Raw genomic sequence first — 72,089 nt, 5'->3', positions numbered from 1 at the left:
TACCCTTATAATTTTGAATTCATTTCAAATTAGTCCCTAGCTCATAAAAATAGAATTCATGCAATTTAATACCAACCTACCGTAGTTGAACATCACTTAGGCCTTTAACAATCCCTACATTTCAATTATTTCATAATTTTACCAAGAATAATTTTTTATTTTCAATCTAATCCCTAATTGACAAATTCATCAAAATTTCCTTTACAAAAGTTGTTAAACTATTATCAAACATTCATTTTCATCCACCAAACATAAAAATAAACTAACATTCATTCATGTTAAAACCCTAGAATTTTAACAGTTTTGCAAATTAGTCCTTAGGCTAGCTAGATTAAGCTACAACGGCTCCAAAAACATAGAAATCATTAAAAACCGAGTAAAAATGCACTTACATGCACTAGAAATGTTGGCCAAATGCTTCAAGCCCTAGCTATGGCTTCCTATTCTTCAATTCTAGTGGTCTTTCTCGTTAATGAAGATGACATTTTAATTTTCTTTTTGTTTTATTATACTAATTAGCTTAATTACAATTTTAACCTTGCTTTTTAACCTTTATAATTTTGTAAATAAAGTCCATAATTGTCCACTAATATGTTAATGGTCTAATTACCATTTAAGGCCACTCATAATTAAATTTCATAGTAATTTAACACATTTTCTAATAGAACACAAGTCTTGCACTTTATGCGATTTCGTCCTTTTTATCAAATTAAGCATACAAACAATAAAATTTCTTCATGAAATTTTTATACTATGCTACTATCATTCTGCAAACCTTAAAATAATAATAAAATAATTTTTTTGACATCGAATTTGTGGTCCCAAAATCACTATTCCGATTTCACTGAAAAACGGGCTGTTACAATAACAATCTGCCACATCATGTTAATAGACAATGGGATCTCTTATATAAATACATCAACCAATGATGAATAAAGGATCGACTTTTTATATCCTAAAGCTACTCTGAGCAACTATCCTCTTAGTCAGCCTGTCATCTTATCCTTGTTCCAACTCTCAACCTTTTCAAGTGGATCGACCTCTATAACACCACATTTGTCTCCTCATTGTTCCTCTTTCTCCTCCTCTATTATTGTACATTGTATCAACAATTTTAATAGTGCATATTGTCAATATTTTTAAAATATATAAATAAATAAATTAACATCCTTTTACATGTCTTTCATATTATTATAACAACAATCATATTAATAAATTAATACTCAATTAATATTTTTTATTTTAATTTAATATATAATAAAGAATAGCTTAATATTGTTACTAACCTTATTACATCATTAAAAGCAATCCCTTTCATTACCATGGTTAGAGGGAGGAAATTGAACTCATAATTTTTTGGACGGCTAAACAATGTTATTTTAGATATAAAAGGGTCGTTTTTAAGTAATTGACTATGACAAAACTCGTAAATTATACTTAACAACAGATAAGTTTGGTGTTTAGTTTGCCTTAAGATTTTCATATGCTTAAATAAATTTATATATATCTTTATGATATAAGAATTGAGCCTTAGCTCAATTAGAACATGCATTTTTGAATAGAAAATCATACTAATGATAATTATTAAAAAGAAGAAACAAATCGTTTACACCCCTGCCCGCCATTAAAGCCTGTCTTATCCCTATTGGCCAACAAGGTCGGTGCAATAAATAAAAAACAAAATAATATTAAAAAAAAAGGAAACCAAACAGCCAAATTTAAAGAAAATAAAAAATAAACAGAAACCAATGGGAAATTAAACAGTTTCCTCTTCTTCCCCAAATCAGTTCTTCACCAGTGAAAGATCAAGCAATCCAAAACTTAAAATCTTCCTTTGCATGAGAAATCGATGGTTTTAATTGCATTTCTCTAACCGATCAAAACTCATTAGATCTTTCATGACATCTTTTCTCCGATTCCATTCGAAACTTCCCTTATTTCCTTCCAATTGTAGGCGTCTGTCCTCTGCAGCCATCTCTTCCACTCTCGGTGAGGCCTCTTCGATCCGGCATTTGGCCAATTCAAATTGCTTCCCTTCTTAAGCTAAATCATGAGTAGCTATATTCGTTTCTCGAGGTACGTGACGAAACTCTATTTCTTCAAACTTCTCAAATTTGTATTTATTAGCTCTAATCAACATACCTATTCTTGATTTATCCTCCTCAATCGATTTCATCTTTCTGATTACTATCAATGCATCCCCTTCCACCAAAATTCGTTGAAAACCTAAATCTTCGGCAAACTGTAAAGCTTGCAAGCATGCACGTACCTCTACCATTGTTTGATCCAACATGCATTCAATCAGGTACGTATACGTGCCTGTAATTAACCATGTAAAATTTCTAATGAGGACTCCTAGAACTGATTTCTTTGTGGTTTATGGAAAGCTAAGGTAGTAGAGTAGACAATTGGGGTCGAACCACTATAAATCGTTGCGTTCATTGTTGCCCATTCATTTGTTGCTTCCACAAATTTCTTAATAAACCAATTCACCCCCTCTTGGGGATTTTGAGTTGAGTTTTCGAGCTAACAAGTAGGCATGTAACTATTTTCTATTCTCTACAGTGTAATTTTTATATTAGTGGCAACTTGTAAATTCCAAAGCTTTGTGTAGAAAGCTTTAAACAGTGTAATCTATAATGCTCTATCATCATTTAGAATGTATGTATCCTCAGCCATAATCCATTTCTACCTACTTTTCACTGTGTATACCCCAATATTGTCACCTTACCATACCCGTTCATTTTTTCGCACGCTATTAGATAATGGAATTGCCAATATTCTTTGTACATCATCTTGATCATTCACATTGATTAGATCTGATACTATTGTGTAACTAGTATTGATCATTGTACTTGTACCCTCTATTGACCAGGTCTTGGCAACCAAACATCATTCTAGATGTTAATTTTAGTTTTATCCTCTACTCTCCAACTAGAACCCTGCTCCAACAACTTCCGTATGCTCCAAATACTCCTATAGGTATAAAAAGGGTAAGAACTCAAATTAGTTTTCATGAAATCCCCTCTTGGATAATACTTTGCTTTCATCACTCTTGCTAACAAACTGTTTGGATTCATAATTAACCTCTAACCCTGTTTTGCTAACAAAGCCATATTAAATTTGGTCAAGTCTTTAAATCCCAATCCACCATGCATCTTTGGTCTACATATCAATTCCCACTGACACCAATGAATCCCTTTATTGGTATTAACGTTACACCAACAAAACTTAGAAATTAAGTTATCAAACTCATGACATATATAGCCTGGTAACAAAAAACATTGCATTGCATAAATTGATATTGTCTGCAAAATGGACTTAATAAACACTTCATTTCTTCCTACCGAGAGTTGTCTTGTACTTCAATTCTCCATCCTCCTAATCATTTTCTCTTTTAGCCCAACAAATGCATCTCTCTTTTGACGTCCCACCATCCTTGGCAACCCAAACTATTTTTTGGGGTTGTTAGAGATCCTTACTCCAAGTACCCTTCCAATTTGTTCCTGCGTCTCAAATGGCACATTTTCACTAAAATAAATAAGGGACTTATCGAAATTAATGAGTTGTCCTGACTCCCTTTCATATTCCTTCACAATCATCTTAACTGCATTTACTTCGATAAACAATATACTGTCATCTGCAAAAAAGATAAGTGTGTTACCTCTAATCTGCTTTGTCCCACCTTTGCCCCTTAATTAAACCATCATTTTTTGCTAAATTAAGTAGGCTCAAAAAACCCTCTACACAAATTAAGAATAGATATGAGTTTAACGGATCTCCTTGTCTCAACCTTGTAGAAGGTCGAAACACCTATCCTTGAAACCCATTAAGCACCACAGAATAAGACACTAATGTAACACACCTCATTACTAAATTAATCCACTCAATACAAAACTACATCTGTGTCATCATTCTTTCCAGAAAAACTCATTCCACTCAATGATAAGCATTACTCATGTCTAACTTCAAAGCAAAAGACTCATTAAATCTCATCATTCTTTTTTGTTAAAGAATGTAAAAGTTCATATGCAATCAAAATATTATCTACAATTTCTTTTCATGGTATAAAAGCTCATTGGACTTCACCAATACAAATTTCCAACACATGTCTAAATCTATTGACCGTCACTTTAGAGATGATCTTATATAGCACATTACAAAGACTAATTAGTCAGAATTGAGTCATTATTAAATTTAATTAACGTCCTTATCAGCTTCCATATTTAGTGCGAGCTTGATCTTAGTAAACTCTTTCAAGGCTTCTTCATCAGGATCACTATTATTAAGTTTAATTAATCGATCATTCAACATGGACATTGAACATTTCCTATTCATCTGATTTACTTTCGCCCGCCTACCAATTATGAACCCAAGATTGTCCAATTTCAAAGGCACCTCCACACTATTTACCTCCCACACCCTCTTTACTTCTTCCATAAAATCTTTCTCTAAAATTAAATTTGTGTTAAACCGAAATTGGGACTGCTTTGTCACCCTCCTGTTTCTACTCATGCCATCCGTATCCATCAGTATCAGGCAATGATTTGATATGGAGTGAGTAAGATGTTTAACGTTATAACCAAGAAAGATACTCCACCATTCTGGATTAGCTACTCATCGATCCAACCTTTCTTGTATGTTATTCTTTGGAAGACGACCTCTTTCCCATGTAAACCACTATCCAAAAAAAGCCAAATCAGCAAGTTAACAATCCTCTAATACCGTCCAAAAAGCCAATATATTATTCTCATTTCGAGCAGATCTCCCTCTTTTTTTCAAAAGAGAACATTATCTCATTAAAATCCCATATAATTAATCGTAGCAACAAACTATTACCATTTAACCGACGAATCAAATCCCACGACTCCGCCTAACGCTTTTTGTCAGATGCACCATAAAATCTAGTCAACCTCCACGATATCATCATTTCCCTTCACATACTTCCATATCAATGTGTGACTTAGAATAGCTTACTTCTTAAGGGACATGGACGGAAGCGTCAGCCCCGTAGTGCGGAGAACCGATGAATACTCGTGGAGAAGGCTAAGTACGGATTCTAAGCCTCAAGAATCCTTTTTGGGAATATCGACAACCTTCGGCTAGATGGGTTTAATGGCTCATGGTTGTGGTGGAAAAGAAAATAAATATAATAAAAATAGAGATTTTATTAAAAGGAAATATGAGAAGAACAAAAGCCTAGACTTTTGGGGAGAGAGTGTTTACAGAAAAAGATCGATCTCTTTTGAGTCACTTTACCCCCTATTTATAGTGCTAGGGGAGATAGTCTAATCCTACTTAAATTCCTAAAAGATAAATACATTTAATTGAAGATAAATAAGGATAAATAAAATAAAATCCTAAAAATAATCCTTAATAATTATCTCAATATTAATTATCCTAATATAATTAAAATGGAGTTTAATAGAATAAAATCTCTTCTTTTTGCATTCCAATCCTTGTGTCCTCCATGCTTGCACTTTTGGCCCCAACTTTTCCTTGTGTCGCACATTGGCCCATTTTATCTCTGAATTCACGCTTTTGGCCCTAAATTTTACTTTTGCTTCAAATTTAGTCCCTATGAGATAAAAGATCATAAATAGCTCAAATTAGCAGGATCATACTCAGAATAAATACAGTATTAATACATAAAAATACATTATTCTAAAGTGTTATCACATATAATTAACCGTGGTAACAAACTATTACCATTTAACTAACGAATCAAATCCCACAACTCCTCCTAACGTTTTTTGTTCGATGTACCATAAAATCTAGTCAGCCTCCACGATATCATCCCTTCACCTTCACATACTTCCATATCAATCTGTGACTTAGAATAGCTCCTTAGTTTATCATTACAATCCATTGTCCAACCTAATGACAATCCTCCTCGTGGTCCGACGGCTTCAACTTCAATCCTATTAATAAAACTGCATTTCTTCTTGACCTTTTCCATTCGCCTCGCGCTTATCTCTTTTCTATAAGAAACAAGAGATGAGGCTTAATATGTTTTAGCTTTTTTTTAGATGATTAATCGTCCACGGTTGCCTCAGCCCACGGACATTCCAACTGAGGATCTTCATTGCACCCGCCTAACCCGCTTAACAGCGGTTACCGATATTTCAAAAGGAACTCTCAAATTCATTGAATCAACATTACTAGAAACAACCAGATTTACTTGATGCATTTTTTTTCCTTTTCTTACAATCAACTATCTCAATTGGACTATCCTCCATATCTTAGCCCAATTCCATCTACCCATCACTTTCTAGCCCAAATGTTAATCCAGAGTTTTTTGCCCGGCTAAAACACTCTTTATCAAATTGCAGCTCTTCCCCAAATTTTGTATTTAGATAACGTCCACTTTTCTCGCCCCTTATCTGATAAGACCAACATTTTTTGATATCTTCAAAATTCTTCCCCCTTATCATCATCCACCTCTACTCTTGTTAGATTACTTCCATAGCTATCATCCCTCAACCACTTACTCACCTCCAATGACGCCCTCCTAGGTGCCGCCCTTAATGAAATGTCTCAGCCAAGAGTCACCTCCTGTAATTTTAGTGTTAATCTAACCAGACAAAATCTTTCAGCATGCCCCAACTTCTCACACAGAAAACAGAATAATGGTAGTTTCTCATACTGGAATATTGCATATGTCGAATGATTCGAATTTACTATTATTCCTTTTCAGAGGTCACTTAACATCCAATCAAACTCGAATTCACATATACTTTTTTATTCCCTTTATTACAGATCCAACATCGTACTCAAGAAACTAACCAATAAAATTCCCAAACTGACGTGCCATTCCTTCTGATATAAATCCCATATGCAAATTATGCACCTGAACCCAAAATCTGCAAACATTAATGAGACTTGTAATGAATCTTCCCCTATACTAAATGATGAAATAAAATGAGATGTCTGTTGAAGAACCATGATGTTCCTTAGAGAACTCTCTTTAGATCTAACTCATGATAAAATTTGAACAAACTTCTTTTCTCACCAATATCCATAATAGAAACTCCTCCCAACGAGTGCCACAAATATGTCAAAGTGTTTCGCATCGATGGGAAATGAACCACACTATCTGTCAGAACCCTTCCAACCAGACATAACCTGAAATCTTCATCCACTGCATCCTCATCTCCTTGGTTTTGCATCAAAACTTCCTTATCATTTGATATGCTCAGACGTGCAAATTCCTCTCCCATGATTATTTTTCGCAAGTCTCCTCCCTCCCCTAAACCACGCCTCAACAAAAAAAAAAAAAAACCCCTAATATCACCTTGCAAAAACAACATACAGAGAAAACAAACATGCTAACAAGCATACTCTACTTTAGCTAGGTTTTAAACATTCATGTACCCATTGTGTAAATGTTATTTTTATGTTATGTTTTAAATTATATTTCATGTTAATATTAGGTCATATCTCCAATTATTCCATACTTCATATAGTTTATGTTGGTTTAATTTTAACTCTAAAATTATTTATTTGAGAATTGGGTGATTGCATTTTACATACATTAATATTATATTTAAAAGGGTTACCATTATAAATTATGTAAAAACTATACTTCACTTCAATTGATATTTGTTATTATCTTAATGAATTAGAAATAAATTTAGCACTATACTATAACTCTATATTGAATCTTGTGGCTTTATTTTTATTTAATTCAATTTTGCCACTAAAATTAATTTTTATTAAATTTTAATTTAAAATAACAAAGTTTTCTTAGTTTTTATGTTAAGGATATGATTTTGCAACTGAGTAGATAATGTGTTACTCCCAATCCTATGGATTAAATTAATAAAAAGTGCAAGCAAAGTCTAAGAGAATTTAGTTGTAGGGGGATAAATAAAATATAATAACCGGAACACAAGCTGCCAAGGTTGTTTATGGGAGAAGAAGAAAGTTTTTTAAGTTTAGATCACATGTCAGTTTGATATTGCCTCACAATTTCTTTTCTAATAAACTTAACATTTGGGGTTAAATATAATTTAACTATTAATTTCTTTTTATATCATCTGACACATAAGTGATCCCATTTTTATGAAGGTCCAAGGATTCAACCACCTTCAAACCAAAACGCCAAAAAGAGGTAAATCAAGCATTAAGCTTTAGAAATATATCTTATTTACAATCTCTCCCTACTTTTTAATTACATCCAACCACCTGCCCAAAGAAGCGAACTCAGGAGCCTAATCCCTTCCTTTACAATGAAATTTTTATTTGTTCTTATAAAATTTTTATTTAAAATTACATTTTTATGATTGTCAAAACATTAAACTTTCCCACCTTAAAAATTTGACTTCACCTTGTTCAGCCCCCCAAAAAAAACCTTACATCCAGTCACCATTGTCAACAGAAATCCTGGAATTGAAAGGAAAAAAACAACTGGGTAATTTTTACTTAATTATTACTGCAATATATTTAGCAGACTAATAGGTAATTTATTACAGCATATTACACAGATAAATGCATAGGAGTCAACTCATGGACCATGCAACATACACAGAAAGATACATATTGACAGCAAGGCTTAAGTAAATAAATACTAACAAGTTTTAATTATAATTTTATTTGCCTAAGAAACCTTGAGCCATCTTCATGTAATCCCCAACACCACCACCACCTGCTGGAGCAGTTTCAGAATCTTTGGCGGCGGCACCGGTTCCATGGGAGTCGGGGTTGGTGGTGGGAGCTGAGTGACTGGTCTGGTATTGATGCAAGTAAGTCTCAGCCTTTTCGACATATTGGCCAACACCCTTGTCCTTATCCAGCTTCCCATAGTGTTGGCCGGCACCCAAAAGATCAGCACCTGCACCAGCAACCTTACCCTTGTCAACCTTGTCGCTTTCTTTGTTGAATGTGGACTTTGCTGCGTCCGCCACCAGCTTAGCGCTAGACAGGAGTTCGGAGGTGCCTGGTTTAGGGTCTCTCTCTGAAGCCATTGTTGAAATGCTCTCTCTAAGGCAAGCTTTACTATAGATATGTGCTTTCTTCCCAGTGGATATATATAATATATATGGATGCTTGCGAGTTGATTGGATTGCATGATATGGATTATGGGCCACCCTCCCTTAACTTGTTCAGTGTCGGCAAAACGTTTTCATGGTTAATTTAAGGACTTCAATTTGCCACGCATTCGGTTTCCTTGATTGGCCTGGATCTTGGATATTTTGTTGGCCCCCCTATTGACGTGTTTTTGGCTTCTGCTGTTGACAGTGCAATGTCCTTTTTCTGATGAGGACCTAAAAAGCTTGGGGAACACAAATCCACAAAATGCTAGCGTGTTTGAATATTAAATAATTTGTTGCTTATTTTTCTTAAAAATATTTTATTCATGAGACACTTGTCGGATTATTAATAGAAAAGAAATTACAAGGCTTGTAGGTAAGAAGCTAATGTCTTTATTTCTCTATCAAGAAAGATTTATTAGGAGGAAGAAATATCAAAACCTCATATGACCACTCGCCAGATATGATAAAACCCACCCCATAGATGCTTATCAAAAACCCCTCTTTACATGCTTTATTTTTTTAGATTCCCAAATACATGAAGAGAGTAGACTTTTCTCAAACCCATAACGTGCAATTCAATCAACATTAAACAATGGATCAAAAATAGAAGAGGGGAATTGAATACTTAATTATATGTCAAAGAGTCATAATCTTAGAGCTGGAGGACATAACAAATATGCTCTCCTGAAACATGAAACACCTCCCACTACTACTACCACTACTTATATCAAGCATTTCCCAGCGCAGTTACTTTGGGCCAATGTCCTTGAGACCACAGATCTGCTCCTCCCCCATAGCCGACATAACAGACACAACCAGATCTTTCCCCTCCGCAAATCCATCCTTTATCTGCATTCACTCATATATTATTAACTCAAACCAACACAAAACATCAAAGAATTCAGACACCACACACACCTGCGTCAGCAGATTATCATCAGTTGGAAGCCTGAGATCATCCTTCGTGTTCCCATTCTCAGTCAGCAGACTCACCTAAACTCAAGCATCATTAAGCAATTCATATACTCCAATAACATCATATGAATAAATACATAAATAAAAACCACATCTTACAAATCCATCCTCAGAGATATCAATCAGCTGGTAATCAGTACGGTTGACATGAGGAACCTGAAAATAAACGAATCATGATTAGCCTCTAAAACACCACCACTAGGGAGAGAGGAAGGCATACATCACAGTTGTGAGAGGAGGGAAGGATATCTTCCAGCTTTTTGCCGGTGAAGATATCAATTCCAACAAAGTGACATTTTGCGTGCCCGTGCTTCCCAGTCTTGGATGTTGAAACTTCCACTACCTGTACAACATCATATGCACCAAATACAAAATCAAATAGTATGACTCTACCCAAACCGTATTTAGAGATCAAAAATTATATTATTTAATAATTTCCTTTTCAGCCACTTGCCAGATTTAAGAATTATCATACAAAAAAAATGAGTTAAAAATTGTACCAACAGAATAAAATGATTTAGGCTAACCTTGCAAGGACGGCCTTTAATAACAATGTAACCGTTCTTACGGATGGTACCAGCTTGCTGAGGATAAGTTTTAGAAGCTCCAGCATCAGCTTTAGACTCGAAGTGGTGCTCCTCGTCCGACATCACCGCTCTAGAAAAAACAAAAGAGAATCACTAGAAAAGCAGCGATTGAGACAAAAGGGAAATGGTTTTTATAACTGTGAAAATGTAGGAAAATGCAGGGTTAACTTCGTTTTATTTATTTATTTTATTTTAGGAAAGGTAGAAATTTGGGTGAAGTCATGTATGTTGAAGTGGGGAGAGAGTGTAGTCCGTTGGATGGGTGGGATTGGAAAATATCTTTTAGGGTATGCGTGTGACGGACGCTTAGCTTCGAATACATTTGCTTACATTTTATTTTTGAGGAAAATTTGTATGAAATTGTAATTTTATGTTTTTTTAATAGAAGAATAAAAAAATTATATTTTTCATCTTAATTTTTAGATTTTTCCTCTTTAAAAATTTAAATCTAACGAAAAATGCTAAAAATGAGAAGGAAAAATCTGATTTGTCATTCTCTTATTAAAAAGAGATAAAAATGACATGAAATCACAGTTTCATACAATCATTTCTATTTATTTTTAGTTACTTCTTTACTTTTTCAAGATTATACACTACATTGTGGAAAAAAATGTTATACGATTGTCGAAACCGATTTTTGAAAATAAAAATTTAGTTGTCGACTTTAGAAAACAAAACTGGAGTCGCCACGATCCTTTATTAAGGTGTGATCAGCCCACCTTAAAAATAATTTTGGTCTGCGAAATTTGAGAAAATAGGTTCGGGAGTCAGTTACGCACAAGGAAGGATTAGCACCCTCGTAACGCCCAAAATTGGTACCAAATTGATTTTTTTTAATGCCTTGGTGTCAAAAATTTGAAAAGATTTTAAAAGGAAACTTTTTATTTCATGAACGAATTAAGGCATTCTTATTTCAAAGAAATAAAACACCACACCCAGTGAGTTAGGGCACAATGTTTTTAAATCTTCAAAATACCCAAATATTGCCTTTTGCTTTTGAAAATTCTTATTTCGAGAAGAAAATGTCATGACCAGTAAGTTAGGACCCAACATTTTGAATCCCCGAGAATAAGCTTTTATTTAAAATTTACGAATTTATTGCAAAACAAATACTTGGCTTTCTAAATTCATCGAAAAATAATCGCAATCCAGTAAGTTAGGACACAATCTTTCCTGAGAATCATGAATGCCAAATATTTTGGAAATTTGTAAAAATATGATGATTTTAATGCTTCGATAAAACCCAAAATATATTTTCCAAAAGGTATGTCAAAAGTTAATGTATAATAAGAAACAAAACTTTAATTTAAAACATATATGAATAAGCATTTACAAAAATATATATACAATATACAAGTAAATTTGCAAATAAAAAGAAGGAATGAAATACATCAAACCAAAAACTAATAAAAAATTGCATGTTTATAAATATGAAAATAGTAAAAAGGGTATGCATATAAAAATAAAATGCATAAGTATATATGTGAAATAAAAAGTATGTGAAAATTCAAAAAAACTATATATATAAAAAATGCGAATGCATGTACTTATAAAGTTTAATATATATATTAAATATGCATATATACTATGTAGAATGTGCGTACGTATATATATATATAGAAAATATAATAATAGTAATAATAAATAATATAATAATAATAGAAAATCGTGGTAAAAGAATAATGGGTAAATTCCAAGCAAATTAAAAAAACCACATTGAATGCGCGTACAAACGTGGAGGACCAAAAGGGGAATTATCCCTTGCTCCCAAAACACTGCGCAATTGGGGACCGAATTGAAATGCAGATCAAATATGCGGCCTAATTTTTAAAAAACAAACAGGTTTAATTTGGGTTGCATTGCAAAAGGAAGGCCTAAATGCATAATTAGACCTTTAAAAAGCCAAAGCGGATCCTCCCTTGAATTGGGGTCACTGCATGGTCGCACCAGCTAAAAGCAATGGCCGTTTCATCTTGCTTTAAATAAAACAAAACTGAAAAAAAATAAAATAAAATCATTTGTTCCCTTTTTTTAAAAAAAAACAGTGTGGCTCTGCTAGGGTTCTTTTAACCCATCCTTGCGCCGCCGCCGTTCTCAGTCCACCGGCCGATTCAAATCCCGACCATTCCGGCCCCAATTCAGGGGAAGTAGGCTCGGGTTTCAACGGTGTATCCTCGAAGGTGATATTCCCTTTTTTATTTTTTTGTTTAATATACAAAAAAAATCGGAAAATAAATAAAGCAAACAAAGAAAGAAAAAATCTAAGACGAAATTCACCTCTTTTGATTTTATTTCACTGTTTTTCTTTCAATTTACAGTATTCTCCCCCTTTTTTACACTATCATCATTCGGTTTTATAGCCGAATTTTAGAAAAATAATAATAAAACAAAATAAATCCATTGATTCTTGCTATATTTTTTGCTATCTACTGTTTGTGATCTGTTGCAGATTCGTAGGAGACGTGTACGGCGTGTGCGACGTTTGCAGAGGTGCGCGAGGGAGAACCAACGTGCAAAACGTTGCGTCGTTGGGGCGAGGCGGCTGCGGCGCTAAACCTACTGCTACTAGGGTTTCTGAAGGCTTGTTTTGGATTTTGGGCTAGGGTCTGTATTGGCTAGGGTAATTAGGATTTTGGGTTGTTAATTGGGCCTGTTTTGAGTGGGTCGGACAATTTGGGCTTTTTACAGGTGCCCCTCTTTGCTCATTGTCGTGTAACGGGAATAGAGCAAAGACTAAAAGCCTAATTGTGCCCCGATCTTACTAAGCTTCAACTTTATCAGTACTTTTCTTCCTCAGGTAGCCTCGTTCATTCCTACTGCATCTTCAGAGGTATAGGAACCAGTGCTTCGATCCACTCCACTACAACGTCAGGGAGATAGGATTTATACCTTGTAGCTTCTCAAAAGAACAAAATTTGCTATCTTTAGTCTGCTCCACTGTAACTTCAGGGAGATAAGACTTGTAGCTTCAACTTATTCTGCTGCAACTTTAAAGATATGTCTGATGCGATCTGCTCTACTGCAACTTCAAAGAGATAAGATCCATCATTTTAATCTACTTCACTGCAATATCAGGGAAATAGGGTAACTAGCTTTAATGTACTCCACTGTAACCACATGAAGGTAAAATCCACTATCTTTGATCTGCTCCACCACTGCTTAGAGAGACAAGATCTGAAATCTTCAATCTATTCCACTGCTGCCCAGGGAGATAGAATTACTGGCTTCAATGTACTCCACTGAACCACAGGGAGGTAAAATTTACCATCTTTGATCTGCTCCACTACTGCTTAGGGAGACAAGATCTGAAATCTTCAATCTATTCCACTGATGCACAGTGAAGTAGAATTACTGACTTCAATGTACTCCACTATAACCACAGGGAGGTAAAATCCACCATCTTTGATCTACTCCACTACTACTTAGGGAGACAAGATCTGAAATCTTCAATCTATACCACTGCTGCCCAGGGAGATAGAATTATTGGCTTCAATGTACTCCACTGTAACCACAGGGAGGTAAAATTCGCCATCTTTGATCTGCTCCACTCTGCTTAGGTAGACAAGATCTGAAATCTTCAATCTATTCAACTGCAATGTTGGGGAAACCAGATCCGCCGTCGTAGCTTCAATCTGTCCCACCGCACCGTCAGGGAAGTAAGATCTGCCGTTGTGGCTTCAATCTTTTTAATTGCAATGTCTGAAAAACTAGATCCGCTGTCGTAGTTTCAATCTATTCCATTGCGCTGCTAAGGAAGTAAGATTCGCCGTTGTGGCTTCAATCTTTTTAATTGCAATATCAAGGAAACCAAATCTGTCGTCGTAGCTTCAATCTGTTCCACTACACTGCTAAGGAAGTAAGATCCGTCGTTGTGGCTTCAATCTTTTTAATTGCAATATCAGGGAAACCAGATCTGCCGTCGTAGCTTCAATCTATTCCACTGCACTACTAAGGAAGTAAGATCCGCCGTTGTGGCTTCAATCTTTTTAATTGCAATATCAGGGAAACCAGATCTGCCGTCGTAGCTTCAATCTGTTCCACTGCACTGCTAAGGAAGTAAGATCCATCGTTGTGGCTTCAATCTTTTTAATTGCAATATCAGGGAAACCAGATCTGCCATCGTAGCTTCAATCTGTTTCACTGCACTGCTAAGGAAGTAAGATCTATGGTTTCGCCGGTTTATTCTCTAGGGAACATGACCTGTATAATTCAATTTATGAACCTAATTATGCCAGTGATTAGGATGACATGATCAGAATGAATCAAATGCTCCTAACTAGACGTGTATGAATGACATTTGAATGAATGCAGAATGTCATGTTTTGAGAATGATCTTTCTTTATCACTTAGGTTATCATTACTCAAAGTTATAGCTTCTTCTTGCTCGGCTGGCGTCTATAAAGAAACACTTGACCAGATTGCCCCCCACTGTAAACCTCCAAGTTTGATCTATTAGGGCGCAAAATTTGTACCATCTTTCTCCCGTTGTAACCCAAGAGTAAAAAGATTTGGCCTATTCTCAATCCTCTGTTATCACAATTCAAGGATACAGGATGTGAAACTCTTTGGTCTCTTACACCATTCCCAGGGTGTCCTACCAAATGCTCATGCACAAATGAAGAATTTTCTTCTCCAAGAACAACTTCTTCTTATTACTCGGTGATCATTGCTTGCTTGTTCATTGAAGTTTTGTCACCAACACGACATCTTGCCATTTTGTTCAATTAATACGTTAGACAAGAAATTCAAAGGGATAGTCTTAATTTAGACTCTTCTTTATCAGATTTCCAACCTGGTGCGTTCTAAACAATAGTCATGTTTGAGGTTCCTACATTATTCAGAAACTTCTAAAGTAATATGCAAAACTTCCCTTGTGAAAGTTTTATTAGTCCATTAATCATTATTCTAATGCAACATGCTTACAAAAAAGATCATGGATAAGAATAGAGTTGGTTCTGGGCATAGCTCGAAATGAATAAGTTGTCAGAGATAATAAATATGGATAACAAAGAATTGATTTAGGAATGCATATTTTGGAAATGAATGAAGTGTTCCAAGAATAACAAAAAAATAGTATAATGAATAGGTATCCCAGATATCACAGCTTGAACTTCTCTGTACAGATTTTTTTTAAAGACCATTCTGAGTTTAACATGTGTTTAGGAGATCTACAGTACTTTATCGATGCCCCAAAATGTCGCCTACTCTTTTCTGTTGATTCAGGTATAGCAAGACCACTGCATGCCCCATGCTGATCAGTATTTGAGCTATTCCGATAATCTCATGCCCCATTCTGATCAATATTTGAGCCGTCCTTTTTGAGTTTTCAACTCAAATTCCCTTTGGTCTAAAGCGCCCTTTGCGGGTTTTCACCTTAGCCTCTCCATTTTTACTTTTTCATTTTTCATTTTCATTTTTCATTTTTTCACATCACTTCTTTTTTTTTTTGGACTCAAACTTCCCTTTGCGGGTTTTTACATTGGTCCTCTCCTTCTTTAAGCGGAGAATTTCCTGACTGAATCTGAGTTTACAGGACTTTACAGGTTTATCATCCATCTCGCTCAAAATCAAAGCTCCTTTGGAAAAAAACATTCTCTATAATCATAAGGTTCCTCCCAATTTGGCATCCGTTTCCCTCTAAAATATTTTTTGTAGAGGGAGGATCTTTAACATTTGGTCACCCTCGTGGAATTCTCTAGGATGAACCTTTTGTTATAGGCTTGCATCATTCATTTCTAGTACATCTGACCGTGATGAATAGCTTTTAATCTTCTTCCTTCTATCAAGTTCAATTGATCACATTGCGATCGGATCTATTCTGCTTCATCCAACTTGCTCAGCCAATACCCGGAGAGAAAGAATTTCAACTTCAATAGAAAAACCGTGATGAACTAAAGAGAGCCTTTGCTCCGGTAGAATTTTCTTTGCATCATTCATGATATTAATCTTGAACATCTTGCAAATTTCGATATCGTCTTTGTTGTTGATTGCAATGACAGTGCTTAACCTGGGCATATCATGGTATGACCATGCGTAGACATCTTTGAATTCTTGAAGTGAGTCAAGAATATCTTGATTTGTCTTTGAGGTCATATCAATTCCAATATTCACCAAGCTCACAACTTTTAATGATTCTTTGTGAGGTAGGATCTGTCTATCCTCTTATTCTACCATCCACAACAAGTCTGGAGATAAGCTACAATCCATGTCATCTTCAAAGTTGTGAGATCCCTCTAAACACATATCTCACTCAAAAGGAGATTCTGAGTCTGTAGCAGCGTCACTCATATCATTGATATCCAAGGACCTATTGTAGGTGCTAAAGGATATACAAAGAATAATATGAATAAATGAATGAATGGTTTGGCAGAAAAAATCCAAAAGAATGAAAAAAATCGTAAAAAATGAAAGAACATTTGCTCACAGATGATTGCAATGATGTATTTTATTAAAATAACAATGTTCAGACATGAGCATATTTCACAAAGAAGTTCTTATTGCTTGTAGGCTAAAAGCAACAAGTGTGTTCTGAACATTACTCTAACAGACTCTAAATACTTCAGGGGTTTCCTCTATAGTCCCATTATTTACAACACCTCTAAGGCGAATATCTAACAAGGATCCTTTTAATTGTGTCTCCACTTCTTCATTCATTGCATTCCCTTCATCATCAATCATGATTGGGTAACGGATTTTCTGCACTTGATGAGTCACCCAACTTGACAATACCCATGTTGATGAATTTTTCAACTAGCTTTTTGAAGGTAATGCAATTCTCTATTGAGTGCCCCGTAATTCCCGCGTGGTAGTCACATTGCGCGTTTGCATCATACCACTTAGGATACGGAGGTTGTGGAGGTTTTAAGTAATGAGGAGCAACAATATGCGCATCAAACAAGCTTTGATACAGATCCTTATATGACATCGAAATTGGTGTGAACTGGAGCTTCTCGGTACCTGGTTTCACTCTAGATTATTGTCTTAATGAACCTTGTTGGTTAGTAGCCACCTTTCTTGGCTTACTCACAGTAACTGATTTAGAGTAACCAATGTTGTTCACCTCATTTTCTCTTCTCCTTGGGACTAACCTCTTGTTACTCTCCTCTGCATCAATTTTCCCGCTCTTTATGGCACTTTCAATCATTTCACCATTCATGACTATGTCAGAAAAGCTTTTTGTGGCACTTCCTAACATATGTGTGATGAACGGGGCTTTCAATGTATTTAAAAAAAGCATCGTCATTTCTTTCTCTAAGAGCGGTGGTTGAACTTGGACTGCGACTTCCCTCCACCTTTGTGCGTACTGCCTAAAGCTTTTGCTCGGCTTCTTCTCCATGTTTTGAAGGGTAATTCTATCAGGAGCTATGTCTGTCACATGACTATACTGTTTCATGAATGCTTGTGCCATGTCCCTCCATGAACCAATCGTGGTACGGCTAAGCTGATTGTACCACTTAGATGCTGCCCCTGCTAGGCTATCTTGGAAACAATGTATCGGTAACTGGTTATTGTCAACATATCCGACTAATCGCCTGCAGAATATGGTGATATGAGCTTCTGGGCAACTTGCCACATTGTACTTCTCAAATTCTAGCATCTTAAACTTGTGAGGAAGTACTAAATCTAGGACCAAACTCAACTCTTTAGCGTCGATTCCCCGATAATTTTCAGTGACCTCCATCGCCTTGAACTTCTCCTCAAGCCCCTTGCACCTTTCTTCTAGAGCTTTGGTAACTCCTCCTTTATTCTTTCCTTTTCAGCCACTTCATCGAAGTCAGGAATGGCAGAGTTAACTGGGTAGTTTTCGGGGTTAGAGCCCAATCTAGCTCGAAAGTTTGAAGCACTGGCCTGGGACTGCTGAGGCATGATAGTGACAGTAGATTTGCGCGGGTATTCAGCTTGAGCTCGCATATGTGGAGGGGTGAAACCTGGAGGATAGAGAGGTTCATCATCATTTCCCTCATCGACATTTGTCATGGGGCCCTTTCCTTTATCACTTCCCTTAGTTATCAGTTGGGTTAACTTTGCCACTATATCTTCTTGGGATTCTCGCATCTTCTCAGACATCTCTTGTTTCATCTTGTCTAACCGCTCTTGTACTTGTAGCTGAAGTCGGTCTTGCATCTCCTTCTGACATTGTTCGAGTTTTTCCAATCTCTGATCCATGTCCTTAATCTTTGCTCGAGTATCGTAACGGTGTTTGGTTGGTTGGTTGGTTTCCAGGTTAACTGAGCAATGATTTTAGTTAATTAGGATCTTTTAATAATCTTTGATGCATATGATGTAATGTAATGCAAATGCACGAAATGAATGCGAAAAGAGACGTTGGTTCATGTTCAATTTTTTACTAGAAAACTTTACTAGAAAACAAATCTCTTTACATAAAGCGGACATATATATACGGCTTTACCCTCATACTCCAAGTGAAGACATTGGCCCTTCAGATATTAAAATACATCTCACGAATTTGATCTCCGTTTTGTTTGATCTAGGTCGTAAATCCTTGCTCATTCACGTTCATTAGCTTCTTTATGAGATTGGGACCTTTGATGACTTTTGAATAAACTTTGACAATTTGGATCCTCAGGTCACGCAGCAAAGTTGTATACTCCTCTTGTTATGCTTTTCGTGCCATGTTTTTTCGGACCACCGTATTATCTTCCACCTTATCAAGAAACCCGTATTCCAAAACAAGCTTTCTAATCTAGTAATCGAACTCAAATCAACATCTCTTTTCTAAGATGCAAATGCAATGAAATCATGATGTCATGCAATCAAAACAAAATAAACCCAAGTCAGTATCACACCAAAAATATATAATCCAACACAAATATGAAATAGCAAGAACATTTATTCAGGAATCCACTAGGGTTTGGTATAGCTCTACCTAGGGCAAGTACCTAAAGCTCACTATATGAGGCTTAGTTTCTAGAGTAAGGGTACCCGAACCAGCAGATTCCTCGATCCTCACCCATTATAGGCTCATGTGAATCGAGTTCAGTTCAGGGGGATACATTTCCCTATGGCTGCACGGAGATGAAAATCTCACGAAGACATAAGTACGGATGTATCCCGGAAGCGGTCCACTACCCTGCACGGAGGTGAAAACCTCACGAAGGACTAGTTTCTCGCTCCCACTTAAAGGGGTAAAACTGACCATGCAATGCAAAATGCAAATACATATAAACCAACTTGATTCAATCATGCAAATGAGTCACGATGAAAATCAATAAAGGCGAAAGGAAATCATGATTTTTTTTAAAAACTTTTGACTTTCGACAAAAAAGACAGCATAATCAATTCATGGCTCGACTCTCAAACTTCCCCAGCGGAGTCGCCAAGCTGTCGAAACCGATTTTTGAAAATAAAAATTTAGTTGTCGACTTTAGAAAACAAAACTAGAGTCGCCACTGATCCTTTATTAAGGTGTGATCGGCCCACCTTAAAAATAATTTTGGTCTGCGAAGTTTGAGAAAATAGGTTCGGGAGTCAGTTACGCACAAGGAAGGATTAGCACCCTCGTAACGCCCAAAATTGGTACCAAATTGATTTTTTTTAATACCTTGGTGTCGAAAATTTGAAAAGATTTTAAAAGGAAATTTTTTATTTCATGAACGAATTAAGGCATTCTTATTTCAAAGAAATAAAACACCACACCCAGTGAGTTAGGGCACAATGTTTTTAAATCTTCAAAATACCCAAATATTGCCTTTTGCTTTTGAAAATTCTTATTTCGAGAAGAAAATGTCATGACCAGTAAGTTAGGACCCAACATTTTGAATCCCCGAGAATAAGTTTTTATTTAAAATTTACGAATTTATTGCAAAACAAATACTTGGCTTTCTAAATTCATCGAAAAATAATCACAATCCAGTAAGTTAGGACACAATCTTTCCCGAGAATCATGAATGCCAAATATTTTGGAAATTTGTAAAAATATGATGATTTTAATGCTTCGATAAAACCCAAAATATATTTTCCAAAAGGTATGTCAAAAGTTAATGTATAATAAGAAACAAAACTTTAATTTAAAACATATATGAATAAGCATTTACAAAATGTATATACAATATACAAGTAAATTTGCAAATAAAAAGAAGGAATGAAATACATCAAACCAAAAACTAATAAAAATTGCATGTTTATAAATATGAAAATAGTAAAAAGGGTATGCATATAAAATAAAATGCATAAGTATATATGTGAAATAAAAAGTATGTGAAAATTCAAAAAAACTATATATATAAAAAATGCGAATGCATGTACTTATAAAGTTTAATATATATATTAAATATGCATATATACTATGTAGAATGTGCGTACGTATATATATATAGAAAATATAATAATAGTAATAATAAATAATATAATAATAATAGAAAATCGTGGTAAAACAATAATGGGTAAATTCCAAGCAAATTAAAAAAACCACATTGAATGCGCGTACAAACGTGGGGGACCAAAAGGGGAATTATCCCTTGCTCCCAAAACACTGCGCAATTGGGGAGCGAATTGAAATGCAGATCAAATATGCGGCCTAATTTTTAAAAAACAAACAGGTTTAATTTGGGTTGCATTGCAAAAGGGAAGGCCTAAATGCGCAATTAGACCTTTAAAGCCAAACGCGCGGATCCTCCCCTTCAGGTCGGGTCACCGCGCGGGTCGCACCTGGCTAAAACGGCGCCGTTTCATCTTGCTTTAAATAAAACAAAACTGAAAAAAAAAATCATTTGTTCCCTTTTTAAAAAAAAACAGTGTGGCTCTGCTAGGGTTCTTTTAACCCATCCTTGCGCCGCCTCCGTTCTCAGTCCACCGGCCGATTCAAATCCCGGCCATTCCGGCCCCAATTCAGGCGAAGCAGGCTCGGGTTTCAACGGCGTATCCTCGAAGGTGATATTCCCTTTTTTATTTTTTTGTTTAATATACAAAAAAAATCAGAAAATAAATAAAGCAAACAAAGAAAGAAAAAATCTAAGACGAAATTCACCTCTTTTGATTTTATTTCACTGTTTTTCTTTCAATTTACAGTATTCTCCCCCTTTTTTACACTATCATCATTCGGTTTTATAGCCGAATCTTAGAAAAATAATAATAAAACAAAATAAATCCATTGATTCTTGCTATATTTTTTGCTATCTACTGTTTGTGATCTGTTGCAGATTCGTAGGAGACGTGTACGGCGTGTGCGACATTTGCGGAGGTGCGCGAGGGAGAACCAACGTGCAAAACGTTGCGTCGTTGGGGCGAGGCGGCTGCGGCGCTAAGCCTACTGCTACTAGGGTTTCTGAAGGCTTGTTTTGGATTTTGGGCTACGGTCTGTATTGGGCTAGGGTAATTAGGATTTTGGGTTGTTAATTGGGCCTGTTTTGAGTGGGTCGGACAATTTGGGCTTTTTACAACGATATTATAGTTTCTTTTTATTTCTCTTTTAGAAAACCTTCTTTTTATTTATGTCAAAAAAATTTTAAATTAAAAAAAAAATCAATTAAATTTCTATTTTAAATTCACACTTAATTAAGTCCCTTTCGTTAACAAAAAAAAAATCAATTAAGTCTCTCTATTAATAATTTTCATTATTAATCACGTTGATCGTTAAAATAAATTGACGGATTAATCAAATGGTGACATGTAGCAACTTCTAGTTTAATATATTTTTCGCATAAAAAATTAAAAAATAAATATATATCGAAAAATTATTAAAATTTAAAATATTAAAAATGATATAAACTTATAAAGAATAATAAAATATTATAAATATTATAATAAATAAAATTATAAAAATTAAAATCTCTACAATCTCTACTATTTAAAAAAATCATAAAGGTTGTTTTCTAGTTTACTCTCTGTAGCACGTCCTGTGATTTTGTCTTTTTATTCATGTTGTTCTATTCTATTGTTTTCAATTGAAGAGTGTTCTATTAGGGCTTTTTCGAAATGAAAAAAGAATTGGCAGATCTCAATATAAAGGATGGTGAAGAAGAAGTTTTAATTTTGCCTACTAATGGGATCTCATGAAAATCGATCTATGATTGCGGTTTGGTTGGATGTTTTTTAACGGCGAGTGTGGTGCACTTTCCAGTAATGAAGGAAACGATGACAAATCTTTGGCATCCGTTGGGAGGAGTTCAAATCTTAGATCTGGATGGGAAGTGGTATTTGTTCAAATTATTCCATGAGTTGGACATTGAGCGTGTGATTATGAGCGCTCCTTGGACTTTTAATAACCATCTACTAGTTTTTCACCAATTAAAGGAGGAAGAAGATCCAATGGAAGTTCCTCTTATTTCTTCTGTGTTTTGGATCAAAGTTCATTATCTCCCTCTGGGATTTTTCTCGAAATCCATGGCAAAATTATTTGGTGACTTTATTGGAGAATTCATTGACTACGACATGAAACAATTGAATCGCGGAATGAAAGTTTTTTTCATATCTGGGTGCAGATAGACATTCGTAAACCGCTAAAACGACGAAAAAAATTATGATCTCTCAGTCAAAATTTACTTATGTTAATTTTCTATATGAAAGATTAACTCTCTTTTGTTTTCTATGTGGATGTCTAGGCCATGATGATAATTTTTGCCCAAAAAGACTTAATTAGGGATTGAATGAGGTGGAAATGTGATGAGATTTAACGTTAAGGGCGAATACTAAAAGGGCATCAATAATGAATAGTGTTTAGCTTCGTGAGGAAGATGACGCTAATTGGGAACGCAATGGTGGGGGCGAAATTCAAGGGATTTGATGAGAGGAGAATTGAGAATGTCAATCAATCCCATTTTGGGATTTAATTTGGAAAGGTGCAAGATTCAAGCTAAAAATGCTAATGTGGGTCCCTCTAATGAAATGGATCATGTCATTATGGAAGATAACCCAATAAAAATGGTGATGGGAAGAAAAGGCCCAGGTTTGGCAATATGGACTTAGGTGTTTCTGTTTTATCATATTTGATAGGGCCTAGTTTAGAGCGAATCAATGCTCAAATTCAACAAAGATTGGCGGCTACCAATAGGCTAGCCAACCGGGAGCAATGAAACTTTTAAATTGGAATGTCCGCGAACTGGGGAATCCGCGGGCTATTAGAAGACTTCAACATATGTTGAAGAAATTTTGTCCCAGAATTGTCTTCTTTATAGAGACGAAGTTAAATTATTACAGGATGGAAAGATGTTATCGTAGATTGGTTTTCAAAATGGTATTGTGTTTCCAACTAATAGAACACGAGGGGGATTGTGTTTAGCATGGAAGGTAGGAACTTTGATTCAATTGAGAAGTTATTCAAAAAATCATGTTGATGTGATTATTAAGGAGGGAGATGATAGCCCTAAGTGGAGAATGATGGCATTTTATGGGGCTCTTGATCTTCGTGAAAAGGAAGAGACATGGAATTTATTGAGGCGGTTATGAATAGATCAAAATCCTCCGTGGATTTTCTGTGGGGACTTCAATGAGATATTTTATGCACATGAAAAAAAAAGGGATTAGTGCTGAGGGAGGAGAGAAGGAACATGGTTTACGCGGGAAAGAGAAATCTCCTAGATACAAATATTAGAGAAAAGCTTGACAGAAGTGTGGCCAATACTAATTGGATGAATTTGTTTCTGGATTTTTCAGTAAGACATTTACCCTATTCATTCTCTAATCATTGTCTTTTATTTATCCAAATAGACAATGATGAATGCAGATGCTTGAAGAAAAGCTTTCGACTTGAAGCATGATGGACTTTAGAAGAATTATGTGATGGAGAAATTTGAAGGCTTTGGGAGACTAGTTCTGGAAATGTATGGGAATGATTGATTTTGTTGTAAAAGGGTTTGAAAACTTGTGAGAGAAAGATTCGTATGAAACGACGAGGGCTCGTGAAAGATTTTACAAAGAAGATGAAGTCTCTAAATAATCAAGAAAGAGATGAGGAAAATCTTGTGAATTTAATGGAGGTTAAGTTACATCTTAACATAGAGATTGAGAAAGAAGAAGCCTTTTAGGAGTAGAGAGTGCATGCGAATTGGTTAAAATAGGGAGATAAGAATACTACATTCTTTCACAAATTTGCATCCCAGTAAAGAAGGATGAACAATATTCACTGCATGAACGATGAAAATGGAAGGGAAACTAGAGAGATGGAAAAGATGAAACAAATTGCTCAAGATTACTTCCAAGATTTGTTTACCACAAATGGTGTTGGAAATCTGGATCATATTTTGGGAGGTGTGGGGAGATGTATCTTGAAAGATATGAACAGATTGTTAACTGAGGAATGCAGGGAAGATGAGTTGTATTTGATACTGAAAGGTATGGACCCAACAAAGGTGTCGGGATCAAATGGATATCCTGTTTTATTTTTCAAAGATTTTGGCATATTTTGGGACGTGATGTCAGTGCTTACTGCTTATGAAGCTTTAATCGAGGTATGTCATTGGAACCTACTAATGTTACGAATATTATTTTGATTCCAAAGATATCTCACCCGCCAAATTTGAAAAGTTTTCGTCCTATAAGCCTATGCACTATTATATATAAAATAATTTCTAAGGCTATATTGCAAATAGACTTCAAAAAGTGTTAAATATCTATATTGATGAGGCGCAAAGTGCGTTTGTTCCAGGTCGGTTGATAACTGACAATATTCTGCTTGCCTATGAGATTCTTCACACTTTTAAAAAAAATAAGAGAATGGGTTTTAAAGGTTATTTAGCTTTCAAGTTGATATGAGTAAAGCATATGACCATGTAGAGTAGGGTTTTTTTAAGAGCATAATTTAAAGATGGGTTTTGATGCTAGATTGATTGATCTTATCATTCGGTGTATTTCCACAACATCATACAAGGTCATTATGAATGGTGAAGAAGGAGAGGTTTTTCATCATTTTAAAAGGTTGCGCCAAGAAGACCCTTTGAGTCCTTATCTTTTTTCTGTTCTATAGCAAAGGGTTTTCAGCTCTTATGAGATTACCCCGGGAAGAAGGTTTATTAAAAAGGGATAAAGTTTGTCGTAGAAGCCCTAAAATTACACACCTCATGTTTACAAAAGACAGCATTTTGTTTGGCGAGGCAAGTATTAATCAGGCAAATGTACATAAAAATATTTTGAGGAGTGTAATACCCAATTATTGCCCGGGCCCAACTAAGCCTAAAGCCCAGACTACATCAGTCCTAACATTTAGCCCACCAACCTAACCCCAATGACCCAATACAAACGGCTCAAATGCTTAGCCCTAACAGCACACATCCGAAAAACCCTAGCCCTTTTCCCCAGCGCCGTACGTCAGCAAAGATCCCTTGCATGCCTCCGCGAACGCCGTAACAACTACTCACATCGTAGCAACTACCCACATTCAGCACTCCGCGCACACCGCACACACACGTACCTGTAACAAATCGACCACGAACAGATAATAGTAGAAAATACAAAGAGAAAATGAAAAAGGGGGAAAATGGAGCAGCTTTTCTTTCCCTCTTCATGCGGCCCGCATGTTTTATCCCAATGGGATATTTGCGCTTTTGATCCTCTTGATTTGTTTTATTGCTTTAATTTGTTTCTAATTTTTTTTGAATTTTCCCCTTTGGTTTCCAATTTTATTATTTTAACCTCTTTTAAATGCAGCGTTTGAGAGGTTTGGGTAAATTTCCGATTGGCCCTCCCAGTTGCGCGCACTTTGCGAATTTGCCCTTTATTTTAATTTGCTTTTGTTTTTTCAATCCCGTTTTGGTTTCAATTTAGTCCATTGTATTTGCTTTTACAAATTAGATTAAATATTAGTTTGTTAATATTATATTTGTTATTAAGCTGCTGTTATTTTTGTTATTATCATTATTATTATTGTTACTATTATTATACCTATACATATACGCATGCATATGTTCTTTATAATATATATGTATATATATTAAATGTTTTTCGAATGCACATACATATTTTTTAAAATATATTTCGTTATTATTTTATTTGCATAGCTTTTATATTTATATATATACATTTACATTTTATAATGTTTATACATTTTCCATATTTTAAAGTCCATACATATATATACATTTTTATGATATATATTTATACACTATTTGAAATTATTATAAATTTTTATTATATACATATATATATATATATTCATGTTTTCATAATTTACTAATATATTATACTTATACATTTTTTCATTTTTGTAAATACATTATTATTTTATTTTCATAACTTTTGTGTACGTATATGCATACATGCATTGACATTTTATAACACAAATACATGTATAATTTAAATTAAAGTATTGATTTCATGATTGTACATTCACATTTTTTAAACATATCTTTTAAATATATATTTTGATTTTGTTAAAGGCTTTTAAAATAACGCAATATTCGATATTCAAAATTTTCGAGGAAATTAAGCCCTAACGTATTGAGTTTCGATTTTCTTTATTAATCCTAAATAATCGAGAATATTCTTTTACAAAACGCATAAACAAAAATCATTTTCGGGAATTCAACATGTTATGTCCTAACGCATTGGGTATGACATATTGTTTTTTCGAGATGAAAATTTTCCCTAAAATAAAAGAGATATTCAAAGTTTGGGGATTTTGAGAAATTGTACCCTAACGTATTAGGTCTCGATTTCTTCTTTTGACTTAAACATTTGATTATCCTTTTCAGATTTCATCATTTGAGTTTTTTTTAAAAAAAGTCTTTTTAATCCTCGACACTAAGACATTAAAATAATCAATTTGGTACCATTTTTTTGCGTTACGAAGGAACTAACCCTTCCTCGTGCGTAACTGACTTCCGAACTTATTTTCTCAAGTTTTGTAGGCAAAAATTATTTTTAAGGTGAACTGATCACACTTCAATAAAAGATCGATGACGGCTTCAAATTTTTTAAAGTCGACAACTAAATTTTTGTTTTCAAAAAATGGTTTCGACAAGGAGTATAAAAGGCGCAAAGATCAATGTGTTAATTTCGAGAAGTCAACAAGTTTCTATAGCTCAAATGTTAGTAATCGGGAAAGGCAACTGGTGGAAAACATTTTAAGAGTCTGAAGTTTAAATAATCCTAAAAAAAATTAGGGTTTTCAAATATGGTGGGAAGGACAAAAGGAAGGGCCTTTCAAAATATTAAAAATTGTATCAAGCAAAAAATTGAAAGTTGGAGTATAAGATTTCTTTTGCAGGGATGAAAAGGAGTATTTATAAAATTTGTTTTGCAATCAATTCCGACGTATTCTATATCTTGTTTTCTTCTCCCAAAATCTCTTTGTGTGGAAATGGAAAACCTTACGGGGAAGTTTTGGTGGTAGAAAAGTCATGGAAAACGTGGGTTACATTAGTGTGATTGGAAACAATGTGCAAATTAAAAGAGAATGGTGGGCTCGGCTTTCGAAGTTTAACCAAGTTCAATTTAATGTTATTAGCAAAGCAATGATGTTTAATTTTTTGTCCGAATTCCTTGTTAGCAAGAACGTTAAAATCCAAAAATTACCCGTTAAAAGATTTCATTAATGCAAGTTTAGGTAATTTACCTTCCTATACTTGGCAAAGTGTATGGGCTACGAAAGGGCTCCTTCAAGCGGGACTATGCTGGAAAGTGGGTATAGGGACCTCCATTTTAATTCTGGATGATGCTTGGGTACCGAAAGCAAAGAACTAAAAAATTCAGGATGGGATTCGTATTCAAGATGTGCGATTAGTTGAAGATTTTGTAGATCCTAATACTAGAATATGGAAAATTGATACCATCCTCAGTACCTTTAGTGAAAGGGATGCCGAAAGGATTCTCAAAATTCCTTTGCTACGATGCCTAAACAATGATCACATAGCATGGAGAGGTGAAGCGTCTGGAGAATATTCTGTTCGTAGTGGTTACAAGCTCATAATACAAGACCTTTCAAACCCTACTGCTAGATAGGAACAAGATATAAAAGGTAATCTTTACAAAAAAAAAAAAAATTGGCTATTAAATGTGCCACCAAAAATCATGATTAAAATGTGGCGTATAACTTGAAATTTTATTCCTACTTTCAACAACCTACATTACAAGAGACTGATGAGCACGGCGTGTTACCTTCGATGCGATGAAGAAGCAGAAATAGTCTTACATGTGATTCAAGACTGTAGATTTACAACAGAGGTCTAGGAAAATTTAAGCTTCAAATAGCCACAAAAATTGGAAAATACTAGCCACAGAGACTGGATTGCTTACATTTTTGAACGTTATTCACAAAGTTAATGTCGATTATTTGTGTGTGCTTTATAGGCAATTTAGATGAAAAGAAATAAATGGGTGCATGAAAGGGGCAGTCAAGATGAGCTATTTACTGTGAATTTTATTAAGAATTACATTAGAGAGTTGGATGACTTGGGAAGAATTTTACCTAAGAAATGTGGAGCCATGAAATGGTGGAAAAGTCCGAGAAACGCATGTGTAAAAGTCAATTTCAATGCTACTTATAGGAAAAATGAAGAGAGTTTATGTTCTAGTATTTTGTTAAGGGATTCAAGAGGAAGGGTAATAGCTTCAAAAATTACTTTTCACAAGAATATTACGGCTGAAGTAGTGGCCTGTGCTATGGCCTTGAAGATGTGCTTAGATCTGAATACCAGAAGTCTTGAAGTTGAAGGGGACTTTCTTATTGTGATAAAAAGCAAGTAGAAATGAGATTGAAATCTCAACATATATTGAAGATGTGAACAATTTGAGCAAGGAATTCCGGTTTTATACCTTAAATCATGTGCAGAGACCGGCCAATGGAGCAGCACAACAGTTAGCAAATGAAGGGATTAAGCAAAGAACAGAGATTTTCCTGATGAACGATGTGCCGGAGTTTGCAGAGGCGATGGTGGAAGTTGATCGCCGATGGATAGAGGCCCAGAATGAAAAACCACAGTTGTAGATGAAAGGGGAAGCAGAGTTCTGATGATCTGTTTCATGCTCGTTTAGGAAATGAAAGGTTTTTCCCCTGAAATTTGTTTCTCAATATACATTTGGTTTTTAGATATTTCTAGAATTCCTTTTTTTATGCTTGTTGAAGAGGTCTAAAATACTGGGCTAGATTTAATTTCTGTTTATGATTGTTGTTTTCGAAGTGTTTTGGGCAGCCCCAGGTCCTTGTCTTGGATATTGTTTTATTAATTCAGTAGATATTTTTTTAAAATAAAAATTATAAAATTAGTAAACCATATTTTAAATATTTTAATTTTATAATCTAAAACTTATAAAAAATCATAACAAAATATTAAATTTGCTATAAAATTATAAAAAATTATAAAAAAAATCATAAAACTTAAATTGGACCAATCAATTGATTGGACTGATTAGACCAAAATCGACTAGGGTACCAACCGGAGAAAGCTGTTGGACCTGTTGCCTTAGGAACTAGAAAATTGAAACAATTTTTTATTATTTGATTTTTTAATTTTTTTATTTAATTAAACTGGACAAATCAATCAAATTAACAAATTGATGGCCTAACTAGTTTAACCACCAGTCTGATTCTGAAAACTTTGGTTTGAATATTTCACCATGACACATGTTAATAATTGAATAATGAAATTTTTGTTTGATAGTATCTAACGACACCAAAAAATACTTTATCATACAATATTTAGCAAATATTTTTAACTTTTCAAGGTCCAAACTACTATATTGTACTTAAAAATTAGAAATAAAAATTTTAAAATAAAAATAACAGATTATCAATAAAAGGAGAGGGTCCCACATTATTGATTTATTTATGAAAGATCGAGAACATTGTATTCAACATGAAATTGACCCTAACGATCGGATGACAATTTTCATTATATGATGGTTGGTATGATGCTATGTGTTCATTATAATTTTAGGGTTTAAATAACATTTTTTATAATTTATTATTTTTATAAATTTTATGAATGTTTATAAATCTTTTATAAAATTTTAAATATATTTTAATAATTTCATAAAGTTTTAATAAGTTATTAGAATTTTTTATAATATTTATAAGTTTTATGATTTTTAAATAAATTTTATAAGTTTATATGAATTTTAATATTTTAACATTAAATAATATTTAATATTTTTATGATTTTTAATTTTTTATAAGTTTTTAAGATTTTTTACGTTTTATAAAATTTTAAAATTTTAAATATGTTTATTAATTTTATAATTTTTTATAATTTGTTAGAATTTATTATATTTTTATTTTATAATATTTATAAGTTTTTATTATTTTTATAAGATATATCAATTTTAGTATTTTTAAATATTTTTAATTTTTAATAACTTTTTTTTAGATTGTTTATAATTTTACTATCAAACTTGAAATTATCACATGTCTTGGTCCATCAATTTAATTTAACGATGAAAATCATCAACCATTTTACAACTAGGCATAATTCTTTCTCTTCCTAAAACTTTGAGCCACTCAAAATTTTTACACTACGCTTGGTTCGCTGTAATGAAATAGAGCTATAATGGAATAGAGTTGTAATATAATAGAGTTGTAATAAATAATTCAACTATTTGGTTGAATGGAATGAAATAGAACTGTAATAGCACGTTTGGTTCCCTGTAATGGAATAGAGGTGTAATGGAATAGATGCGTAATGGAATAGAGGCGTAATAGGTAATTCTTTTGTTTGGTTGAATGGAATGGAATAGAGGCGTAATGGTATTCTTGTGTTTGGTTGAATGGAATAGAGGTATAATACCATAAAGAAAAAAACTAAAATGACTAGAATACCCTTAGCAGAATTTTTTTTAGGTAGATGATTATTGTTATTGTTATTAATTTTTAATAAGATTATTAATATAAATAATAAATAATTTAATCATATTTTAACATAATTATTATTAAATATAATTTAATAAAAATACATAATTTAATAAAATATATGAATTTACTAAAATCATAATATATAGTACTATAAAATATAATTTAAAATAATTATTATTAAATATAATTTAACAAAATATATAATTTAATAAAATTCTTAGTGTTAAATATTCTTATGATTGTATCAACAAACTTTATCAATTTCTTCTATCAAATATTAAAATATTTGAACTTGACTTTGAATAATGATTTTATGATTGTTACTTTACCATCAGCAACCCAAGTTCAATTTGCTTAACAACATAATGAATTAGGGTTTTTATTCATATTCCCAATTATGTATTCCATTTCCGACCGTAAAGCACCTTTCAACTCATCTCATCAGTGATTTTCTGTCCATTGACAAATTAGGATTCTATTATTTGTGCATCAACAATTTCGAATTCTAAAATTTAGAAAGTAAATTTTATTTTCTCAATTTCATTTTTGTTTCTAGTTTTGAATTGTAGCAATTTTGGTCTTCAATGTTGTTTTCTTCTTTCATTTTAACTTTTTTTTTTGTATTTTCTGTAGAAAGATGATTTTTTTTATGATTAAACTTTTAGACATGTTTATTTTCAATTTTTTCCACGAGCATTTAGATAAGAAAAATATTAAAACTATTTAAAAGTTACTTGTTTGCTTCAAAACGAATTATATAAGGACTAAATTGCTCATTTTTATATTAGAGGACCCAATTTGATCTTGAATTTCTAATAGTTTAACCAACAAAAGTCTTACATGACCTAACAAAAAACCTCTCCAACTAAATTGCACGCATAACTTGTTTCTCCTTTTGTCATAAATGTTGATGAAATTGTTGGAAGTTTCTCCTTTTGTCCATAATGTTGCCCGTGATCGACTGAAGAACGTTGCCTTCCTAGAAGTGATAGTTGTAGCTAGTGCACCCCTGTTGACAAAGCCTTGCATTAATATGGCTCCAGTGTCAACATTTTGAGCTATAGCCACTGCTAAACCTTTGTCATCCTATTTGATACCGTCCAACAATGTATCAACCTAAAATTAAAACTTTTAGATATTTAGGTCCTTATAGATGTGCGGTTTTTCAAAATATACAGAAGTCTAAGAGAATATATATACAAAATCAATGAGATACCATACAAGAATAACAACTTCACTATAACCATGCGTCTACATAGTGCAAAGAACTACCATATTGTATTTTCACTACCATACATGTGGAGGGCAGGAACACGACCCCAATTCTCGATTCCGGATTCAAGAGCTAAGTGCTTATATTCCATGTCAATCTCTTCCAGTTGTGGAAATGGAGAACTGAGGATATAATGGCAGCACAACAAGCTTTTTTATCTTGTCTAGCTTAATCTGTGTTGCACATAATAAATGCTTATCGGTAATCAGTATATAACCCGAATTGAATTTGAAGATAGATCATTCAATGCTACACAGAGAATTCCAAATTAATATATGAGGTATAAAGTTCTTCAAAGGCATAACCAAATAAGAGTATCCCTCATGTAAGGATTTAATCAACTTAACAACCACCTTAATTATCAACAAAAGCACAACAGAAAGCTCACTCTCCGTATATGGTATCATACAAGTTCAAAACACATGCAAATTTGTTAGGCTATCAAGAGACGAACCTGCTCAATGACCTCCTCTATGAATGGATACCAATATCGCATTCCAACATACATACTGACATTCACATTATTTGCCTCCAAAGCCATTCGAAGAGCATTTGCCTGCAACGAGTTCTTTAAACTATAAATATACTTTCCAGTTTCCCCAAAGCACAGCATGGTTCGTTTTGGAAAAAAATATCCATAAAAAAGTACAATAGTTCATTTTCAAGCCACTAGCTCAGGACAAAGTAACAAGCAAATTTCTACAATCAAGGGACTTGATTTTACCTGTTCATCGGTTATTTTACGCAAAGGCGAGCCGCCACCAATGGCAGCATATCCTTCTTCACTTTTCGGAGCTCGAAGAACAAATATTAGCTTTGCCAATGGCCGTTGAAGTAACTTAAACAGCCCAAGCAACCTATTATATCCTGTACAAAGAAACATCATCACCTCAACACCATTGTAACTTGAAACCCACAAATGTTCATATGAAATACACACACACAAAACAAAAAAAGAACAAGCAAAATAACGTACAAGATCAGCAAACAAGTTATATAGAAAAGGTTGAACATCTTTAAATGTCTCTGGCCCTCCAAGGTTCAAAAGAAGAACCCCAATTTTTTCCTCCATGGCATGTGAGTGATGAGATTCCACAACATCATTTTCACCCAAGGTGTAAACCCCCACCCTGCAAATTGCTTGCAAATGCAGATTTCTCCTCTGAATTAGGCCATCACTGAGAAAGGGTCCTTTGATAAGGGCTTTAGAGAAAGGTTTATTCACACCATTGAATCCATTAGATGAATGTCGTGAGAAAGACGCAATGCGTCTGCCCCGAGGAATCGACCAGAAAAAAAAAACAATATAAAGAAATGGACAAATCCAAGAATTTCATCTTTGATTCACAAAAAGAAGAGCTAAGAACAATCTTAGGTTCTATAAAGTTAAAAAAAACCCATTCAGACAAAAACTATAAAGCATAAACCTCTGATTAACAGTTCAAAGAAAATAAAAGGATTACCTTAAAAATCTATCATCAGAATAGCAGAGACTGGAACCACTGAGTTTGATATATGAAAGAACTCCAGGTAAAGATGCTGCCTCCATGATTTTTATCAAAAATAAGAGTTGGAATCTGGGTATTAGGTGAGTTTGAGAGAGATTTTCCACGGGTTAGTTGAGAAAAAAATGGCAAAAATTGTTTATAAAGAAAACTGGAAATATCAGATTAAAAACTGTGTTGGTTCCCAAGATTGAACGTATTATTAACGCCTCCAAAAATGTTGCTTCAAACACCCCCTAATAAAAGCCTTTCTTGAGAATTACTAAAGTCGGTTGATTAAGTGACGGCAGAACCGATGGCAGAACCGATGGAAGGGAAAAGAAATTACAGAGATAATCTATGAAGAAAATAAAAGAAAATAAAACGAGAAGAACCGATGGCAGAACCGAACGAGATAATCCATGAAGAAAATAACAACAATAACAGAGATAATCCATGAAGAAAATAAAAGAAATGAACGAGAAGAACAGATGGCAGAACCGATGGAAGGGAAAAGAAATTACCTCTGGAAGGGAAACTTGGGAGAATCGGAAGCTTGATGAGGGCAGAAAATAGAAAAGAAAAGATGAAAGGCAGGCGGAATCCCTAATCGGCGATGAGGGGGTGTAATAGCTATTACGGGCAATAGGAGTAATAGGCCAGTAACCGATTCGGGATGTAATGTTATTACAGTGAACCAAACACTCGTTTGGTTGTGGGCCCGCTGCATAGGGGGGAATGCATGCCTATTCCCCCCAACCAAACGCCCTCTAATAGTATTCTTGTGTTTGGTTGAATGGAATGATGTTGTAATAGTATAAGAAAAAAACTAAAATGACTAGAGTACCCTTAGCATAAATTTTTTTGTAGGTAATTATTGTTATTGTTATTAAATTTTAATAGGATTATTATTAAAAATAATTTAATAAAAAATAATTTAGTCATATTTTAATATAATTATTATTAATTATAATTTGATAAAAATAAAATGAAATATAATTTAATAATATTTTTAATATAATTATTTTAATATAATTATATTCAAATATTTTATTTTAAATTATATTTTGAAATTAAATATTTTATATTAAATTATATTAAAATATTTGAATATTTTATTTTCAAATTCCAAGTTCTAAAGGACTAATCTGGAAATTATTATTATTTTGTTATTCAATGTAGAATTGAATAGTCATTCTTTGGTTTGGTGATACCAAAGAATAACTATTCTTGGAAGACAAGTAATATAGAAGTAATGATCATTTCATTGAATGAATATTACGTTCAACCAAATAAACAAAATAAATGAATATTACATTCAATGAATTTGGGAATAACATTCCCCTACCAGACATGGTAAGAAAAACAATGTACATCAACACATTTCCATTTTTTAATTTATTTTGAATTTTATAAAAGGTTTAACTTATAGATTGATATTTGAATTATACTTAGTATTTAATTTTTAATCATAAATATTATCTAAACTCTTTTTCTAAAGATGGTATTTTATTAGTCCATCGATTAGTCAAATCATTAACCTTATTTAAAAAAAGGGTTAATATATATTTTGCCACAACATTAAAATCTAAAATAAATATTAATAAATCGAATATGTCATATTAAATCATTAAGAATAAATCAAAAAAAACTAGATCTAAAGCATACTTGAAGTCATGGATTTCTTGAAATTTTCAAGTATTGTGATTTTGATGTTCCAAAATAGCATACAAGTAATTTTGAGAAGGGACTCTCTTTTCTAAAGATTAGATATTAGAAAAGTTATCTATGTGTAATTTGGGGACCATAACTCTAATATATATAACTTTTGCACATTAACCCTAATTTTTAATCAGTCCATCATCAATTAAAATTAATTACTAAAGTATCTACACATATTTGGTTCATACTTTATTTAATAACTAAAGCTCAATAAACCTTAACCAAATTTGATCACTTTTTATATGTAATTACTCTTGTTATATATGTGATATCTATATTTTTAACAATTTGAACTCAAACTAATTCAAAAGAAAGTGAACTTCTAACCTATAACTTACAACTTGGATTCAATAAATATTCAATTAAATATTATTGTAACAATGTATTTATCTTTTCATATTTTTCTATAAATATTCAAATAGAACAAATACAAATAACCAAGAGTTCAAGAATCAAACCTGCAACACAAAACCTTCATCAATTCACCTTACTCCACCTATAATTCACTTATACTATGTTTGATTATTAGTGAAATAACATGAGAAAAAGTTTATTTATTACATAGGTATTACAGTAGTGAAATATAAAATAAAAAATAATTAGTAAAATTTTAAACTTAAAATTAGAAAAATGAGTAAAAATTTCGGTAAAAAAAAAACCTTCTTCAAAGTAAACGATGTTTTTCCCTTTTGCTAAAAACAAATCATGAGAATGACTAAATCATATCGGTTTAATTAGCTTATTGTTAACTCATATACTAAAACATACCAAATGCATTAATTAATAATTTTTTATATAAAGATTTTACTTCCACCATAATGATAAAACAATCTAGTATATATATAAAATATAATTAACAGGTTTAAGTAAAACTGATTTTTAATATAGTTTATGAACAGAAATCGATACAATATTAACTAAAGAAGAAAAAAAAAGGTTGAGTTGAAGCTAGTAGACAGATTTTGGATTGTAGCAAAAGCAAAAAAAAAAAAAAAAAAAACCCTGACTCTTGAAAGATATCTAAATCTGAAATCCATAATCAAATTACAGACTGAAACAAAGGCAATCGAGAAAATCACCTTAAATGAAAAAAATTTCATACGTACAACCAAGTGTCAAGTTGCATTGCCAAATGCAAATGTTTTTACCTTCTGACCTCATCAATCTGTGTTTATTCATCTGGAACATAGAAATCGAACTTGACATCGATACATCCAGACCTTTCTCCAGTATCTTTGTACTCGATATTTGTTATTGTTCCAGCTCCATTCACTTCTTGATATTCTGCCTTCACTCGCTGAACAGGGACCGTGACGGAGTAAATAGTCCCTAGATCAGAATCTGTTGAGACACTAAGTTGAACCTTGTCTTTTGACTCCATCTCAACAAAATCTGACGGGGTCCTTACGATGTTCTTAACAATCTTCTGTTTCGCCTCATCACTAACTGCACAACGATCAGATAACAGAAGCATCTTCAAAGCTGCTTTGCTATATTTGCATTAGAACTCCTTCTGGTTGCTGGAGAAGGGAAAACTATTTTCCATGCCAAGTTAAGTCGCTCAAAGAAGCTCATGTTTATGGCATTCAAGAGTATGCTTTCAACCTCTTGGCTGCCAGTATTTGGTGATATCTTATAACCTCCCAATATTCCAGCTAAACCTTTAGTTTGATCATGAATGTTTCTGCCATTCATTGTCATTCCAGTCCATTTCAGTGTAATTCCAGAAAAACTTGATCTTCCATTCATGAAGCACGTAAAATCTACCTATAAGAAATCAAAATATGACCATGCATTAGCATTTCCTCTAAATTTTACATTCTAAAAAACTCACTAGCCAGTTCCTTCTACTTCTAACAAACAGTGGTCTTTATTGATATCTAATGTACGACCAAAATAAGAAGAATGGAACATTTGGCACTTTTCCATAGCATTGAAGACTACAGAGCATGTTTATACACCTATAGTAATTAATGGTGCTTTCTTCCAAACAATGTACTTTTTTTTCAAGCAAGCAACAAATTATGCCAATGCCTAGTAGCAATGCAAATACATGCTCCTATAACAACAAAGGGCACCAAACTAGAGCAGCAGCAGAGACCACAAAAACCACCACCATCCAGAATCAAGGAGCTAGAGAACTTGACTATTTGTTTGAAATGATAACTTTCAATGAAACCAATAATAAGAAAGTTGCTGCAATAACCACTGCCACCAATGCTTTACTCAAAAGTTCTACTACACACGAGTAATAGAAAGACCATTCGTGCATCAGTGACAGCCATTAACAGAAATAGCACATACCACCACCTAACATATAATCCACAATCGGTGGCAATGCATTTACTTTTAGTTCCTAAGTCACTATTGGTTAATTTCATTACCTTAGGAGCTAATTATCACAGGCAGGAGGTTAAAGTCTTGTGATGAACAAGCATAGCATTGACTAACGCAGAGCACAAAACTCATCAAGCTCAGATCTTCCATTTTACCATCATCTGGTATGAGTATGAGTATGACTATGAACATCTAATCAAAGGGAGGAAAGGTAAGGATGCCGTATCTAACATATTCATATCTAATGATATTCCAAAAAGTGGTGATGGATGGTATAATTTGCATAAATGTTATAGTCATTTAATGTCCTTACTCATTATTGCCAAGTTTTTATAAACAAGTAATAAGTTGTAAAACTCACAGGAAATATTCTCAATATAACCTGTCTTGCAGTCTATGTATTATATACGCTTATATGTGATCATCTATTCAAAAGTTAACAAAGATCAATCTATAGTCTTGAGTTTTGATCATTGATTAAAAGAAGTGAAGACCGCCAAGAGAATGTATGAAGATGACTAGATTAAGCATAGGAAAATTGCAAAGCAAACTATAATAAAATTGAAGCTTACAATACAAGAATAAATTATTAGAAGAAATGATAGGAGGCAAAAGCCAGATGTAAGGATTTTCAGCGCTACAATGCGAGTGGAAACTAGGAAAATCTAATAGCTCATGCTCCGATTGGTTGAAAAATTTGGAATTAAAACGAATAAGAATATCATGTCGAACTCTAACCCATACCTAGACAGTAATTGCCCAATTATATTCGGTTCCAACAGGGAATTGAAAAAATACATAGGAAAATGCAAAAATATTTCAAATTTGATGTAGAAAAAAGTAAATACGAAGGAAAATGAAGAGGTAATAGATATCAGAAGATAAGGACCTTTGAAGAGAGTGTGGAACTAGGAGAAGGGTTGTGATGGTAGGAGGCGAGCGTAGCTGCAACACTTAAATTCCCAGATATGGCCATGTTGGAGTTAGCTCAGTTCCAATGGCTCCTTCTTCACGGAGAATGTGGCTCCTTTTGCTCACTCACCCTCTTGCATTTCAGGCGGCTCCGAACGACACAGCAGACAGTTGCAACCAAGTCCATGGGGAGACGTAGCGTTGGAAAACGGCACCGTTTAACTGCGCGCTCGACGCTCCCACCTACCCTCACATTTTGCTTGTTGATTTGTTGGGTTCTTCCCCGTTTTATTTATTTTATTTACTTTCTTTTTTCTTTTTGTTAAATCAGTTCAAAGAATCTCACACCTATATGGGTGAAAAAGAATAAATATTTTATACATAAAGATTTTATTTAAAATTAATTATATTTGAAATAATTAGATAATTTTTAGAGAAATTGAAATTTTTTTGATTTTACGTTAATTAAAATGTTAAATTTTTTTAGATGAGTAATTATTTCAAATTAATAAATAAATTTAGATGGATAGTTATTTCAAAGTAGTGAAAAAGTTTTATTTTTTTTAATTTCAAAATATCTATTTACCTATATTCTAATTTTACTAATTTTTATTTTAATATAATTTTACTAATTGAGTTGGTATCACTAAACTTGATAATGGGTTCGGCCACCTGCCTAGGCCCGAAGGTTTGCCCGAAAAGTAAAGGGTTTGAACAAAAATATAGGCCCGAATCAGTTATTTTGTTGTTGTTTCTCTATTATAGTGCTACTATTTTGTTATTATTGTTTGTAACTCTTGTTTTATTGTTAATTTTACTACTATTTTAGAGGCATTTGCTTGTTAAGTTTCAACTATCTTAGTGTTATATTTTCAATTTGTTGGAAAACAGTTATTTTAATATTTTTAGTATATTTGATGTATTATATTTTTATAATTTATTTTTATATACTTTTTTTAATACGGATAGGGCAGCTCGGGCTCGAGTTTAGCATTTTTAATCTGGGTCAAGTTTGGATAGAATTTTAAGCCCATTTTCAGTTAGGCTCGATCCTAGAAAATGGGCCTAAAATTTTGAATCGGTCCGGCCCAAATCTGATCCAGCTCGATCCATGATCAAGTCTAGGTGTCACTTAGCTCATGACTCCAACTCAATTAAATACTTAATTAATAGATTGATAGATATTAGGTTGTGGACAATCACGATGTGAGTAAAAAAAATGATGTAAAACATATATTTATAAAAAGTTTATGATAAAATGAAGTAAGGCTTTAGTTAGAATGGTTAAATTATAAGTTTAAAACTCATGTGTCAGAAATTCAAAATTTATCATAATATTATTTTATTGAAAAACATGAAAGGAAAAAAAACCCAAATATTAATATTTGTTAATTTGAATAAAAATATTTTAATAATTATTAATATTTTTGATTGATGAGATTAGAAGTATAGATAAATGCTTTTGAAAAGCAATACTTATAGGTAGTTTCATATCAATAAAATGTGAAACAAACAATATATGAAAACATGAATAAATATAAAAATATAAATGAAAGTTGATAAAAAAAAAGTTAAAAAAAGGCACCATTTGCAGAGAAGAAGAAAAAGAAAATATGATTGCCTGATTAAACTTCAAAAAGGCTTTTCAGTTTGTTTATCATCAAAAACAACTTTTAATTATCAGCTTAGTAAATAACAACTCGCGAACCCAAGATCCAAATATAAGCTAACAATAAAAAAAATGCAACTGTTAAAAAGAAGTTCAGCCCCACGACGGTGACGACGGCCAGCCACAACAAAGGTTAAGACTTAAGATGAGAGAAGTAGACACTACACCAAAACAGGCTTTTTGCGGCGTTTTTTTAGGCATTTAGCGGCGCTTTTAAACGCCACTAAAAGTATTAGCGGCGCTTTCACAAGCGCCGCAAAAAGTGCCGCTACAGAAGACGCCACTAACTTTAGCGGCGTTTATGCGAAAAACGCCGCTAAAGACCATGACCTTTAGCGGTGCGTCTGTCACAAACGCCGCTAAAGACCATGAGCTTTAGCGGCGCTTTTGTCACAAATGCCACTAAAGATCATGACCTAAAGAACAAACCTTTAGCGGCCCTTCTAGCAAAAACGCCACTAAAAACATAACCTTTAAAAAAATATTTTAATCAAATAATATTTATTTTTATGATAAATATTATATTTTTAAATTTGAACTTTAAATATACTTTTAGGATAAATAAAAATATTATTTAAATTAAATTTTCTATGAAAATTTTAAACTTTAAAACTATATATAAAATTAATGAATTTAGTTTTAGAATTTAAAATAATAAATTAATAACACAATTAATAATACAACTGAAACAATATCGACAAATAAAATCCACGAACTACATAATTACGCTCCAAATGCTAATTAATCTTTAAAAGGTCAAAAAGAGAACTAGTTGCTAGATCAAACAACCACGACAATAGGCATACCACTGCAGCCACCATGTTTCCCCAAGGAGTTTGAGCCATATTAAATCTCCCGGTGACACTTCCCTTGTCATGATTCCTCTCCTTCATTGTTATCATGAATTCTGATACCAGCACCACTTTTATCTTCTGTAGGTAGTCTTTTTTGTGACTCAGACACAAAGATGGGACCCTGAATAAAAATCCCTTTCAGCAGAGTAAATGGAGTCACGCCATATTTGTAATTATTTAAGACAAACAATGAAATTGTCAGGTTAAAAAAGAAACAGTTAGAAAGACATTTAAGTGAACGACTATATCAAGCACATTTCTGATCATCCAAAAAACTAGAGAATACTACCAAATGAATTATTATCTAAAACAATTCAAGTCTAATATACATGTGCTTCTAACCTCAATACATAGAATAAATCCATTTAGTATCCTCCAAGACAGATTTTAAGGAGATGCTAACATTAAGAACTTACCATAACTTCGGACTAAGATGAAAACCGGAGTTTGGTCATTATTGAAAGGGATAAGAGCACTATAAATAAATAAATTAAAAACACATTTAAATCAATGTGGAGCTCCCAACATCTTTTACATCAACGAAATATCAAAGTGGAAGGGCCATTCAGAAAGTTAAAGAGATAATAGCATAAAAAGCCAATTAACTGATTTTTATGATTCAATCATGGAACCAAAGGGCGTGCAAACAATTTATTATGACAAGTACTCTCAACAGACATACAGGCTTGTTCTAATGAAAAAAGTGGCTTACTCCTTGAAAAGCTTTTGCATTTCATTTTGTCCTTCAGCCATTGACAAGGCATCACTACCCTACACAAAAAATAAGTAGAAAAATTGTAAAACTCATTCATAGTATCATTGTAAAACGTCCATGGAATCTGAACATACTCTGCAATTATGCACAACGGCAGATAACAACATCCTATTTATAGAGTATAGATTGTTCAAAATAATAACACCACTACAGCAGGAGCTGGCACCAGACCTATTCAGAATCAATAATATAAAATGCCAGAAGCTCAAATCACAATAAATAAACTAAGCTAAACTAAGCTACTGATACTAAAATAAACTAAGCATCTAGAAGCTAAACCTAACCTTCGTACATACTAAAATAAACTAAGCTAAACCTAACCATCATTCTGCCATTAAAAAAATCGCATTATTAACCCCTCAATTTTCTTTCACATATTCCAGGCTTCAAACGCATAGCTACCTCAATTGTAGCTTTCAACTTATTGCCTTTATTTACCTATTCTCTAGAAGTTCTAGGAGCAGACTCATCAGCACCAGATGCCTGACAGACTAGGCAATATTCAGCTGTATGACCCATTCCTTTGCATGTTAGACATGGAACTCTTTTAGAGGATCGACTAACACTACTCTTTTAGTTTTATTTTTGTATGTGAAAAAATCAAGGGAAAAAAAAGGGTGAAAACAAAAATAGACAATGCAAATTTAAACAAATATAAATACTTTAGAATAATATATAAAAAATATCATCGGCCCTAATTTACTTACTGTAATTGTATTTAATAGTTAAAGCATAAAGTATAAACTAAGCTAAAATTTAAACAAACAAACATAAACCTTTGGCGAGATGAAAGGAATATGAAAGATAAGCTTTTTACACAATACTAATGATAAACAAATTAGAATGACATTGATAAATTAAAAATAAGAGATATGCAATTAGAATGACAGATATGAAATAAATTTAATCGCTTTTTTTTAATTCAAAACGTAGATGCCAAATGATAAAAGAAAGAGATAATTAAGATATTGAAACCTTTACGGTAGGACTATTAAACTAGATATTGCGACTTCGATTGTAATTCACAATTTGGAAAAGATAGGGTGACAAAATAGAGTTTACTTAATTATGTAAAAGTAAGGGAGGTTACGCAAACCAACTTCACATATGAGCTTTCTATTAAGGACAATCTACTTTTTCTAAGACACATGGAATGTGAGCGATAATAAAAATCAAGAAAATAATAACAATAAACATCTAAATCAAATGCATTATTCAATTTAAAGTAGTGCCTTTGCATCTACCTTTACTTGAAAAAGCAAGCGATGATTCTATATACTAATTTACTATATAATAATTTAAACCTATAAGACATTAGGCAAGTTCATCCCACAAACAAATTATTTATCATCACCATAGAACTGTTCAGGACAGGAAATTAGTGTGGGTGATCGACATTTCTCTATGCTTATCTTTTCAAGTTTGAAACCATGGAGTAATTTGAGACTAGCTGAAGGAGCTTCTCACTTCCCTGCAACAACAACAAACCCAAAACAATGGGTGAGCAGATGCCAATATTGTATCTTGATGAATTATATAAGCTTATGAATATTTCTAATCATATGTATGTAACTTGAATATTGATTACCTCAAGGTGATGAATATTTTACCCCACAAAGGCTTGTAACTATTAACATTAGCTACAACTTCATTCCAAAAACATCATTATTATTAATTCTAAGCACCCCATTATCAAACCAACCAAACAAGGAAAGAATCGAATTTTAGATTAATATTTTCAATCTAATCTAATCTTCAAACAAGAATGAACAACAAGATTCCGGAAAAATAACAATCATAATTTTTTGCTTTTCTTCATGCGAGAAGAGATTTTTAATTTGAAGCAAATATAAAGATTTTTATTAATATTAGACAAAACCCAAGATCAAAAAGTTTTAGATGAACAAATGGACGGTAAAAAATTTGATTTTAACCCGTAAAAACATTTAAAGGAAAAAACTGAATATGCTTATCTCTTCAAGTTACCTGATCCAAGGATTTTTGGGATGGAGAAATGAAATTTAGGTTAATAAAAGAAAAAAAATTAACCCTAAAAATAAGCAGAAATGTAAGAGGCGTTTGTGTGTGTTGTCGGAGTGGAGTTCAATTTTTGGTTTTTGGAAATTGAAAGGAAAGGCACAAGCCATGCATTTAAACAACAAAACGTTAGAAGCAACAGGAACAAATGCGTAATCTGAAAAGCACATTGAACCAACATAGTTCAATCCCTGCAAATATCCATATTTTCAGACACTAGACAACTGTAAAATAGTGTCTGTAATGTTACTTTTGTGAGATATTAAAAACAGAATATGTTGCATTAGTAAGGAACAAGAAAAAGAACCTGCTTGAGCTAATAGTCGCAATCCCTTTTTGCTCTTTTTCTCATCGTTTCCTTGGTTTCCTGGTTCTAGGTTCTTTGATTTGGACCACTTTTATCCATTTGAGAGTTTTAAGAAGAAGAACAAACAAGAACTGGCTTGGCTTCAGTTGGGAAGAAACACAGATCAGTAGAATAAGCTTTTGGGTTTTTTTCTTGGATGTGGGAAATTAGGGATTTTAGGGGGGAAAGGGAATTTCGGAAGCGGGATTTTATAAAATGGCGTTATTTTTTTAAAGTGAAATTATTTTTGTGGCGTTTTCTCTAAAAACGCCGCTATTGCTTACCTTTAGCGGCGTTTTTTATAAAAACACCTCAAATTTTTTTTCATTTTGAACAAAACTACACCGTTTTGCTATGCTATGCTAAAAGGGTGCTATTTTTTAAAAGTAAAATTAGTTTTGTGGCGATTTTTATAAAAACGCCGCTATTGCAAAAAAAAATTCATTTTGAATAAAACTACGCCGTTTTGCTATGCTATGCTAAAAGGAGGCTATTTTTTAAAAGTAAAATTATTTTGTGGAAAATTTCATTTTGAATAAAACTACGCCGTTTTGCTATGCTATGCTAAAAGGGGGCTATTTTTTAAAAGTAAAATTATTTTGTGGCGTCTTTTACAAAAACGCCGCTATTGCTTACCTTTAGCGGCCACAAAAAAATTTCATTTTGAATAAAACTACGCTGTTTTGCTATGTTATGCTAAAAGGGGGCTATTTTTTAAAAGTAAAATTATTTTGTGGCGTTTTTTTACAAAAACGCCGCTATTGCTTACCTTTAGCGGCGTTTTTACGCAAACGCCACAAAAAAATTCATTTTGAACAAAACTACTGCTTTTGCTATGCTATGCTAAAAGGGGCTATTTTTAAAAGTAAAATTATTTTGTATGTTTTTACAAAACGCCGTTATTGTTACTTTTAGCGTTTTTATGAAAAACATAAAAATTTTTTATTTTGAATAAAACTACGCCGTTTTGCTATGCTATGCTAAAAGGGGGCTATTTTTTAAAAGTAAAATTATTTTGTGGCCTTTTTTTACAAAAACGCCGCTATTGCTTACCTTTAGCGGCGTTTTTACGCAAACGCTGCAAAAAAATTTCATTTTGAACAAAACTACGCTGTTTTGCTATTCTAAAAATTTTTTATTTTGTTTTTTATAATTTGATTTATTTTTGCGGCATTTTTTTATAAAACCGCCGCGATTTCATTTTGAACAAAATGACGCCGTTTTGCTATGCAAATTTTTTTTACTAAATTGATTTATTTTTTGCGGCGTTTTTGATAAAAACGCCGCTATTTCATTTTGAACAAAATGACACAGTTTTTCTATGCCAAATTTTTTTTTATTTTTTTAAAATTGATTTATTTTTTGCGGCGTTTTTTAATAAAAATGCCGCTAAATATTATTTCATTTTGAACAAAATGACGCCGTTTTGCTATGCTAAAAATTTTTATTTTGTTTTTTATAAATTGATTTTTATAAAATAAAAAAACAAGTACTCTCAAAATAAATATATATTGTATATTTTAATAAGAAAACAAATGATAAAATAGTTGTAATTAATTATTAAGTTAGAATTATCTAAATTAAATAATTACCTATATATCCATATCATTTTATTTCATTTTTATTTTTGTATTTTTTTCTTATAATTTGGTCCTCTCCAAAATAAATAATTATACCTAAATATCCATATCAATCTATTACTTTTTTTAACTTATTTATTAATTCTATTTAAACTAATATTTAAATATATCAAATGGTTTAGATTAAATTTTTTGAATATAAAAGCATTAATTAATTGTATAAAATTTTATCATTTAACAAATCTCAAGTAAACCCTAAATTAACCATTCAATACATATAAAGTCTATCTATTATATATCTCTTAAATAATTTAAACTATACTCATAATTTCAATATATTTGATTTATTATTATCTCTTTTACAATTATATAAGAATATATTTAAAATATAAATTAAAAAATAATTAATCTAAACTCAAAACCTTAACTCGACCCTTGAATCCCTAAACCTTAAATCCCTAACTCTTAACCCCTAACATCTAACCCCTAAACCCCTAAACCTTAAATCCAAACACTTAAACCATAATCCCTAATTCATAATCCCTAAATCCATACTCCCTAAACCTTAAAATATGAACTCCTAAACCGGCCTTAAATACTAAATTAATCATATACCTTAAACTAAAAACCCTAAACAAATTTATTATTATCTCTTTTACAATTATATAAGAATATATTTAAAATATAAATTAAAAAAATAATTAATCTAAACCCAAAACCCTAACTCGACCCCTAAATCCCTAACTTTTAACCTTTAGCACGTCTAACCCCTAAACCCCTAACCCTTAAATCCCAACCCCTAATCCATAATCCCTAATCCATAATCCCTAATCCATAATCCCTAAACCCATACTCCCTAAACCGACCTTAAATCTTAGATAAATCATATACCCTAAACCAAAAACCCTAAACAAATTTATTATTATCTCTTTTACAATTATTTTAAATAATAGTATTTTAATTTTTCCATGTGTTTTATTTCAAATTATTTCTACGTGTCATTATTTTTTTGGCCTCTAAATCCCCGAAAGCTCACAAAACGGCGTCATTTGGCTTATTTTTTTACGGCGCTTTCTTAAAAATGCCGCTAAATCCCCGAAAGCCCACAAAACGGCATCGTTGGGCTTATGTTTTTTGCAGCGCTTTCTCAAAAACGCCGTTAAAGCCCTAAGCATTAGCGGCGCTTTCTTAAAACGTCGCTAAATCCCCAAAAGCCCAGAAAATGGCGTCGTTGGGCTTATGTTTTTTTGCGGTGCTTTTTCAAAAACGCCGCTAAAGCCTTGACCATTAGCGGCGCTTTCTTAAAAACGCCGCTAAATCACCAAAAGCCCACAAAACGGCGTCGTTGGGCTTATGTTTTTTTGCAGCGCTTTTTCAAAAACGCCGCTAAATCCCTGACCATTGGCGGCGCTTTCTTAAAAACGCTGCTAAATCCCCAACAGCCCAAAAAACGGCATCGTTGGGCTTATGTTTTTTTGCGGCGCTTTTTCAAAAACGCTGCTAAAGCCCTGACCATTAGCGACGCTTTCTTAAAAACGCCGCTAAATCCCCAAAATCCCACAAAACGGCGTCGTTGGGCTTATTTTTTTTGCGGCGCTTCCTAAAAATGCCGCTAAAGCCCTGGCCATTAGCGACGCTTTATTAAAAACGCCGCTAAATCCCCAAAAGCTAAGAAAACAGCGTCGTTGGGCGTAGGTTGTTTGCGGCGCTTTTTGGAAAACGCCGCTAATGCTTATTTTCAGCGGCGTTTTCCATAAAGCGCCGCTAATGATCAATATTTAGTGGCGTTTTTTATCCAAACGCCGCTAAAAATGCCACTAAAAGCCTGTTTTGGTGTAGTGAGAGAGGCAATCGACAGCAAGTGAGTAACTAATTACTTTGTTACTTTATTCATAATATCATGTTTGGAAACTCAAAACCCCCTCTGTCCCACTAAAACTGTCACAGTTGACATTTTTTTTGTCAAATATTTTCAAACTTTAACTCAATTAATTTAAATATTTAAATTAATTAAATTTTAAATATATATATATTAAAAACGACTTCATCGAAAGTTCTTATAATCTTTTCTTTTCAAATTTTTATCCATAATAAATTTTAAATAATAAGAGATCAAAGTTGAAACTTTTATCTTTAAAAGTAAAAATATGAGAAACTTGGTGAAACAAAGGGTATATTTTAGTAATTATGTTGTAATATTATGTAAAAAATAATGTGTTTTATTTAATTAAAATAACGATATTTAGTTTTGGTATAATTAATAGTTTTGTATATGATAATATTCTCATATTTATTTAGTTTAGTTTAGGGTGTAATGCTATATAGATTTTAGCATACAAGATGAGTAATAGATTTTAGATTTTACAATTATTTATTATGCTAAAATGAAAAATATATTTAAATTTGTTCACCTTATAAGTTTGGCTTTCAAAAGAGCATTAAATTAGATAAACTTATGTAAAAATTAGTGGAAAGTCTGAAGTTCAAGTTGGAGGACATTATCTAACTTAAATATAAATTTTTGATCTCATTAAACCTAATCAAATTTATTGCAATTGAGTTTAATGATAATGATATCAAAATTATGATATCTCAACTAGGAATATGCAATAGAGATATATACCCAGTTTGATTATGTAGAGGCAAATGGTCCGTGTTCGTTAAGGTTTCCTGTAAATATAGCAATATGAATTAGAGAGTCCAACAACATGATTGTTTAATGATTTCACGTCGTTGTTTGAAAGCTCTTATCCAAGGACACTGCAATCATCTTTAGGGAGGCATTCTTTTGTAAGTTCCTTCGAGCTCAACTTTTGCATACCAATAGTGATTGTTGGTAACTCGTATGCGGAGATCCCATCATGTCATATAGGGAGATATTTGTCTTTTGTAAGCATATTTTATTTTAGCTTCAGTATGCCAATGTCATATGCTTTAACTCCTCATGTAGAGATGTGATACCCCGTACTCGACTCTGACGGCAAATCTGAATGTAGGATGCCACATCTGTTGCTGAAGCAACTCAAATAAACAGAAATGTGACATCGAAGCCTAATTAAGAAGCTTGGTACATAATTCTTGATTAATATTCAATTACATGTATATATAAAAACAAATCAAGCTTTAAAGTTCATCACATAATTTGTGGAGTGTGCCTCGTATTTTCAGACGAAATAGAGTTGACGCTGCAACAAGGAAAAGCCGACGTGGCGACGTGTTCCCACATAAACCAAGTTTTTTCCTCTAGTTAAACTCTTATTATTCTTCCTAGTTAAACTCTGACTAATCTAGGATGATTTAATCATATTTGACCTTCGAATTTGGCCTATAAAAGGGCCTTAGTAACCTTAGAAAAGTTGATGCAAAAACATACAACATAACTCAATTAAGAAATTGCTCAAATAGAGCTTTAAGAAAATTTTTGTGTTTTAGTAGGAGGGCTTTGTATCCGAGATTTAGAGTTTATTTTTTATTATCTCCATCTTGTACTTTTTAGATTACTTTCTCATTAGTGAAGTCTCATTTTCCCGTGGTTTTTTGTCTTCTTCATTGTAGATGAGTTTTTCCATGTAAATATTTGTGTTCGATCTTTTTTATTTCTTTTTGTTCATTGTTTATACGGGTTAATCCCAACAAACTAGTATCAAAGCTTGATTCAGATTTCACAATTGACATGTTCAGAGATGACAACAACGAAATTTGATATTGAGAAGTTAGATGGGGTCAAAAATTTTAATTTATGGCAAGTTTAGATGACAAAAATTCTGGTTCAGGACAACCCAAAGAAGGTTGTCATAGGGAAAAATTCGGCGAGTTTAGATCAGTCAGATTAGGATGAGCTTAATGAGAAGACTCTATCTGCAATTCAGTTGTGCCTTACAAATAATGTGTTGCAAGAGGTACTCATGGAGAAAATGACATCCACCTTATTGAAGAAGCTAGAAAGCCTTTATATGACACAGTCTTTGGCGAATCGGTTGGTGTTGAAACACCGCCTATACACGTTACTCTAACGTCATATTCAGTCGACTCTACTAGTATGTTCATGTGGAAGCTGTGGACATGTAGCAGATTTTCACATAAGCAATCCACATGGCCATGTGGATTCATACAACTGTGTGTCCAGAGTGTGTCAATCTCGGGAACTATTTGAGCTGAAGGTTGCAAGTTACGATTTTTAGTTTTTTTAGCACTTTAAGATGATATAAATAGAAAAAATAAGAAGGAGAGCACAAAATTACCTTGAGAACACCATTAAAGCCAATTTCCAAGCAATTTTCCACCAAGATTCAGGAGTCCAAGTTGATTTTCAAGGGAGTTATCACGGATTTATGTTATTCTAGTGGTTATATTGTATTTTTGGTGTTTACTTTTGCCATTATGAACTAGTTCTCTTAATACTTGGGGATGATAAACCCTAGGATGAATTATATTATTTGATTTCTATTTTTAAACAATAAAATCTTAGTCTCTCTATTTTCAATTTAATGCTTTATTATTTTTGGTCAATAATTCTAAAGTGTTAATTCATGTTTGATGTGTATAAGTTTGAGGTTGAATAAACACTCATTGTGATTAGATCTTATATAACTAAATGGAGTTACATGCAATCCTAGAAATAGGACTAAATAAATCTACCGATTAGAGTCAAATCTAATAGGAGGATTCATAGAGTGAACTAATGCAATAATAGGGTTTTAATTGGAAAGAAATTTCAATTAATCAACTTAGAATTAGTAATATAAATTAAGGATTTCTACGGATCAAAGAGCTAAGAAAATAAATTGTATAAATTAGATTGAGAATTATAGATGAAATCTAGGTGGATTCTCACTTAGGTATTGTTTTGTCACTTGGTTGATACTTAATTGTTTTGTATATTTCATTCTTTAGTACATTCATTAGTTAATTTAGATAGTTAATTTAATTTTAATAAATCCTTTAAATTATTAGGTTAAATAATAGAAATGTGATAGTTACTAGAAATTGTAGTCTTTGAGGAACAATATTTGTTTTCATCATAACTATATGATTATTTGATAGGTGCACTTACCTTGGTCAATTTATTAATTAATTTAGTAGACATCTTGTTAAAGACATCTAGTTATGTTTTTTTTTTTTACATTTATTTCCATTACATTATGTCTGATTTTATCAAACATGGAAATAATGGAAAAATGTCTAACCTAAATGAATCTAGCATTGAGGGCCTCAACTATGTTGTAATCAATAGAATCACATGGTGATCTAGTACTAAAAAATGCCTTACTCTAGCCTATAGGCTTTTTCTTCAAAACATTCAACAAAACCTTACATTTGACCTCACCTAGTGCAGTTGCCTTTTTTCCTAAACTCAACTCTAGATGTTGCATTGCTACAGCTCCGAAAGAGTTTGTGGAGGCCTGAAGTCTTATGCATTTTTTTCTAAATAGTAAACTAGTGCCTAGCACAAAATCCATGCTTAGCCTCTAGAAGTACAAATTGGACAACTTAATTAAGCCTTGAATTTTCATTAAAAAGATAGTTAATGTCCAACCTAAAAGATAACAGCTCTAATAAATAATTTAGAATAAAATTGTATAAAAAAATATGGTCACTTTCAGCCAACCTTATGCATGTCACTCATTATGGTAAATTTGTCGCTAGTAGCCATATGATCAAGATCTTTCTTCAAATTATTCAGAAACCAACCCCAAGAATGTTTGGTTTCACTTTCGACCAATGCCCAAGCCATTAGCATCCCTGCCCACAACAATTAACAACTCACCTTTTAACTTCCTCTCGAGGGAACACTCATTTAAAAACACAAAAGGTCTACATAACTCCTTAAAAACATAAAATCTCTTAAACCTAGGTTTATGATTAGGAGTTGGTCTCTCAACCATTAAATTTATACTACCTTCCCTACCAACAATTCTTAAAGCATTGGCATAGTCATATAACCCCTTAAATTCATAGTGATGCTTATTGGTAACTTGCTCTTGGTTAATGTTGGAAAATATGGACATCACATATATAATAAGGGTAATTACGTGTTATTATTTACTATCATGATAGGTTAGTCCAAATTAAAAGTGATCTAATTTGGTTAAATTTTATTGGGCTTTAATTTTAAATAATGTATGGGTAAAATATGTGTAGATACTCTAGTAATTGAGTTCTAATCAAATTCTAATTAATGATGGGCTAATTAGTAATTAGAACTAATATGACAAGGTTATAAATATTAGGGTTATGATCCCTAAATTACACACAAGATATCTTTTCTAATATCCCATTATTAGGAAAGAGAGCAAATATTTTTTCGAATTTTTTGTGTACTAATTTGGAAGATGAAAACTCCAAGATCTAGAAAACTTTAAGGAATCCATGGATTCAGGTACGCTTCCGCATCTAGTTTTGTTCTTGATTTATTCTTGATGATTTGACATGATAGATCCTGATTTACAGTTCTAATTTTATATTAGATATTATTTAAAATTCTAACAATAGGCAACCGAGTCTCATCATGTTAAATCATTGAGAACGAATTCAATTTTTTTTTTCTTTTTCAAAATTTTTTTGATTTGATATTTCGATTATATACTATGTTAAATCTTTTGGATTTATATTAAAATTGGGTTTATAGTTAATTAAAAGGTTTCAAAGAAATTGCTTATAGTGTCGTGAAATTTGTAAGTCGTTTCTGGAAAAATATGACTTTTCTGTTTCAGTTTAAAGAATTTCATGTTGTCAAAGTTATTGTTAGTCTTGTGTCCGTGCTGATTGGTTAAGCTTAACCAATCAAGAAAAAGATGAGATTCATATTAGAATTTAGATGAATAAACTTGTTAAAAATATCATTTTCACAAGGACGAGGTGAAATTTGTAGGCCCATTCTTTCATGATTTCATATTTTACCTATTTCCATATTTAATTCTTAAATTACCATTACCATTGTATTATTATTATTATTCTTAAATTATTCGTGCTTCATAAAAGAATTCACTGAGTCAGAGTTTTTTTGTCATTAGACTGGTTAAGGTAAAAAACTTTAAACAATCATATAGTTTATACCGATGGATTACCCATTTTTTATGATTGTGGTATCATGTATATGAAGGTATGCCTATTGAATTTTTTGGTTATTATAGTTTATTTGATAAATATACTATTGTTGAGACTTTGGGTGGTCTACCTTATTTGGTCACTTATTTTCATATCCTTAGATTTTTCTCTATGATTTGCATATGGTAAGTGAGTAATTCATAACAAACATGTTGTTCGTATTTTGGGAATTTAAAGTTTTTGCTGGAATTTTTCTTTAGTTTCTTTGTTCCATTGACTTTTGATTACTAGTTCAGAATATGTTTTTCCCCTCAGAGCATGCTTTATTACTGTTTGTTTATTTGCATATACCATGTTTTTCTTTTTTTTTGGGAATTTTGATGTTGGATGCTTCAGTGTCAATTTAAACGAATTATGATTTTTTGTTAATTTGGTTTAATGGATATTCATTAAAGCTATTAACTTTATGTTATGAATGTTTATTTAGTTTTTGGATATTTTGAAGTAAACTCATGTTAATCATAATATATGTTTAAAGAATTTGGTTTTAAATTTGGTTCTATAATCTTAGGTTTTGTTATCTTATGGTTCCAAATATTTGGTTAAATTATGATGATATGGTTTATTGTATGAATTGTGGGATATGCCAACTATTATGACTTTTTTTTTGAGATTTATTGGCTTGAAAATATTTTCAAGTATTCATGTGAATATCTGTTTAATCATAAATACAACTTTGGATTTACATGGTAAATTCATGGTAAGTTTTTTATTTGATTATAAATACATGAATATCGTTAATTGCTTTGGTGTTTTTATCCATGCCAAAATTATGAATACATGTGCTTGTTAATTATTTGGCTTTGAACCACTACATTATTTCTGTTTGGTTTTGATATATATGGTTTTGGAACAAAAGAAGAAGAAGAAGAAATAGTCAAAATTAAGGTTTTCGATTTTTATTGCATTATTAAGACAACCTTATTTTGGGTTATTTGAGTCTATAAAATAATAAAAAATAGTTTTGACATTTGACTATTGGGGAAATTTTAAATTTGAATATTGGTATGTTTATATATATTTTAAAATAACTTAATTGAAGCAAAAAGTAACCAAAGTGATTTTTTTGTATAAATTATTTTGTTTTAAAATATAAAAGGTTGTGTGCGTGTAACTTAAGTTATGTTAATATTGATTGGCCGAAATGAAAGTTAGTAATATTACATGTGCAACTATAGTAATAAACATGTGACAATTATTCGGTTTTACATGTGAGCAATAAATTGGCCCCAAGGAAGATTTATGGTTCAACATGTTCTTATTGTCAATGTTTGAATATTACACTAATATATCACTTACAAGTTAATATTTTGTCTAAAGATGAGATATTAATAGAGTGTCGATAGGATGAGGTTTACCTTTATTCAAATTATTTTGGTTTAAATTTGAAGTCTTATGGTTTATGATTTATTCAACTATTATTATATTTACGAACATCATTGTATGTTGTCTTGAGATAAATATATACATATATATATATATATATACTATTATCTTTTAATTTGATTGAAAGATGAAATTAAGAGAAATATTTTGAAACAAATAAATTGATTTTGGCTTTAGGTTTTAATTAAGGATGTCTATTATTTTAAATAGATTAGTTGAAACAAAATGTTGCCAAAGTGACCTCTTTTGCGTAGATTATTTATTTAAAATATCAAGATGATTATATGTTTTTGTGATTCATGCGTTTATTAATTGACCCAAAGGTAAGTTAATATTTGGCAGAATTTCAACGACATCTATGGTGATAAATGTGTGACAATTATAAGGTACTTTATGTGAGCAATATGTTAGTCCAAAGATTAATTCATTGTTTGACATAATTTGTTGTCAATGTTTGATTGCTACAACAAGAGTACCACTTACTGTTAATATTACTGTCCAAAGACTTGATATTAATGTTGTGTTTGGTATCTTGAGATGGGATTGACCATTATCCTGAATTTATTGTTTAATTATGAATATTGATGTCAGTTTATTTTTTGTTCTATATTCAGCTAATTCATCTTCTACTGCCACAATATCTGATAATATAAATTCTATATCCATACTTAATGAGACTAATTTCAATGAATGGAAAATGCATTTACTTATAGTGCTTGGTTGTATGAACATAGGCATTGCACTAAGGAAAGAACAACCCGCACCTCTCACTGCGGAAAACACCCCTTATGTTAAAAGGGATTTTGAGAGGTGGGATCGTCCAAATTGCATGAGTCTAATGATCATGAAGCACAACATTTCAGAAGCCTTTAGGGGCACATAATTTGAAAAGATTACTCAGGCCATGGTTTCCTTGACAAAATTGAGAAACGTTTTGCTAAAAACGATATGGTTGAAATGACATCATTTCTGACTTCTTTGATGTCTATAAAGTATAAGGGTCAAGGAAACTCTGAGTGATCTAAAGGTTATGAGTTTTATGATCCCACAATTAGGAATAGTTTTTAGACGAGAATTGCAACATTCTTTTAGGATGTTGAGTTTGGAGGAGAAATAAGGTTATAGACATTGCTTTTAAGGAGGAATTGAATTCTAACTCAGTTCCTACTATCACTTTTGATGATGTTTAGGTTTTCATACCTATCATTGATTAAGAAGTGAATCTAGAACCTCAATAAGAAAATGCTGAACAACTCCCTATTCAAGATGAGGTAATTGTTTCAGAAGAACAAACTCAACAACCTCAAGAATGAATGTCATTAAAAAGGTCCACTAGAGGAAAGGTTATAATGACTTTAGTGGAATATTTTGACCTTAAGCTGCATCAGATGAATATTAAGTTAATGGTTTCTCAATGGTAACATTGGTCATACATTTATATAGTGCAACTAGAAAACTTTGTGTTTGATGATGAAAAGTTAATTATTTGCAAATTAAAGAACTTCATCTATGGGTTTAAGCATACTTCTCGTCAATATGGGTTTAAGCATACTTCTCGTCAATAGTATTACAAATTTACCGAATGATTATCTCATTCGGTTTAGAGATAAATTTTGTCGATAATTGTATATACCATAAGTTTAGTGGGAGTAAGGATCTATATTTGGTTTTATATGTTAATGACATACTGCTTGTCAATAATAAGTATAGTCTCAATCAATGCCTTAAGAATGATTTTGAGATTATAAAAATGCATAAGATTTTTTACATTTTAGCAGTGGGAAGTCTAATGTATGTTCAGGTTTGTATACATTGGACTATTATGTACACTGTTGGGATGTTAGGCAAATATTTTAAACAACCCTGGTTTGGACCATTGGATAGCATCCAAGAGGGTTATAAGGTATTTTCAGAGAACAAAAGATTACATGCTCACATATCAGAGGTCTAATCAGTTAGAGATCATCAGGTATACAGACTTCGATTTTGATGGAATATGGATACAAGATTTTGTCACTAAGGTGCAAATTGTGAAAATAAATTGCAGTCTTTTATTCCAATAGCAACAGGAGCACATCAAAGTTAAAACGCATAGACTTTAAGTTCTTGGTTGTTAAAGTAAAAGTTCAGAGTGGTTAGGTGCCTATAAAGCATATTAGGACAAACTCCATTATGGTGGATCTGTTTACTAAGGGGCTACACTTAAGGTTTTATAAGAGCACATTACTCATATGGTTGTAATGTCATTTAAGGATATTTGATTTTAGTGGGAGTTTGTACTTTTAAATGCTTTTATGTTATAAATACATTTTTAGTTATTTCAATTTATAAATATTAAGTTTATTTTTTGCAGAAATAAAATTTATTTGGTTTTTTCACACTTTGATTTTGGTAAGGTTTGATCTCACTAAGGTTTAAGAAGGACCAGTTGGAAATAGACATGCTTAGATCATATTGTATGTAATTTCCATGCTACACATCCATACTTGATCTATGTCATTTGGTTGTGTTAATATACGTGATTAGGGATGGATTTAGTTGCGATATATGTAACGAAAGTCGCATTGGTTCTATGTTAACATAATTAATGGATGAGATTGTTCGGAATACCTTTTGGATATGATAGGAAAATTTTGACCTTATAAGGTTATATAATGACATGTAATTATAGAGTAATTAGTAAATATATGTGGTCCAAGTGGGAGATTGTTGGAAAATATGGACATCACATATATAATAAGGGTAATTACATGTTATTATTTACTATCATGATAGGTTAGCCCAAATTAAAAGTGATCTAATTTGGTTAAATTTTTATTGGGCTTTATTAAATAAAGAATGAGTCAAATATGTGTAGATACTCTAATAATTGAGTTCTAATCAAATTCTAATTAATGATGGGCTAATTAGGAATTAGAACTAATATGACAAGATTATAATTATTGAGGTTATGGTCCCCAAATTACACACAAGATATCTTTTCTAATATCCCATCATTAGGAAAGAGAGGGCAAATATTCTTTGAATTTCTTGTGTATTAATTTGGAAGCTCAAAACACCAAGGTCCAGAAAATTTTAATGAATCCATGGATTCAGGTACACTTCCGCATCTAGTTTTGTTCTTAATTTATTCTTGATTATTTGACAAGATAAATTCTGATTTACAGTTCTAATTTTATATTAGATATTATTTAAAATTCTAACAGTTGAATCTCGTACCCTCCTAGAAAACACCCATCTAGAAACATCAACTTTAAGATCCTACTTCGCTAGTCGAACCATCTAAATCAACTTTTAATCAAGGATAATCCTAAGTTTAAGAAGGGAGTGTGCTATCAATACCTTAAAATTTACCCTTGAGTTCTTAAGTGAAATTGCTCATCTCTAAAAGTTTTTATCTTGTACAAGACATTCCTGTTGTCTACCCTAGCAAGAATAACAAGTAAAACCAAATTATTTCTAACTTGAAAACATGAGATGACATTTTCCCAAAATTCTTTCTCAAACCACGATAAAATGCCAGGAAACCTCCTTTATTTTATCCAAAATTTTCTTCTCAATTTGTTTTTAATCAATAAAATAAATTTTTATACTTTATAATTTATTTGTAACGTATATAACATGAAATTATATACTATATATGATGATAAAATATTTTTATCAAACGGTAAAAACTTTTAGAAATAAAATAAGCTTCCTATATTCGAAAATAAATTATTTCAAGAATTAAAATGTACATATATACATTAAATTAAATTTTGGAAATTATATATATATTTTAAAACTGTACTGCAAATTTTAATTAATATATATATTTTGTCAAAATAATTATAATTTCACTCATAAATATACTTTTAATTATTGAATTATATATTAGAATGTAATGATTAAATAGGACTATCCCATTTTTTCCATGAATGTCTTTGCTTTGCTATAAGTTTCCATTAAATAATCCCTAAACCTAACTAAATCGAGTTTAACATTTTGTTCCTTCAAATATATTTTCATAACATCGGATGACCAATTTCTCCCTTGAAAACTAGCCGGGTCTTTAATCACCATATCATTCTTGTCGTACTTCTCCACCAAGCTACTCTCTTCCACCTTAATCTTATATTCAATGTACTGTATCCCTATTGCCCTAGCTGGTTCTCCGAAGCACATCTTCCGCACCCAATCAATCCCTAATGGCATTACTTGCATGAACGCCGACCCCGGTCGGAGAAACAATGAGTGTGTTAGAGCCGCGCCGTGCATACCAACCATTGCATGACTTGAATTTATCAATCCATAAGCTTGTTGCAAAGAAATCTTACCCGTTGGCTCAAACAAAATGACGTCGAATCCAATCTCTTTTGCTACTTTCACGGCTTCATCTTGATTCAAAATTTCCCGTCCAATTCCTTTTGATCGACTCATAAACACAAGCCGAGGTGGAGAGTCGGGCTTTGGAGGAGGGTTAAAGATGGAGTATTGGCCATGATGACCAAATGCCTTGTCTAGGAGGCCACGGAAATGAAGTAATGTTTGTGATGAGTTTGGCATTAATGCCATGAAACCATACGACATGAGGCCTAGAGTGGCGGATGGGAAACAGTGAGTGGAAGTATCATTGTCAAGGGTTACTATTGGGTGCGAGCTGAAAACATGGAGCAGATTCTTGTACCTGTTTAGCCACCAATCACGAGCCTTTGAGACCACAAGGACGACATCTTGGTTTTTGTAGATGGAGTTGATGGTGATGAAGAGTGGGATGAACCCATCATTGAAATCATGGAAAACGTTTCCCGTGTACCCCCCCCGCACTGAATACAATGGCCGGGGAATTATGTTGGACCTCACATTCTGGGCCTGATGGGCCCGAAGTGATAGTTAGTTCTTGGATTCTTTGCATTGGAAAATTCTCCCATTTCCTTGGATAGGGCTTGATTTTTTCTACGATGGATCGTGGGCCCGATATGGTAGGGTCCACGAGAAAGAACGTGGAGGTGGCGGGGTCCACAACAGTTGCGCCGGTGATTGAGCAGAGATCATATTTTTGATGAGAACGGTCGCAACTGATCACTTGTTTCGCTTTTCCACGGCGTTGTTCACCAAAAGTCAGCCTCCTTATTTTACCTTGAAAAAAAAAAGGAATATGTTTTTTTTTTGTCTAACTTCATTCCACATTTTTCATAATTTGAGAAAAAAGCCAAACTCTTGTTAGTCTATTTTATTGGAACATATTTTGTTCATTTTCCTCATTTTATATACTATTGATGATTTTGAGATGAACAAAAACAAAAAAAAAGGACATGAACACTTGATTATTTGAGTCTCCATGATAATAAAAAGTTGATGATCAAGGCAAGTATGTTTTTCACCTCTAATGATGACGTAAATAATGATAAAAATACAGGGACAATATTGATAATCAATTCCAACAGTGAAGATAATATAAGGATTCAGAGTTGAATATAAGGGGAAGGTATACAAGACATGAAAGAAGAGGAGTGAAAGTAAAGGTTTGATTATAAAGCTGTACTGACCTTGAGTAGGAGCTGAACTCAATCTAAAAATGGACGACAGATTGATCTCAAATACAAACAAAAAAGCGATGATAAGAGCTAGGAACACCGTCGCCGTAGCTGCTGGATTTCTCTTCCTCATACTAGATTACACAAAGTGGTGTGGATGTTGGAGCTTCAAATATAGGATCCTCGATTTCAATGATAAAGGTCGTAGGGATCGGCGGGGTTGAAGTTTCTGCACGTTCTTCACTTGTATGGATTGTAGGTGAAGTTAAGGTTATATATTAATTACCAATGCACATGCACTTATCATCAATTACCATGATTCCATTTATTGATGTTTCATATTATTTATTTTCCTTTTTGAACTTTTGAAGGAAGATGACTAAAACTAAAAATAGTAGAGTGAGTGTCGAAGTTAGTATTTTTAAGCGCATTACGGAACTTAATTCCTATAAATCTGGTTGAGGGAATAAACTGATTGTTATAATGATTATGTTGGGTAAATAATGGTGGTGATTTATATAATAGATGGTGTTAAAGAGTTTTATCTGAGTAGAGATGATGCTTGAGCTATGGTTATTTGCTTGATTTTGTGTCTTCTCTAATCTTGTATTTATAGTTAATAAAGGAGTGCTTGTGAGTCTTTCAATGCATGATTGCATCTCTAGTAAAGTTCAATTTAGGCCTAAATTAGGGTACAGTTTGGAATATTAATAAGATTGGATTTGATGCCAAGGTTATCTTTGATGACATTGTGACATACTGTCTTTATGGCACAAAGTGTTTAGTAAGAACGGGAGGTACTCAAAACTTATAAACTTTTTTTTTTTTAATATTTCGCATTATAATTTCAAATATATATTTTATTATTTTAAAATATAATTTTTCAACTTTGATATTCTTATATGGAATTAACTGATATTTTTAAATTTTCTTTAGAACTTTGTAGTTTTATGGTTTGTTTTGAAATTTTCATTTTATTATGATTTGGTTTTGACGTGGCATTTTAGACACAAGACAAGTTTTATTAATTGTTTATCGCCACGTTAATTTTTTTTATAAAAGGTACCAACGTGGTAGGAAATATCAAGTGGATAAATTTATTTACTATACAAAAATAAGATTAAGTATTTATTATAATATATATTTAAAAATTTCACATTAATGTTATAGTTAAAGTACAAATATAAATATAGATCTCTAATCAATAAAATCAAACTATTACAGTATTGTTGGGTATAAAATTTTTTGAACAACTAGAATTAAATTATTACAATACGAACAGATTAAGATTTGTAAAAATCCTAACAAAACCAACTAACTCTAACTAAAATCCATACATGGCATTAGCACATGGTGGGACATCGAAACCTACTCATATAATTACATATGATGGGTTTCAAAATTGAGTACTCAGGCTTTCGCCTTTGCTAACAAACCAAAACCTCATCGACTTATTACAATATTTGGGGAAAAAGAAGAGGGATGAAAATGTTTAAACCCATACTATGAATGTGCACAAAAACTTTAATTACTATTCTAAATAAATCTTTACAAATCAAATTTAGCATTAAACTAGATTTATTTCACCACAATTTTTTTTATAGCTGGCTGCGTTTTAAAATCTACCTGTTTTAATTTGTGAAGTTCACTTGTTTGACAATTCATAATGATTTGTGACGTCTTTCATAAGTTGTCAAATTTCAATGAAGACAACAAATATGAAATTCAAATTTTTAAGCCTTCAATACAAGTATTTAATATTCATAATTGATAGAGGGGGAAATTTTTCACACCACGTTGCTGGAACTAAGAACTTAAAGAGGCCTTCATTGTTAACCCCAAAAAATAGATCAAAAAGCTTAATATTGGAGAAACCGATGGTATGGAAATGCAATGCAATTCTCACGGGGAAGATCTACAAGAGCAACCGGTGAGGAAGGATAATGAATAGGGTGCTAGTATCTCCTTTAAGGACATGCTGATTGGATCCAAGAGATCGTCGAGGAAAGAGGTTCTAGAAACAGATGTGGATGATGTTCAGCTGTTTGAGGGTGATGTGACTGTTGGAACAAAGGATGGCATTCCGTCGATTAGATCTTCTGATCGTGTTCATCAGATTTTATATAAGATTATGTCAAGGACAGTTGTAGTGAAACTTCTAGGCATGGAGATTGGCTATCATGCACTCTCAAATAAGATCTATAACTTGTGGAAATTGTTAACCCCTATAACGATTATGGATATTGAAAACGATTATTTTTTTTCAAACTATATGAAGAAGATGACTATGTCCGGGCACTTACTGAAGGACCGTGGATAGTGTTTGGGCATTATCTTACTTTATAACCTTGGTCTGAATACTTTTTCAGAAGCTAACCGTTCCCAACGAGTGTTGTTGTTTAGATTCGATTCCCAGGTATCTTAGGGTTTATGTATAGAAAAAGTGTTATCAAATTCATTGGGGAGACGATAGGTAGATTCATCAACTTGGATGATAACACAGTGAGCACCCTATAGGGTAGGTTTGTTTGATTGGCTGTTATGGTTGACCTGAATAAACCATTAGTTTCGAGAATTAAAGTGGATGGTCGAGTGTGAATCTCTTCCTAACGTCAAATTTTTCATGTGGCCACTGTGGCCATATAAAAGAATCATGCCTGACTTTGTATGTCCAAGAAAAACTAGGAAGTGAAACTGTTGCCTTGAACTTAAGTGCACGGTCTAGTGGTTCTAAGGTCAACCATAAGGAAGTTGAGAAATTTGGCCCTTGGATGTTAGTTGACTGGTTGACAAAGAGGACTAATCAGAGTAAGGGCATTGACAAGGTTGTTAAGGAAAGTGCAAACCCTAAGGGATCTCGATTTACTGCTTTGCTTAATTTAAGGGACAATAAGATAGATATTGTGTAGAATATTATGTCCGAATTTAATGTTAAATGAAAGGGAAAATGTTAAGCTATTTATGATAATTCTTTGGCTGTTGATAACTCCATCTTGGATCGTGGAAATGGCATTAAAGTTGGGCCTCGTGATATGGTTAATGAGCCTCGGTCTGTTAAAATAAATGGATTGGTCATTTGCATTTCGTCTAATACGTCTGGTGGGCTCACAGGAGCCTTGGAATGATCAGATAGAATGGGTCACATCGAGATATACTAGTTTTCTATGGATAATTCGGGGTCTATCACCCCAATTGGTAGCTAATAACTCTTCACAAGAAACACCCATTGTACAACGCCATTCACCAAAAAAAGTGGGGGTTCTAATTTGATGGTGGAGAGGGCTTTGAAAACTATGCTCAGTATGGATAAATATTCGGCTGTGATTTTTGTCGACAATCAAGACCCTAACCTATTGGAAAACAAAGGGAAAATAATAAGCTGAAGGTGGTGTTGGGGTGTGACTCTGGGATGTCTATTCAAATGGAGGGGGGGACCCAAATGTGGTAAAAGATTTCCTATTCCTTTAAGGGGTAAGAGTAGCAAATTTAAAAGTCGAGGGTGACTTTAATGCCTACTTATCATTGGATGAGAAATAGGGGGTGGTCGTTCGGTGTCTTCGAGATGTAAATTGTTCTAGGATTTTATACAGGTGAATGGTCTCAAAGATCCTAGATTTAAGGGGTTTAAATTTAGTTGGAGATGGGGGTCTACGTTTAAGAGACTGGACTGCGCTATTGGTAACTTTGATTTGTTTTGAATTTTCCCGGATGTTTTGGTTTTTCACCTCTCTCATTTGAAATCAAATCACGAGCCACTTTTGCTTTCAAAGGCTCCTTTTATGGTTAATAGACCAATTAAGCCTTTTTTCTTCCTAGCCTTTTGGGTGCAACATCCATCATTCAGCAATTTTGTTTGTGAGGGTTGGAAATGTGGACGTGAGATTTCTGTCTGTATTAGTAACCTCTCCGTGGAGCATCGGAATGGAATAAAGAAGTTTATGGGAAAATTGGTAGAAAGAAGCAAGCTCTATCTCATTGTATTGAAAAAGTACAAGCTACGCTTGATAGAAAGTGTTCAAGATTTCTTTTGGAGCTAGAATTGAAGTTGAGAATTGAGTATGAAAAGGACTTAGATGAAGAAGAATTGTTGTAGCGGCAAAAATCTAGAATATAGTGGATTCAACATGTTGACCGAAATACTGATTATTTTCACATTAAGACTTTGAGGAGGTGTAACTTCAATAAAATCTCTACGTTAAAGGTTGAGGGTGATTGGTGTTTTTATGATGAGGTTCTTCAACGGGAAGTGATTTCATTTTTCAAATCACTCTATTGTTTGAATGACCGAATGCATGTTTTGTTTCCATTGTGTGGGGTATTTCCAAGGATAGGCACAAAGGGGTTAGAGGATTTGGCTAGGGTTGCAACCGTTGATGAGATTCGTAGCACCTTTTTTAGTATGGGTTTGTTGAAGTCCTCGAGATCAGATGGTTTTCATGCATTGTTCTACTAGAACCAGTGGGAGATTGTTGGCCAAGATGTGTGTTCTTGAATTCAGGTGATATTTGAAGGTGATTCGATTGATTATAATGTTAATAAAACCTTGTTGGTCTTGATCCCTAAAGTCAAAAGTTCAGAATCCATTCCCCAATTTTTCCCCATCAACCTTTATAATGTTTTGTATAAGATTGTTACAAAGATTATTGCTAACCACTTTAAGCTTGTGTTTCCTAGACTTATTGCTCAGAACCAAGTCAGTTTTGTTGTAAGGAGGCAAATTACTAATAATATTATTATTGCCCAAGATGTCTTTCACTTAATGAGAACAAATAGGGGTAGGAAAGGGTGGATAGAAATCAAGGTGGACCTGGAAAAGGTTTATGGCAGATTGAGATGACACTTCATTGAAGACACGTTAGTGGATGTAGGTATCCCTTCCTTTTCGTCTAGAATCATTATGGAATGCCTTTCTACTGTATCTATGCAGATTGTTTAGAACGAAAGCCTTCGGAGGGGTTTAGGACAATGAGAGGAATCTGTCAAGGGTGTCCTCTTTCCCCATATCTGTTTGTCCTATGCATAGAAAGATTGGGCCAGCTTACTCATAAAGAATTTAAGGATACTTATTGGAGGCCTATATCGATTACAAAAAATGGCCCGTCTTTATTGTATCTGTTCTTTGCTGATGACCTTTTCTTGTTTGAGGAAGAGGATGTGAATCAAGCACAGTTGGTGAGGAAAGTTCTTGATATTTTTGGAATGGCTTCGGGTCACAAAGTGAATGCTAGCAAGACAGAAGTATTCTTCTCTAAAAATACTCGGCCTATTGAAAAAGATGACATTTGTAGTATCATGGGCTTCACTGAGATGAATGACTTGGGCTCTTATTTGGGTATTCCCTTATTACATCAAAAGGTTACAACTAGCACGTTCAAGTTTATTGTGGATAAAATCAGGAGGAAGTTAGATAGTTGGAATGCTAAAATATTATCCATGGCAAGGAGAGTTAATCTGGCATATTCGGTTCTTATGGTGATACCCAACTATTTTATGCAAATTGTTAAAATCCCAGTTAGTATTTGTGCCAAAATTGAAAGAATTGCATGATATTTCATTTGGGGAAAAGACACAAAAAGGTAAGGGATGTCGTTAGTTAAATGGCCAGATTGCTATCAACCTCACAATAATGGAGACCTCGGCATTCAGAATCTTAAGGAACAAAATGAATCTTTTTTGCTTAAGGTGGGATTTAATCTTTTCACTGATGAGCAAGCTTTGTGGATTAAGATCCTTAGAGCCAAATATAAGATTATGGAGGTTTGCCCTAAAGATGTTTTAAGGAGATCATGTTCTTTTGTTTGGAGATCCTTGTCCAAAGTTTGGCAAGTCCTTCTTCAAAAACTTGCTTGGTCAGTGGAGATAGTAGTCTTATAAAGGTTTGGACTGATAATTGGGTCCCAAAGATTGGACCATTAATCAATTTCTATCATAATACGAAGATTATTGATTTGAATACAACTTTAAAGGAGATTTTATTAACTGATTGTAGTTGGGATTGGAATTTTCTTAACTTTTTTGAGGAAAATAGCATCTTGTCCTATATTGCGGCCGTTCCACCTCCATGCCCCTTAGTCGAAAATGATGAGTTAATCTCTAAATGGTCAGACCATGGTAAGGTTACTATCAAATCCTCTTATCAATTTCTTATCCATGATTCTTTTAATCTAGAAAATAACAAATGGAAGCTCGCTTGGTCCTTCACATGACCCCAAAGAGTAAGACACTTTCTTTGGTTGGTTCTTAAGTAGAGGTTGATGACCAATGCCAAATGTTGTAAGAGAGGATTTGTTGGAGATCCTTCTTGCGCAAGTTGTGGGCATGTTGAAGAATCTATTATTCATGTTCTACGAGACTGTGTCAACATGTGAGAAGTGTGGAGGCAATAGTCCCTTCAAGGATTTGGGGGGAATTTCTTTTTGTTCTATTAGTGGAATGGATCTCTTTAAATTTAAAAAATAAGTATGAGTTGGTTTTTACAGAAGTTGAATGGCAGTCTTTCTTTGAAATTATTTGATGGAATCTATGGAAGCAGAGGAACTTGTGGGTGTTTCAAGGGGTAGGTTCAAATAGCTCTCACATTCTTTATTCGGCATGGTGTTGGGCGAGTTCCATCAATTATCAACCTGTATTATCTATGTGTGGTGTTATGAAGGAAAGACGAGATTAAGTTTGGAATCCTCCTCTAGTGAGGTTCATAAAGTTAAACACAGATGGAGCAAGGGATCCTGTTTCGGGGGAAGCTTCAGCAGCTCCTATGGCTAGAGACGATTTTGGTTGATGGCGTGGAGGAGTTGGGAGAAACATTAACAAATGTAGTATTGTGCAGGCTGAACTTTGGGCTATCTATGATGGATTCTGTTTTGTGTGGGATAATAGTTGGGCTAATATTATGGTTGAAACAAATTGTGCACAAGCTGTAAAAGTCATCTTAGATAGGTCTTGTAGGCAATTGTACAATGACTTAATTTCGAGAATTCAAGAACTTTGTAGAAGGCAGTGGAGGGTGATCATTAAAAAGATTCCAAAAAAAGTCAATGCAACTGCACATTCGTTGACTGGCAAGATGAAAACGTTCCCTTATGCTCTGATAGTTTTCCACAAACCTCTGGAAGCGATTGTTGATCAATTACGACTTGATAGTAAGTTTATGCATGATGATGAAGAAATAATGTTGTAATTATTTTGAGACTTTATTTACCAAAAATATGTTCATAATTGATTGATTAAGGTGTGATAAGGGAGCAAGTGGAAGAATATTATATTCAAATTGTTTGATTCAAAAATAAAATTTTCAAATTTGATCCGAAAAGAAAAATCAAACAAATTTAGAAAAAATAACAAAGAAAATAATTAAAATTAGAAATTTAAGAATAAAGAATAAATATTCAAATAATAACTAAACAAAGAAATGATAGAATAAATAGTAAATGATGGATCAAATAAATCGATAGATATGAATAGATAGATAAGTGTCCAATTGAACCCTTTAAGATATAAACCCCAACAAGCTCAATTAATGGTTCTAATCAACCCTCTAAAAAATAAGTCCTTAGCAACTTGAAGGATGAAGAATGAATTCTCATGACTCGTTAAAGCAAATTGAGAACAAAACTACTTCTAAAAATCACAAGAAAAAACTCTTACACAAAAAACTAACTCCCAAAGTTGAAACTTATTAATGAAAAAAATTATCTTTTTAATGAATAATGAAGAGGCCTTTATATAGGCTAACTAAGTAATTCAAATAAAACTCTCAACTATATCGAAACTCTAATTAATCTAAACAAGTATTTTTAAACAAGACTTTCTTGGTTGACTAATAAACATAAAACCCCTAAATAACTTAAAATACTTAAAACATATCCAAAATTCAAAATGGCATAATATCAAAAATATCCCCTAATGTTTGGTTGTTTGGTTAGTTTGACCCTTAACGTTATTTTGGATCATTTTCACACCTAATGTTTTTTTTGTCAAATTGACATGTTTTTAACTTAGATACTGTCGTGGCTGTTAGGTGACTAACGATGCTGATTTGGAAAATTTTTTTACTCCACCTAGGCGCTAACGCATTTGACACCTAATTAAAAATAAAAATAATTCAAAAAAAGAATCAGCTATTCAAAAAAATAGAGAAGCCCGATCCATCCTAAAAAAAAACTCTTTAATTAGTTAATCAAGAGAGAGAAAGAGAGAGAGAGAGAGCGAATCCTAACTTGAGAAAGTAAGAAAATTGCGCGAAAGAAGATGACCAAAGGTTGTTGCAGAATCACATTTGATTTTGGAGGATATATTGGGGTATGTTTTAAAAAAATTTCACTTTGAAAACATTATGTATATTATTTCGGTTTAGGGTTTTTGAGTTCGGGAATTTTTGTTTAGGTTGTCGAATTTGGGAATTTTCGATTAAGGATTTTAATTTTGGGGATTTTTTAGGGTATTTTGATTTTGGGGGCTTTTGTTTACGGTTTTTCAATTTTTTATTGTTTTCATTTTTTGAGACATTGGTTTAGTTTTTGGCTACTAATAAAATCGAAATCCCTCAATAAACCCAAAACCCAAAAAAGATGACTTTTTGATTGTTTTATTTGACAAATCTTCATGTTTCATTATACTTTTTGGTTCAGTGCACGAATTTTAGGTGGGGGTTATAATGTTGGTTAGTGGGGGCAATAGTTTTAGGCATAATTCAATAGTTGAACTTATTGATGTGGTCCCTCTATCTTTTATTGTTGTTATGTTATTATATGTATATAAACTTTATCAGATTTGATTATATAATTATTAAATCATTTAAATTTATATGAATTTTATATTGTTTATAATATTTAGTATTGTGTTTGTCTATACCTTTTTTGGCTACACTTTGTTTGTCTGTTAGTATGGAATCTTACTGATTTCTAACTTTTGTAATATGTTTTTTCATTATTTAAACTGAAGATTTCTATAGAGGAGGAATACTACATAAACTTGTATGTTGGGGGTAAATTTGTATGTGATCCCCATGTTAGTTATCTAGGTGGTGAGATGGTGAGACTTAAAGAGGACCCAGATACGATATCGTATTTTGAGTTGTGTAAAATAGTTAAAAAAATGGTCAAGGTTTAATACGGTGCAACTAATTTATTTCCATTTACCTGGCAGTAGGGCTTTGCAGGGTAACCTTAGGGTTGTGTGGAATAATAGTAGCACTATAAATATGTTGAACTACTGGGTTAAGCATAAGGAGATAGACTTGTATGTAGAGCATGAGATTGACACTGCTATTTTTGCTAATGATGATTTAATGTTAACTGTAGCAACTGTGGAAGGTGTTGAGGGTGTTGAAGGTTTAAATGGGGAGGGTGTTGAGGTTGCTGGCAGTGAGAGTGGTGAAAGTTTAGGTGGGGAGGGTGTTGAGGTTGTTGGTAGTCAAGGTGGTGAGGGTGGTGAGGTTGAAGGTGTTGATGGTTTAGATGCATCTATTGAAAGGTTAAAAGAGAGTGATGAGGGTTTAAATAGTAGTGTTGAAGAAGATGGTGAGGAGGGGGTTGAAGATGAAAGTGAGAGTGATTTAGAGAATAAGAATGTTTTTTTGATGAAGGTGGTGTACTCTTCAGATGGTGATGATGATGAGGAGTTTCAAGAAGCTAGGAAAAAGGTGAGGGAATTGGAGGGGAAACCAGTGGGAAAACTAAGGAAACAGTACTTGACGAGACTGAAAGTGAAAGCACTGGAGAGCAGTTTGAGGATGAGGTCCCTGAAGAAGTCGAGGGTGATAGACTAGATGATAGAGTTGATAGTGAAGAAGGAAATGAGACTGAATATTTTGATAGTGATGATCAGAGGAGCATACTTGGGTCAGATGATGATGAAAATACTGACACTTGTAGAAGAAGAAGTAGGTTCCCCACATACAATCCAAACTCAGCAAGTGCACAATTTTTTATTGGGATGGTGAGCAATTCAAATCCACAATTCGTAAGTACTCAATGTGTTGTAGAAGGGAACTTCAGATAATCAAGAATAAACCAAATAGGGTTAGATTTTAATGCATTGTATCTAAAAAGTGTAAATGGGAATATTTGCAAGTTACAGTAACATGTCCAGATACATGCAAGTGAAAAGTAATCTGATGAGAACATCTGTTGTGTTAGTTTTAGAAACAAAATGGTTAATGTAAAAGTAATTACAAATCATTTTGAAGCTACCATTATGGACCACCTAAAAATGAAGCTAAGGGAGATACAAAGAATGGTAGCTTCAGAAATGCATGTCAATGTTAATATGACAAGGTGTAGAAGGGCTAAGAAAGTGGTGAAGGATAAGTTGGCATGAAACTTTGTAGAGGAATTCACTATACTATGGGATTATGCTGATAAGTTGGGACTAAAGAATCTTAAAAGTACTATAAAGATGGCTGTGAATAGAGTCATGTCTGAATCTCTACCACATTTCAATAGGTTTTATGTATGTTTTGAAGCACTGAAAAGAGGTTGGAAAGAAGGGTGTAAACCTATACTAGGTTTGGATGGCTTCTTCTTAAAAGGTCCATTTAAGGGTAAGATGTTATCTGCTGTTGGGAGAGATGAAAATAATCAAATGTACCAAGTTGTCTGGGGTATTGTTGAGGGGGAATGCACCGATTCTTAGTCATGGTTTCTTAGTCTTTTGACAACAAACTTAGGAATAGAAGATGATTTTGGGTATACCATTATCAGTGACCATCAAAAGGTAAATAATGTTGTTTATTTTGCACCAATTTATTACTGATGTTTTACTTATGTTTTGTAAATTAATTTGCAGGGTCTTGAGATAGCCATTAATGACATTCTGCCTAGAGTAGAACATAGAAATTATGTTAGGCATGTCTTATCAAACTAGTCTAGTAGGAAGAAAGAAAATGCATTTGAATTTGCTTTTTGGAAAATTGTGAAGTCTACAACACAGAGGGAGTGGGAACAAAACAAAGAAGAATTGTATAAGATTGATGAAGGTGTTGCAAAGGAGTTGTTCTCTAAGAATTTGAAATCTTAAACCAAGGCCTTCCAGGGGTTGTACTTGGTGTCAGATATTGTTGATAATAAACTCTATAGAGCATATAACTCTAGCATCGTGGAGTCTAGATTCAAGAGCATAATAACCATGTTGGAGGAAATAAGAGTTAAAGTAATGACTAGAATAGTAGATAAGAGGAAGCAATGTAGTTAATGGAAATACAATTATGGTCCATTAAGAAAGAAAGAATTTAATGACAAAAAAAGGGAAGGTGTTGATTGGAAGATGATATAGAACGGAGAAAACAGATGTGAAGTTAAGAAAGACAGAAAATAGTACATAGTAAATGTAGAGGATAAAATATACAACTGCCGAAGCTAACAATTATCTAGGATCCTTTGTCCCCATGCATGCTCTGCTATATGACATCTTGAATAAGATCCTGTTGACTACTTACATAGGTACTACCAGAATGAGACATATATGAAAGCATGTGCATATGCTTTACAACCTATAAATGGGTCACATGAATGGAGAAAATTTGGTATTGAGCCCATGCTTCCACCAGTTGAGAAAACAATGCATGGTAAGCCAAAGAAGAATAAAAGGAATGCAAAAAATGAACTGAAAAAAGTGAAGCCTAGACAACTCAATAGGGCTGGTCTAATCATGAGATGCAGAACATGTGGTGGTGAGGGTCATAACAGAAGATCATGCCTTCAACCTAACACAATTGGATCATAGGTATATCGTAAACAATTTTTCACTGTTAAGTTCCAA

General features: G+C 32.9%; 2 protein-coding genes, 2 long non-coding RNA genes and 2 pseudogenes across 7 annotated transcripts; all 6 read right to left on the bottom strand.

Annotated features, from left to right (window-relative positions):
- Positions 1-8,391: 8,391 nt before the first annotated feature.
- On the bottom strand, positions 8,392-9,019 carry LOC105794224 (nodulin-related protein 1). The gene has a single exon (XM_012623282.2). The coding sequence runs from the start codon at positions 8,964-8,966 to the stop codon at positions 8,592-8,594; it is 375 nt and encodes a 124-aa protein (XP_012478736.1). The 5' UTR covers positions 8,967-9,019; the 3' UTR covers positions 8,392-8,591.
- A 616-nt stretch (positions 9,020-9,635) lies between these two features.
- On the bottom strand, positions 9,636-10,842 carry LOC105794223 (eukaryotic translation initiation factor 5A-2). Its single transcript, XM_012623281.2, has 5 exons — positions 10,538-10,842; positions 10,231-10,353; positions 10,110-10,166; positions 9,954-10,028; positions 9,636-9,884 (listed from the first exon to the last, which is right to left on the bottom strand). Exons 1-5 carry the CDS (start codon positions 10,658-10,660, stop codon positions 9,783-9,785), a joined length of 480 nt encoding a protein of 159 aa, XP_012478735.1. The 5' UTR covers positions 10,661-10,842; the 3' UTR covers positions 9,636-9,782.
- A 14,809-nt stretch (positions 10,843-25,651) lies between these two features.
- LOC128039791 (uncharacterized) lies at positions 25,652-29,759 on the bottom strand. 4 transcript variants are annotated; one of them, XR_008194436.1, is made up of 3 exons: positions 29,303-29,758; positions 28,104-28,478; positions 25,652-25,961 (listed from the first exon to the last, which is right to left on the bottom strand). It is a non-coding gene; the product is annotated as an uncharacterized LOC128039791 (long non-coding RNA). The 4 variants fall into 4 exon arrangements; XR_008194437.1 differs by lacking the exon at positions 25,652-25,961 and having other exon boundaries at positions 28,031-28,478; positions 29,303-29,759; XR_008194438.1 differs by lacking the exon at positions 25,652-25,961 and having other exon boundaries at positions 28,031-28,430; positions 29,303-29,759.
- A 2,379-nt stretch (positions 29,760-32,138) lies between these two features.
- On the bottom strand, positions 32,139-33,456 carry LOC105794220 (uncharacterized). Its single transcript, XR_008194066.1, has 3 exons — positions 33,332-33,456; positions 33,062-33,163; positions 32,139-32,780 (listed from the first exon to the last, which is right to left on the bottom strand). It is a non-coding gene; the product is annotated as an uncharacterized LOC105794220 (long non-coding RNA).
- A 3,224-nt stretch (positions 33,457-36,680) lies between these two features.
- Positions 36,681-39,351, bottom strand: LOC105794219 (cell division topological specificity factor homolog, chloroplastic-like; annotated as a pseudogene).
- Positions 39,352-58,713: 19,362 nt separating this feature from the next.
- On the bottom strand, positions 58,714-60,465 carry LOC105796165 (xylan glycosyltransferase MUCI21-like; annotated as a pseudogene).
- Between the last annotated feature and the right edge of the window lie 11,624 nt (positions 60,466-72,089).

The sequence above is a fragment of the Gossypium raimondii genome, chromosome 3, assembly GCF_025698545.1.
Source record: "Gossypium raimondii isolate GPD5lz chromosome 3, ASM2569854v1, whole genome shotgun sequence".
Classification (NCBI taxonomy): domain Eukaryota; kingdom Viridiplantae; phylum Streptophyta; class Magnoliopsida; order Malvales; family Malvaceae; genus Gossypium; species Gossypium raimondii.
The sequence above is the reverse complement of the archived record's forward strand: the minus strand, read 5'-3'. Positions and strand labels throughout refer to the sequence as shown.

Bases quoted from the DNA above. Each gene is read 5' to 3' on its own strand.
- LOC105794224 (XM_012623282.2), bottom strand. From the start codon at position 8,966: ATGGCTTCAGAGAGAGACCCTAAACCAGGCACCTCCGAACTCCTGTCT.
- LOC105794223 (XM_012623281.2), bottom strand. From the start codon at position 10,660: ATGTCGGACGAGGAGCACCACTTCGAGTCTAAAGCTGATGCTGGAGCT. The intron at 10,167-10,230 runs GTATGCCTTCCT...GTTTATTTTCAG, and splicing joins CCTCCTCTCACAACTGTGAT to GTTCCTCATGTCAACCGTAC. The intron at 10,029-10,109 runs GTAAGATGTGGT...GCTTGAGTTTAG, and splicing joins ATATCTCTGAGGATGGATTT to GTGAGTCTGCTGACTGAGAA.